The following is a 71,342-nucleotide window of genomic DNA, read 5'->3' on the forward strand; positions in this document are numbered from 1 at the left end:
AGGGACTAGTGCCCTCACTCATCTGCACTTGCTGCTCTGACAAATTCTGGCTGTCACTCTGATCAGACATGCTGCAAGTTCTGACTGCTGACCCTGTGAATTGTTTATAGATGAGGTAGAATAGATGAGCATCACAAAATGCAGAGATTTTTGCAAAAGAATGATCCAAAAACTTAGTTTTAGTTTCCCACTGAAATCATCTCGGATCTACCAATTTTTAAACTCGGTGATACCGAAGCAGTTTTGGAACCTAAACTAGTGAACTCGGTTGGACCGAGTCACAGTTCGGTGGCACCGAGACTGCTAGGGTTTCATAGAGTTCCAAAATCGGTCACACCGATAAGTAATTCTCGGTCAGACCGAGTCTCACTTGTGCAATGGCATAAGCCAAATCGGTGGGACCGAGTTTTTCAACTCGGTGGGTCCGAGATGGTTTCGGAGGAAACCTAACCCTAAAATTTTCGAATCAAAGCTAATCTACGGGCGTATTGACTGGATAGGAGTGTTTCAATCGTGGCAAGAATCATGATGATCACAATGTGCTAAGAATTGGATTGGAGAATAGCACAAAGATCGAGTCCATACCCTAGCTCGGCGGGGACTCGCTATGGCGGCAACGGCGGGGTAGAATTCCGGTTGACGGCGACGGAGACCAGCGACTGGAGGCGGCTGGCGGCGAGAAGACGATCCGAAGACCATGTTGGCAGAGCAGGCTATCGCGCGGGCGAAGGGGTTCGGAGAAATTTCCAAATTTTGCCCGTGACTATATATAGCCCGACCCTGTCGGTGTGACCGAGTGGAACAACTCGGTGGCACCGAGATTCAAACTGCATGCAGTTACTGAAACTCGGTGTGACCGAAATGTTCAAATCGGTTGCACCGAGATCGAAAACCTAGATCAACTTAATGATCTCGGTAGGACCGAAAGTGGGGTATCGGTCAGACCAAGAATCATAAAGAGGTTTTGGAAGTTTAAGTCTATGACGAATCGGGGACTCCGAGCGCTCCTCACACAGAGTGGTTCGAATCTGACTTGATCAAATTTTTTGATGCAGCATGAATAGAGTTTGAGACGAGAAAAGCATAGATAGATAGAGGAGGTTCTTAGGCATTCTTGTCCATCCACTTGGCAAAGGAAATAAACCCAAACGATCAAAACAACAAGTGGATGTCCTCGAATGAGTAAAATATGCAACCAGCATGCTCACATAATAAGATGGCAAATGAAATATGTGGCAAGGCATGCACAACCAATTCTAGCATCTATCAAGCAATTTGCAATGACAAGGTCATCTATATATGAGTATATTGACTTAGGAGTCAAGTGAGAACACTTGATCATAGGTCATACTCATCGTTTAAGCTCAAGTGGGGTTACCACTTTTACATAAAGCATTGTTGTGTTCACATCTTTAGAGTTGCTTTAGCTCAAGTCTTAGAGTAAAGCTCCCCCTAGATGTGATATCCCCCCTTGGAGGGATGAACTAACCTTGGGTTTCGTCGATGATGACTTCATGTAGATGTTGAAGATGTGGATGCTCAATGTTGATGTAGATCACTTGGAGCTATCCATTTGAGTGAATTGCACTTTCAATACCTACATGGGTTAGTCCCACAAGGAACAAACAAGGATATCCATAGACATAGAGTGATGCACACACAAGATGATGTCCATGAAAACTTTTAGGTTACCTTGTCCCTTGTCTTACCAACAAGAGGGTTTGTGACTCCTTGAACTAGTGCAAGATGTGGAAGTTGATTGCACTTGTTCTTGCCAAAATGATAAGAGTGAAGTATGTTGGCGAAGTCACCCTCAAGAACTCTCTAGTTCTTCTTCTTTTGGATCCACATCATCTTGATGGGAATCCTTGGAGTTGTGGTCGTACTTGATGAAGTGGAACTTGAAGTAGTCTTGGGAATCCACTTGACTAAGGTCTTAGGAGCTTCTTCAAATGCGTCAATTTCCTCTTGAAGCTTGTCCTTGCCTTTTTGCTTGTAGTCTTGTGGTGGAAGATCATCTTGAGCTTGTGTCCCCTTGAAAGAAGTATCATACTTCTCTTGTTGAGGAACAAACTTTGTCTTGGGGTATTGATCTTATTCCCACTCAACTCCATTGGCATTGAACTTTCGTTCAAAACCAACGCCTTGATTCTTCCGGTGCATTCCTTGCTTGCGCACAATTTCCTCGAATTGCTTGCTCCCGGCAAGGCTTTTGTACACTCCTTTCTCTATAATTCCCTTCAATAAGCTATTTTCTTGCTCAAGTGTAACTTGGCTAAGAGAGTCATTAGTGGAATCAAGAGAACTACAAGAAGCAACAATATTGGATTTAGCATGATCATTGTTACTGCTAGAGGAAGAATCTTTCTTGTTCTTGTTACTAGACTTGACTTGAGGCATGTAAGTGGATAAGAGTAAACGCTTGGCAATGTAAGAAGAACTTTTCTTGCGGAGATCATCATTGATTGCTTTTAAGAACTCATGCTCTTGCTCAAGATTGAGCTTTTCAAAGCGTAATTTCTCATGAGCTCTTAAAAGTTCTCGATGATCTTTGAAGATAGTTTCATGAGCTAACTTAAGAGTGTTTAGTTCTTTAGTTAGAGCCTCAATCTTTTCCTTATCATTGTCATTCGTTTTATCTTGATTAGCATGATTAATTGACATTTCATCATAGTATTCATCACTAGAGTTGTCAATAAGAAAATCATCACCTAACAAGTCATCTTCATCACTATTGAAATCAACATACTCGGGGTGTGTTACCTTAGGACCTTTGGCCATGAAGCATCTTCCAATTCCTTCATTTGGTGAGTCAAATATGTCGTAGGAGTTGGTTGACACAAGTGCTAGACCGGCAACACCTTCATCTTGAGTATCTTCGGAGTCGGAGTGATAACTTCTCTCGGAGTGGCTGTCGGAGTCGGAGCCGGATACCCATTCACCAACATGAGCTTGATGTCTTCGTCTTGTGTAGCTCCTTGATGATTTTTCCTTCCTTTCCGAATCCTTGCTTCTCCGTGAGTATCTTCGTTCATAACGATCATCTCTACTCCTTCTCTCTCTTGGTGGTGATTCTTTGCTTCTTCTTTTTGGAGAATCTTCTCTTCTCTTGTATGGAGCCGTACACTCATTGGAATGGTGTCCGGGTATTCCACAACTGTAGCAGTTTCGCTCTCGACTAGAAGATCTTTTGTCATTGTAGGACCTTGACCTGAAGCTTCTATCTTTGCTTCTACTCTTGTAGAACTTGTTGAAGTTCTTCACCATTAAGCTCAATTCTTCATTGAAGTCTTGTTTCTCACTTGATGATGTAGGGGCTTCACATGAGGCTTTATAGGCACCACTTGATTTGTTGTGAAGTTCCTCTTTATCCTGAAGTGACATCTCATGAGCAACAATTCTTCAAATCACCTCCGTTGGCTTGAGATCTTTGTAGTTGGGCATCATTTGGATCAATGTGCACACGGTATCATATTTTCCATCCAAGGCTCTTAGAATCTTCTTGATGATGAATCTATCGGTCATCTCTTCACTTCCTAAGCCGGCAATCTCATTTGTGATGAGAGCAAGCCTAGAGTACATTTCAGCGACACCTCACCATCCTTCATCTTGAACTTGTCAAGTTGACTTTGAAGCACATCCAACTTGAATTCCTTGATGGAGTCGGTACCTTCGTGCATATCAATCAAAGTGTCCCAAATTTCCTTCACATTCTCAAGACGGCTGATTTTGTTGAATTCTTCGGGGCACAATCCGTTGAAGAGAATATCACAAGCTTGAGCATTGTATTGCAACATCTTCAACTCATCCGCGGTAGCTTCACGGTTTGGTTCTCTCCCATCAAAGAAGTCACCTTGCAAACCAACACACACAATAGCCCAAACGGCGGGGTCATGTCCAAGAATATGCATTTTCATTTTATGCTTCCAACTAGCAAAATTAGTACCATCAAAGTAGGGACCTCTACGGTGATAATTCCCTCGCTAGACGCCATACTCTCCTAGGTTGTGAAACCAAGGCTATGACCACCAAAAGCTATGGAGATCAAAGCAAATGGAGACCAAAGCTCTGATACCACTTGTAGGATCGAAAGTATGTCTAGAGGGGGTGATTAGACTACTTGACCAAATAAAAACTTAACCTTTTCCCAATTTTAGTTCTTGGCAGATTTTAGCTATTTTAGGACAAGTCAAGCAATCATCACACAATTCAAGCAAGCATGCAAAGAGTATATTGGCAGCGGAAAGTAAAGCATGCAACTTGCAAGAATGTAAAGGAAAGGGTTTGGAGAATTCAAACGCAATTGTAGACACGGATGTTTTTCCCGTGGTTCGGATAGGTGGTGCTATCCTACATCCACGTTGATGGAGACTTCAACCCACAAAGGGTAACGGTTGCGAGAGTCCACGGAGGGCTCCACCCACAAAGGGTAACGGTTGCGCGAGTCCACACAGGGCTCCACCCACGAAGGGTCCACGAAGAAGCAACCACCCACAAAGGGTCCACGAAGAAGCAACCTTGTCTATCCCACCATGGCCATCGCCCACACAGGACTTGCCTCACTAGCGGTAGATCTTCATGAAGTAGGCGATCTCCTTGCCCTTACAAACTCCTTGGTTCAACTCCACAATCTTGTCGGAGGCTCCCAAGTGACACCTAGCCAATCTAGGAGACACCACTCTCCAAGAAGTAACAAATGGTGTGTAGGTAATGAACTCCTTGCTCTTGTGCTTCAAATGATAGTCTCCCCAACACTCAACTCTCTCTCATAGGATTTGGATTTTGTGGAAAGAAGATTTGAGTGGAAAGCAACTTGGAGAGGCTAGAGATCAAGATTCATATGGTAGGAATGGAATATCTTGGTCTCAACACATGAGTAGGTGGTTCTCTCAGAACATATGAGTTGGAATGCTGTATGTGTTCTGATGGCTATCTCTTCGAATGAAGAGGGGTGGAGGGGTATATATAGCCTCCACACAAAATCCAACCGTTACACACAGTTTTCCAATCTCAGTGGGACCGAATCAACAAACTCGGTCGGACCGAAAATGTAAACCTAGTGACCGTTAGAGATTTTCGGTGGGACTGACATGCAACTCGGTAGGACTGACATGGTTAGGGTTTGGGCATAACGTAATCTCGGTGAGACCGATTACACAAACTCGATGAGACCGAATTTGGTAATTAGCTAACCAGAGAGTTGGTCGGGCAAACTCGGTGGGACCGATTTGCTCTTTCGGTGAGACCAAAAAGTTACAAAGGGGAAACACTGAATTTACATTGCAATCTCGGTGGGACCGATTCGCTCTTTCGGTGAGACCGAAAAGTTACGAAAGGGAAACAAAGAGTTTGCAATCCCATCTCGGTGAGACCGAGATCCCTATCGGTAGAACCAAATTGCTAGGGTTTGGCAGTGGCTTATGACAAGTGAAACTCAGTGACGCCGGATAGGAAGAATCGGTAGGACCGAGTTTGGCTTAGGGTTTAGGTCATGTGTGGATATGGGAAAGTAGTTGAGGATTTTGGAGCATATCACTAAGCACATGAAGCAAGAGGCTCATTAAGCAACACCTCATCCCTCCTTGATAGTATTGGCTTTTCCTAAAGACTCAATGTGATCTTGGATCACTAAAATATAAAATGAAGAGTCTTGAGCTTTTGAGCTTGAGCCAATCCTTTGTCCTTAGCATTTTGAGGGTTCCACTTTCACATCCATGCCATGCCAATCATTGAGCTTTCCTGAAATAATCATCTTGGAATAGCATTAGCTCAATGAGCTATATGTTGTTATGAATTACCAAAACCACCTAGGGATAGTTGCACTTTCAGACGTCGCTCACATTCGCCTGCCGTACAACGCCATCCTTGGGTACCCAGCGCTGGCCAAGTTCATGGTCATAACTCACCATGGCTACAATGTCCTCAAGATGCCAGGAAGTGGCGGAGTCATCACGGTGCCCTGTGAAGAGAAGGCCGCGGTGTGTTCCCTGGAACGAGCCTTTCAGGCCGCGTCACTAGAAGACCCGGATCGCGGAAGCAGGAGGCTTCCCGAGACCGCCCCCAAGAAGAAGAAGACACTGTCTAGCCTGGCCCCTCAGGAGGCAGGCCCCTCTGGGCCCGTGCCTGCCCAGGGGGAACCTCCTTCCATCGCATAGGAAAGCGCGCCCGGCGCCCTCCTCAGGCAGGGCTCGGGGGCTCTCCCCTGGAGGGCCGCCGACCTGGCTAGGGTCACGAGGGAGGCGCTTGGGCACCACATGGAGGCGTGTTTTGAAGCACGTTTCCCTCAAGAAGGAGTAAGGCAAGGAGAGCCAGACCCTCAGGAGTTCGTCAGCAAGGCCATTTAGGAGCTACAGGAGTCAAGGGTCATGAAAGGCGGCCGCCGTCTACCAGCAGTGGCACCCCATCCAGGCGAGGATGGTGGGCTGCGCGTCTTCATCGACATACCAGGGCTCAACCGAGTCGCCTCTCTGGAGCGCCTCTGGCCCTCGCGAGTGGGGCGCTGCGGAGGTCCACCCCACAGCTACGTTCGCATGCCTTACGGCCTGCCGTACGCGGCTGCCACATGCCAGCGCCTCATGAGGGGCATCATGGGGGCACAAGAGGCCAGGCGTTCCGCAGCCCTGGCGGAGATGGAGATGGTCCGCGGGGAGCCGCCAGCGCCTCCGGAACCTCCTGAGGCCCCTGGGCCTGGGGGCTCATGAGGATCGGCTTCCGCAGCCCACCAAGTCTGCTACACCAACACCCCTTCATCCTCAACGTCATCAGGTGACATCTTTCAAGTTTCACTTCCAGCTGGGAGCGCCCCCCAGGGCTGCATTATTCCCAGGCCGCGTGGGTCCGTCCCTGCGGCATGTACCCCTTTTATTTCATGTTGTTAGCTTACCTTGTTGGGGGCGCCCCTCGGGCTACATCATCCCCAAGTCGCTCGGGCCAGACCCAGCGGCATGTATCCCATTTGCATTTATTTCCGGTTATGCGTTATACCCACCATGCTTGATTATTTGATGCCGGTCCACGGCACCTCTTCTTCTCCATGCCAACCACTTGCACGTTAAAGGGGGGGTACCTGAACATCGCGACTCAGGGCTCTTACTGGCTCTCCAGCCCTCACCCTCTGGCCTTGTCCACGGCATCGCGACCTGGCATACCAGCGACGGCTGAGACTAGCTCGAGGGCCAGGACCCGAGGACGTAGAGAGCCGGCATCTAAACAAATTTGCAGGGACACATCACAAGATAAGGCCCAGTGCCAGGTGCAACCCGCCTAGAGGTAGGGCCCCGTGAGTCCCGCGCTGGCCCACGGGTGCCCAGATACACCTCGCCAGGCCCTACCGTGCCAGCCATGTGTCAGGGCGGGGCTGTACACGCCCCAGGGGCTCCTCCCGGAGGGGGCCCCCTCCCACGTACCAGTGGAAGCACTATGCTTCGCGCTGGCTGACGACACTGCCGAGGAGCGGCTATGCCCATACACATATGGAAGCGCTATGCTTCGCGCTGGTGATAAACAACTGAGGGTGGCCCCCGGGCCGCATCAACCTCAGGGAGCCCAGAGCTCAGTGTCTAGTCTCATCGTAATGCCTCCCCTCGGGAGTGCCGCGCGAGGGGGCTGGGCACGGGGGTTGTGCCTGGGTCACGCCCAGATGCACGCCGCCCAGCCAGGCCCCCCCTGGGCCTGGTTTGTCGCGCATCTCTCCCTGAGCGGAGCCAAGGTACGAAGGCCGTTTGAGCATCAAGGGGGACTCCTGAGCATCGTGACTCAGGAGCCTAACTGGTCACGTAGCCCCTCACTCCTTAGTTCCGAAAGGCTAACGGCGGTTGAGGTATGCACGCTGCCGGGCTCTACAGACGTAGAACAGTAGATCCACCCACATCACACCTCCCTACTTGCTGTTCGTGCGCCAAGGGGGACTCCTGAGCATCGCGACTCAGGAGCCTAACTTGTCATGTAGCCCCTCACTCCTTGGCCCCATCCTGGTTTCCGATCGGGACCAACGCTGGGTGAGGCATGCGCAGGGCCGGGCTCTGCCGACGTAGAACATAAGCAAGTAGGAAGGAAAAGCGCCAATTTCAAGGAATTCAAAAGCAAATATTACAGTCCACACTGTTATCTCAATGCCAAACGCAAGTTTAAACGCCTCCCTGAGGCATGATACATGTGCAGGAATTAAAGGTAGGACAGGAGCCACAACGGAGTCACTTGTCGGCGGTGGAGCAGCGCGGAGTGGGTTCGCCTCATGGAGCAGTGGGGTCGGCAGCGCCTTGCCTCGGCTTGGTGCTGAAGGCCCGGAACTTCCCCAGCAGAGCCTCCGCGTGACCCTTCACAGCCTCGGTAGCGGCAGCGGCACGCTCGCCGCTTACTGGCTCCAATAGGCTGTCGAGGTCGACGCCGGGATCGCGAAGGTAGATGTGGGTGAGGACCCGCGTCAGTGCTGCAGAAGACATGACACGCGCCTCGGCCTCAGCCGTGGGGCCAAGGCCAAGGCGACATCTTCAAGAGCGCGAACCAGGAAAGGAAGCAGCTTGGCGGGGCCGTCCTCGGTGCCAGCCAGCGGGCTCTCCAGGCCGCTGTCGTAAAGCGTCCTCAGCGAGGAGCGAGCCTTCTCCTCCATCTCCGTGAAGGCCACGCGGTCCTCGGCAAGAACCAGGGCCTTGTCGTCCAGCTCGGCCTTCCTCGCCCCCAACTCCTGCTCCAGCGCGCCTAGGCGGTCGCGGCGTTTCCTGAGCTTGACCTCCCTCTCCTTGACGGCCGCCTCGCGAGCCTTCACGCCTTCTTCCTGCTCTTGGCAAAGGCGGACCTCTTTCGCGAGCTGGTCCCGCAGGCCTTGCAGCTCGTCCTCCAGCGCCTTGCAACGACCATGGACGTTGACCACCTCCCCCAGGGCTGCGTCACGAGCAGCCTTCGCCTCAAGGACGGCCTGCTTCTCCTCGTCGCAAGTCGTCGAGGCCTGGACCAGCGCCGCCCGAATCGAAGCGTCGGAGCGAACCCATCCTGAAGCCAGCTCCAAGCGCCCAGCCACCAAGCGAGGCTCAACGCCAAGAAGATCCTACCGCAGTCGGTCCAGCTCAGCAACAGCATGATCCAGAACGGCAGAAGGAGTCGGAGACATAGCAGCCGGTGGAGTAGGAGGAGAAGGCGACAGCGCGGCCACAGCATCCTGAGGCGGAGTCTGCCGCGCCCCAACGGCTGTAGTGGCGGTGGCAGGCAAGGACACCTCGGGAGTCACTTGGGCCGTGGGGGCTGAGCTCGCCCCAGTCGGCTCAGCCAGGCCTCGCGAGGACGACCGGGCAGGAGAAGCCTGTGCGTCGCAGTCACCCTCCTTCGCGGGCAGAGGCGCTGCCACGGATGGAACCTCAGGAGCTCCCTTCGACTTCTTTGCTGCGGGCGCCTGCCTATCCAAGAGATGCGGACGTCAAGCCTCAGAAGCAGAGCAAGAAATAAAGACAAGAATCAAATGCTTACGGGTCGTCGCCAGTGAGCTCAAGCGGCCTCCGGCCAAATTTGAAGCCTGAAAGCCGGCTGGAAGGGTTAACCTCGGGAAGCTTGGAAGTGGAAGTTGCGTCTGCGGTCCGCCTCGAGGCCGGGGCAGACCCGCTGGAGATCAGCCCGGTCCTGTCCTTCTTCGGGATCGGGGGAAAGCTCCCGCCGTCCTGCTCATCATCATCCTCGTCGTCATCCTCGTCGCCATCGCTCGGAGAGAGGCGGAGAACGCGGGACCTGCACCGGGGGAGAGGAGCCCTCGACTCTCCGTCAGTCACCTCGGAGCCAGGCCCTTTTTCCCGCTCCCCTCCTTCCACCTCTTCACTGGAGTCGTCGGAGGGCACGTCCACCGGTTCCTCGGGAGTTTCCATGGGCACGGGCCCATCCCCATTGAAGACGGGCATGGACTCCACTACCTGCTCCCAGTCGTCACGGAGGAACAAGGGCATAGGAGCGCCCACCAACCTCGCCACATCGCCCCCGACCAGAGATTGGACGACCGCAGCCAGATCTTTGTCGGCCAAGGCCACGGGGCTTGGACGGGGCCTCCACATCGGAAGTGAGTACTGCCAAAGCGGAGCCAGCTGGTGCTCCAGGAATTCCCTCAGCAGCGACATGCCGGTCAGCTTCGCCGCCGCCATGTTGGCCGGCCTCAGATCCGCGTCCATCTTCTCCAACACCAGCTTCGCGCGGGGGTCCGCGAGCTCCGCTCGACCCCAATCGCTGGAGCTCGTGGGCTGCTCCATGGGCAAGATCAGCCGAGGGTGGATGCGCCCAGCATCCACCAAGACCCACTTGCTCCTGAAGCCCTCAATCCTTTTCCCGGGGTTCGAAATGGCAATGGCGCCACGATACGTGATGAAGCTCGCGCATGCGGAAGCAGGACCGCGAGAGGTCCGGAGGTAGAAGTAGTGGCGCAGCAAGGCCACTGAGGGCTGCACCCCTACGTGAGCCTCGCAGTAAAGGCGAAGATTGCCAGGAGAAGGACGGAGTTGGGGTGGAGATGCAGAGCCTGTAGCTTATAATGGAGGAGGACAGAGAAGAAGAACTCGGAGAAGGGAGGCACCAGGCCAGCAGCAGTGGCACTTACGAAGAACGGATAGAAGGTGCTCCCTTGACCCTCAGGGGTGGCGGAGCCGGCCTTTAACACCTTCGCCCCGTTGATGCCCCACGTCGTCGCCATCCGGCGCAACCGGGCAAGGCTCGCCTCCGACACGTTTGGCGAGTCCGGGGCAGACGAGTACCAAGCTACGGCCGGGGGCTGACGAGGCGCCATGGCTTCCTAGGTCACACGGTCGGAGTAGATCTGGAAATTTTGGAGGAAGGAAGGAGAGGCGCAAGAAAGGGGATCTGAGCAGCAACCGGGGAAAGCAAGAAGCAAAGCCTAGGCGGATGCCACTCCTTTATCAACTCACGCGGTTGCTAAGGCTCCCACGTCCAATCAACCGCCACGCGGCGCCCGAGGCCGCAGGCTGTTAGGGCCCGCGGCGCTTCGCTCTTGCCCTTCCGCCTCCCTGCACGGCCAAGTCCGGGCGCGCCTTGGGCCCGGGGGATACTGTCGGCGTTCTGAGAACGGGGGTCCCCAGACTTGCCTGCCTGCGGCCTGCGGCGTGGCTCAAAGGGGGGCCCAGCACGGCCCATCTTCACCAACACAGACTCAAGACCCTCGCGAGAGGCCAAGCCTTGTGGGGCGGACGACGCGGAGCTTCCTCAAGCACGGCCTCATCAGGCTGGCTCGCGAGGAGGCGGAGAGATCAAGGCGGGGTACCTCACGAGGTGCCCGTGACGCAAGCCATGACGACCAAGGGCGCCAGGCGGGCGCCAGCCCGCGCAGTGTCCTCCTTTCCCCTTTGGTGCAAAGGGGGCAAGCGCAGCCGTGGAGTACCGAGGCATCAGGTAAAGGTTGTCATTTTGGTGCAACAAGAGCAAGACCGGGAGGACTGCAAGACGGAGGTCATTGTGGAGCCCAAGACGGCGTCACCACCAGAGCTTTGTGCAGGCGAAGACTACTTTTGTCAGGATAGCTGGGTGACTGAACTCCTCCCAGCAGTTCATCCCCCCAGCCAAGAACAGACCCTCGCGAGGCTGTTCTTCCTTGTATTGCTCATCATCATCAGCCCAAGAGGCAATCCACCACACCACACACTGGAGTAGGGTATTACACCACAACGGTGGCCCGAACCAGTATAAACCGTGTGTCTCTCGTGTTGTTCTTTCCATAGCTTAGATCTTTGCGTGGCGGAGGGGTGCAGGTAGGTAGGAGGCGAAATCTCTGCGCGCACCCCAGTGTTCGAACCTCAAGGGTCTGCCGGAACCCGAAATCCAACAACATTTGATGCTTTTCTTGATTTCTACCTTCGTCGATTTCCATATCATGGAGACCTTGGGAATCGTTTCCGTTATCCCTTGCATATTATAGTTCATCACAAAGTTCTAGTAACTTGGTGATAGTGACTAGAGAATTCTGTCAATCACTATCTTATCTGGAAGATTAACTCCCACTTGATTCAAGTGATTGTAGCACTCAGACATTCTGAGCACATGCTCACTAGCTGAGCTATTCTCCACCATTTTATAGGCAAAGTACTTGTCAAAGGTCTCATACCTTTCGACATGGGCATGAGTCTGAAATACTAATTTCAACTCTTGGAACATCTTATATGCTCCGTGGTGTTCAAAACATTTTTGAAGTCCTGGTTCGAAGCCATAAAGCATGGTGCACTAAACTATCGAGTAGTCATCATACCGAGCTTTGCCAAACGTTCATAACGTCTGCATATGCTCCTGCAATAGGTCCGCCACCTAGCGGTGCATCAAGGACATAATTCTTCTGTGCAGCAATGAGGATAATCCTCAGATCACGGATCCAATCCGCATCATTGCTACTAACATCTTTCAATTTATTTTTCTCTAGGAACATATCAAAAAATAAACGGGGAAGCTATGTGTGAGCTATTGATCTACAACATAGATATGCAAATACTATCAGGACTAAGTTCATGATAAATTTAAGTTCAATTAATCATATTACTTAAGAACTCCCACTTATATAGACATCCCTCTAGTCATCTAAATGATCACATGATCCAAATCAACTAAACCATGTCTGATCATCACGTGAGATGGAGTGGTTTTCAATGGTGAATATCATTATGTTGATCATATCTACTATATGATTCACGCTCGACCTTTCGGTCTCTAGTGTTCCGAGGCCATATCTGCATATGCTACGCTCGTCAAGTTTAACCCAAGTATTTATGCGTGTGCAAAATTGGCTTGCACCCATTGAGGGAGTCCTGGACTAAGGGGTCCTCAGGTGTCCGGCCTGTTATCTATGGGCCGGACTGATGGGTTGTGAAGATATGAAAGACCAAAGACTATACCCGTGTCCGGATGAGACTCTCCGTGGCATGGAAGGCAGGCTTGGTGAACAACTATGAAGATTCCCTCTTATGTAACCGACTCTATGTAACCCTAGATCCCCCCCCCCCGTGTCTATATAAACCGGAGGGTGTAGGCCGGAAAGGATATACTCAATACCTTAGTCATACGGGCTAGACTTCTAGGGATTAGCCATTACGATCTCGTGGTAGATCAACTCTTGTAATACTCGTATTCATCAATATCAATCAAGCAGGACGTAGGGTATTACCTCCATCAAGAGGGCCCGAACCTGGATAAAACTTCATGTCCCCTGTCTCCTGTTACCGTCAACCTTAGACGCACAGTTCGGGACCCCCTACCCGAGATCCGCCGGTTTTGACACCGACATTGGTGCTTTCATTGAGAGTTCATTTGTGCTGTCGCTGAAAGGTTTGATGGCCCCTTCAATCGTCAATAATGACGCTGTCTGCGGAGAAACTTTCCTCCCCGGGTAGATCTTCGTGTTCGGCGGCTTCACACTGCGGGCCAACTCGTTTGGCCATCTGGAGCAGATCGAAAGCTATGCCCCTAGCCATCAGGTCAGATTCGGGAGCTTGAACTACATCGTGGACATCCGTGGAGACTTGATCTTCGCCGGATTCGATACCGCGGTGGCCGCTCCCGGTCACCCCGATGATCCTGACCTAGATCTGTCATCGGGCTGCATCCAGGAGATCGCTCCTGTAACCGCTCTGGCCCTAGAACCGGAGCAGGTCGCGCCATCCAAAGGCGGGAGGATTAACCCCACCTCGGAGGCCGCAGACTCCACGGTGTTGGAGCCGCACATGGACCTGGTCTCACACGATGCCTATGCCACCGGAACGCCGGACTCGTCTCCGGCCATAGGTTCTGAACCGAGTGAGCCCATGGACGCCGATCTTGATTGTTTATCGATCTTCAAATTCAGCATCGCAGACATCTTCCAGCACTCGCCTTTGGGCGATGTGCTAAACTCATTAAAAAAACCTGTCCTTGGCGGAGGACTCTCAGCCGAACTATATCCGGCTCGAACTAGGGGCTGCGATGGAGAATTTTACTTCCCACACGCCACCCACTTTGTAGCCACGATCGACGATTTGACCGACGAACTTGATTACGACTCCGAGGACATCGACGGTATGGACGACGATGCGGGAGAAGAGGCCCAGAACTCGTCGTTCACCGGATGCTGGACGGCCACTTCCTCGTATGACGTATACATGGTGGATGCACCAAAGGAGAACAGCGACGACGATAAGGAAGACCCAGTTGAGGATAAACCTTCCGAAATACAGTCCAAGCGTCGGCATCAGCGGCGCCGCTCTTAATCACGCCACAGTAAAGATAGCAACACCGGCACAGGAGAAGATGACGCTCCGGAAGGTGCCGAAGACAACGAAGACCCCGTCGATAAAGCAAACGAACAAGATGAATGGGAAGATGAGCAGGTTAGCCCTGTTAAACAGGCCACACACAAAGATTCAGAGGACGATAATTACCTCCCGCTCTCCGAAGATGAGGTGAGCCTCGGCACCGAAGATTTCATCATGCCCGAGGAACCTCTTGAGCAGGAGCACTTCAAGCGCCAGCTAATAGCCACGGCAAGGAGCCTGAAAAAGAAGCAACAGCAGCTTCAAGCTAACCAAGATCTGCTCAATGATAAATGCACTGATGCCCTAGTAGCCGAAGAGTACGGCCTCAAGCGCCCAACCAAAAGCTACCCAAAATGCAAATTGCTACCTCAGTTCGACGAGGAAGCGTTGGAGTACATACCACCATCGCACAATACGACCGATCGACCACCATGTGGTCGGGACAAAACGGTAACTCATGCCGGACACCATCCCGCCCCGCCTCATCACTCAGGTAGAGGTAAATCAGCCCACAGCCATACATATGACCTCCGGCAGACACTGAACAACAAAGCAAGACACACCAGATCAATCTACGGATCGCGAGGATGCGCCTCGACATGCGACAACGGCCACCTATCCAGACATGACAAACCCAGTCATGGGCGGGCTGAACACCACAGACGGACTCTATCAGAGTCGCGCCACGATACAGCCCGATACAGAGGCCCTACACATCCTCATTGCTTTACTGATGAGGTCCTGGATCACGAATTCCCAAAAGGATTCAAGCCCATGAACATAGAATCATATGATGGAACCACGGACCCCGCGGTATGGATCGAGGACTTCATTCTCCATATCCATATGGCCCGCGGAGATGACCTCCACGCCATAAAATACCTCCCTCTCTAAAGCTCAAAGGGTCAGCCTAGCTTGGCTAAACAGTCTGCCTAAAAATTCCGTTGGCAGCTGGGAAGACTTGGAAGAGGTTTTCCTCGATAACTTCCAAGGTACATATGTTCGACCTCCGGACGCTAATGACTTAAGCCATATAGTTCAACAGCCCGGAGAGTCCGCCAAGAAATTCTGGACAAGGTTCTTAACCAAAAAGAACCAAATTGTCGACTGTCCGGACGCCGAAGCTCTAGCAGCTTTCAAGCATAGCATCCGCGACGAATGGCTCGCTCACCACCTCGGCCAAGAAAAGCCAAAATCCATGGCAGCCCTCATGACACTCATGACCCGCTTTTGTGCGGGCGAGGACAGTTGGTTGGCCCATAGCAAAAACAATGCAAGCGACGCCGGCACCCCTGAAGTTAAAAGAAACAAAGACAAGTCTCGACGCAATAGATACAAGCGCCGAAACAACAGTGACAACACCGAGGATACGACGGTCAACGCCGGATTCAGTGGCTCTAAGTCCGGTCAGTGGAAGAAGCCGTTCCAAAAGAACAATTCGGGCCCATCTAGCTTAGACTGCATACTTGATCGTCTGTGCCAGATTCACGGCACCCCCGACAAGCCTCCTAATCATAAAAATAGAGAGTGCTGGGTTTTCAAACAGGCTGGCAAATTAAACGCTGAGAAAAAGGAAAAGGGATCGCAAAGCAAGGACGATGACGAAGAGCCACGACAACTGAACACAGGGGGACAGAAGAAGTTTCCCCCTCAGGTCAAAATGGTGAACATGATATATGCTACCCACATCCCCAAGAGGGAGCGCAAGCGTGTGCTCAGGGACGTCTACGCGATAGATCCAGTGGCCCCAAAATTCAATCCATGGTCATCATGCCCGATCACTTTTGATCGCCGAGATCACCCGACCAGTATCCGTCACGGAGGCTCAGCAGCACTGGTCTTAGACCCGATAATTGATGGGTTCCACCTGACTCGTGTCCTTATGGACGGCGGTAGCAGCCTCAATCTTCTTTATCAGGATACAGTGCAAAAAATGGGCATTAACCCATCAAGGATCAAGCCTACAAAGACTACCTTTAAAGGAGTCATTCCAGGCGTAGAGGCCCGTTGTACGGGCTCAATCACATTAGAGGTTGTCTTCGGATCTCTGGACAACTTCAAAAGCGAGGAGTTAGTCTTCGATATCGTCCCATTCCGTAGCGGCTATCATGCACTGCTCGGACTAATTGTGTTTGCTCGATTCAACGCAGTGCCACAATATGCTTATCTCAAGCTCAAGATGCCCGGCCCACGCGGCGTCATAACAGTCAATGGCAATATGGAACGCTCTCTCCATACAGAAGAGCACACAGCTGCCCTAGCAGCAGAAGTACAAAGCGGCCTTCTCAAGCAGAACCTTCATTCGGCTACCGAGCCCTCGGACACCCTTAAGAGGGTCTGGACTACTCTCCAGCAGGAGATCTCAGCTCGTCAGGAGCTCAACTAGAAATCCGGCCTCCGTCTCAGTCCCTATCAAGCGGTGGCCTGCGTGCTGCGCATACATAACCACGCACTCAAAATTCCATGGGCATCGACGGAGGCATAGCTAGCTTGTGATCCACGGCACGGCTCAACCGACATCAGATACAAACATACTTTCACTTTTGCTTGTTTTATTTCAGGTTTTAATCCCACATACCCCATCGGGTGGTCTGGTTATCGGTCCTCTTGAAGGATAAACACACCAAGATGGCGAGGAGCACAAATATAAAGGGACTTTTTAGGTGATTCCATTAACGATAACTCTACCTGTCTTCCAGGACCCACATGCAGCTCTTCCCTGGTTTCGGCATGTTAAATAGCCTGTTGCTTATTGCACTACTTGTATCAATGCGCCTTAACGTACTAATTACATTACAATGAAAATAGTTTGTAGCTGGAGTTGTAGGACCCCAGCTTTTTACCTTTACATCTTTTCTGTTTTCTTTCTCTCTTTTCTTTATTTTTTCAGTTTCCCTGTGGATAACCCCATCAGGTAGCACCCGTACACTTGGGTACGTTTTGATGTTTGCCAGGGGCTTTATAGCAACCCCATATTACGGCAACAAAAGTACGAACACTTCTTGTAAGTATAGTTCGGCACCCCGAATTTAGCATTATATGCATTGGCTCCGAATCATGTCTTTGGTCAATACTTGGGTTGCCCGGCTCCTGAGCTTGCTATCCTACGTTCCACGACATCAGCTAGGGTAGTAAAAGGGAGAACTACTGCGATTGTGCCCTGGTCTAAACCGGATGAGCACCTCAGTAGAGAAAGCCAAAAACTGACTGTCATGATGCGGTGAAAGCCGGTCAGCTGTTTGGAGGTCTCAAATTGTTGGAGGTTTTTCCGCATTTCACGAAGGATCGGTACTTCCCAATCACACGCTGACAGCACCCTGGTTCGTATACCAGGGGCTGCGCCTATGTTTTATTATAGAACTCCTATGGCTAAGTGAGGGTGTTCAAGCTGTATAGTCTAGTTGCTTGGTTCGTTGCACTAAACAACTCCTTCAAGGACCATATAATTGGATCAAGATTGTTTAGATACCATCCCGAACACCTCCGTACTACCTACGTGAGGGCAGAAGCCGACGACTGGCCAACCCTCATATTTCATACAACACGGCCGCACAGGAGGATACAATTAAAACATAATAAAAAATTATATTACAAAGCGGATTTGTTTTCATCATACAAGGCAAAATATGAATGTATTTATTCGAGAATAACATCCTTCTCGCACTGTGTTGCTACAAGTCAAGATCCCTCCAGGACATCCGCACGCTCGGGTGTGCGGTGTGCTCCTTGCCCTCCGGCGGCCCCCGGGCCACCTCGACGGCATCCATCTTCGCCCACCACATCTTGCAACGAGCGAAGGCCATGCGGGCACCCTCGATGCAGACTGATCGCTTGACGATGTCTAGCCGCGGACAAGCCTCCACCACCCGCTTCACGAGGCCAAAATAACTGCTAGGTATAGCTTCGGCTGGCCATAGTCGGATTATTAAATCCTTCATGGCCAGTTCGGCCATCCTATGCAGCTCGACCAACTGTTTCAGTTGATCGGCAAAGGCCACCGGATGTTCTGGCAGAGCATACTGCAACCAGAACAACTTCTCCGGAGAATCCCCTTCCCTGGCCTGGAAGAACTCCGCAGCATCGGATACACTGTGCGACAGATCCACAAAAGCCCCTGGGCTACTCCGAATCCGGGTTAGTAAAAGGTACTTCCTCTCCGCATACTTGTTTTGCATGTTAAACGCCTTACCCGCTGCGATCTTCTTCGCCTCCTAGATCTCCTGGAGAGCGTATCAGGCCTCATTCCGTGCGGCCTCCATGCTCTGACGAGCTTTGGTAAGTTCTGCCTCTCGAGCCGACGCCTCGCGCTCCAAGGCCTCACACTTCTTCACCATGTCCTGGAGCTCCTGCTGGACCTCGCCGACCCAGTCCTTGAGCTTTTTACGGGCGGCTTGCTGTTGGACAGCCTTCCCCTCAGCTTCGTCCAGGGCCTTTCTCAGGGCCTCGACCTCGGTCGTCGCTTCTATACAAATCATGGCATTTTGGTCATCGCATATCATTTTCTTCTTTTCGAATATATAACAGATTATTGCTTACCTTGCTTCTTCTCGAGCTGCCACTTCACTTGGCTCAGCTCTCCCTCGGCCTCCGCCGGTTTCTGCTTCAGTCCAGAGACTTCGGCAGTATGTGAGGTCGCGGCCAGCAATGACGCCTATAGTTAAGAAAATTTTAGTTAGTTCCCTGACGTCGGAGATTGATCCTCTGTCTGGTTTTTTCTTTCCGAACACCGGACAGTGTCTCAGGGGCTACTGTCTACATTGGGATTGTCTCCTGTTGGCATCACTTACCTCAAAACCTGTCAGCAGGTTGCCGCAGGCCTCGGTTAGTCCGCTCTTGGTGGACTGAAATTTTCAATCACCGTGCCCATAAGGACAGGGTGCTCATCCATAATGGAAGCGCCTCGTAGCACTCCCGGCAGATTGTCCGATGCCCCTGGTTGGACAGGGGCCACCGGCGGAACAGGCATCCCCCTTCTTTCGAAGGAGGGTGCGTGCTGGATTCCAGAGCCGCCTCGGTCTCCGGAATTGAGTCCGGTTGAGGTCCGAATTGTATACCGCCCTCCCCGCCAGTCTCCGGGGGATTGGTTCCCCTGGGTGTCCGGCGGCGGGGGTTACGCCTTCGGGCGCCTCCTGAGCCTCTCCCCCGCCGGGAACAGTCCTTCGGGACAACACCTCCGCATCATCCCTGTTCTTGGGGGAGTGTGCGGCTGGAGGGGAGTCGCTGGCCATCGCCTTGGAATCCAGCGAGCCTCCTGACGAGGATCGCGGAGGGCTGTTGTGGGCCGGACTACAATAACACAATCAATCGTCTCAGCACAATAAAGAGGGGAAATTCATGGGCAGATAAGGTGTTAGTACTTATGATGCGGCCCGAGACTTAGCGCGGGGGCGTCTCTCCAGACTGTCCTCGACGTCCCATGCGGAGTTATCCGTGAGGGAGCCCTTCCCCCTTTTGGGCGCCTCCGCCTCCAGAGTTGCGGAGGCTGCCCTCTTCTTCCTCCCCCTATCAGGGGGAGAGTCGCTCTCCTCCTCCTCCTCCGTGTTGTCTTCACCAGCAGGGGAATGGGCCTTGTCTTCGGACGTCGCGTCCGAGGTACCCTTGCGGCGGAGGCCGCTTCGGGCCCCCTTGGCCTTCCCTGTGGCCTTATTCTCTGGTGCCTTATAAGGTGCCAGCTCCAGCATCTTTGCTAAGCGTGGGATGACTGGCTCCTCGGGCAAGGGAGCCGGACACCAGATCTACTTCACCTTCTTCAACCAGTACTGAAAAAGCAATAGTAATGGAAGCTTAGATATCATCGTTGAAACAAGCAAGTAAGGGATGTGTTGAAGTCAACATACCTCATTGGGAGGGTGATTTATGTCGTGACCTCGGTCCGAGCCAGTGGCCGACGGTATCTCGTTGCCCTTGAAAAGCAACTTCCAGGCATCTTCGTGAGTCATTTCGAAAAGCCTCACTAGGGTATGGTGTTTCTTAGGGTTGAAATCCCATAGAGGGCGGCTTCGGCTCTGGCAGGGAAGGATTTGACGCACCAACATCACTTGGATTATGTCGACAAGCTTGATGTCCTTATCGATCATACTTTGGATACGCGTTTGTAGGCAATCAACTCGTACGACGAACACCAGTTTGGGCTCTTCTCGACCCAGGAGGTGAGTCGCATGAGGGCGCCGGAATTGAATTCGGCAGCCGCGGCCCAGGTGGCATCGCGGGGTTCGGTGATGTAGAACCATCACTTCTGCCATTCCTTGACAGATTCCACGAATGTGCCTTTTGGCCAGGAGACATTGGTGAGTTTGCTCACGATGGCGCCCCCGCACTCTGCGTGTTGTCCGTCCACCACCTTAGGCTTCACGTTGAAGGTTTTGAGCCACAGTCCGAAGTGGGGGTGGATGCGGAGGAAGGCCTCGCACACGACGATGAACGACGAGATATTGAGGAAGGAGTTCGGGGATAGATCATGGAAGTATATCCCGTAGTAGAACATTATCCCGTGGACGAAGGGGTGGAGTGGAAACCCTAGCCCGCGGAGGAAATGAGGGATGAACACTACCCTCTCATTGGGCTTTGGTGTGGGGATGATTTGTCCCGGGGCTGGAAGACGGTGGGCGATTTCCTTCGCCAGGTACCCTGCCATCCGAAGCTCGGCGATTTCCTCCTCCTTAACTGAGGAGGCCATCCATTTGCCTTGACCTCCGGATCCGGACATGGTTGAGTGCTTTCTCGAGATAGGGAAATGAGAGCTTGGGCGTTGGAGCTCAAGAATGGAGAGGCAGGAAGAGAGCGTGGGAGAAGAAAGGGGAATCTTATCTCCTTATAAGGGCGGTGAATATCGAACGCCCCCCCCCCATTCGCCTTAAAATTCGCCTGCTCCCAAGGGCTATGTAAATGGCGCGGTTGGGTTACCCACGCCCGTATTGATGAGAATCCCGTAATAAGGGGACACGATCTCTGCTTTGACAAGATGTGCCAATGACAACCACATCTCGAAATGTGGGACGAAAAACGGTTCGAAATTATGACCGGACAGGCTTGATGCTGCATTACTAAAGTTGTCAGCAGATTGGACTTATGTGTTATTATATTCTCTCTGTGGTTGTGTGTGATGTGTGTTACAGGTCTGGACACGATCAATTCATCTGGAGACTATTCGGGAGTTCGGAAGGAGGAACCCGCCTTTGCAATGTCGAAGACAACACTACACGTCGGATACCTTGTCATTGAAGCCAGGTTCAGGGGCTACTGAGGGAGTCCTGAACTAAGGGGTCCTCGGGCGTCCGGCCTGTTATCTATGGGCCAGACTGATGGGCTGTGAAGATATGAAAGACTGAAGATTGTACCCGTATCCGGATGAGACTCTTCGTGGCGTGGAAGGCAAGCTTGGCGAACAACTATGAAGATTCCCTCTTATGTAACCGACTCTATGTAACCCTAGATCCCCCCGGTGTCTATATAAACCGGAGGGTGTAGTCCGGAAAGGATATACTCAATACCTTAGTCATACAGGCTAGACTTTTAGGGTTTAGCCATTACGATCTCGTGGTAGATCAACTCTTGTAATACTCGTATTCATCAATATCAATCAAGCATGACGTAGGGTATTACCTCCATCAAGAGGGCCCGAACCTAGGTAAAACTTCGTGTCCCCTGTCTCCTGTTACCATCAACCTTAGACGCACGGTTCGGGACCCCCTACCCGAGATCCGCCATTTTTGACACCGACACCCATTATATGTGAACGTAGAGCTTATCACACCCGATCATCATGTGGTGTCTCGACACGACGAACTTTGGCAACGGTGCATACTCAGGGAGAACACTTGTACCTTGAAATTTATAGTAAGGGATCATCTTATAAAGCTACCGCCGAACTAAGTAAAATAAGATGTATAAAAGATAAACATCACATGCAATCAAAAATATGTGACATGATATGGCCATCATCATCTTGTGCCTTTGATCTCTCCAAAGTACTGTCATGATCTCCATTGTTACTGGCTTGACACCATGATCTCCATCATCTTGATCTTTTATCAACGTGTCGTCACACGGTCGTCTCACCACCTATTGCTTTTGAAACAATTGCTATCGCATAGCGATAAAATAAAGCAATTACATGGCACTTGCATCTTATTCAATAAAGAGACAACCATAAGGCTCCTGCCAGTTGCCGATAACTTTAACAAAAACATGATCATCTCATACAACAATTTATATCTCATCACGTCTTGACCATCTCACATCACAACATGCCCGGCAAAAACAAGTTAGACGTCCTCTACTTTGTTGTTGCAAGTTTTACGTGGCTGCTACGGGCTGAGCAAGAACCCTTCTTACCTACGCATCAAAACCACAACGATATTTCGTCAAGTTAGTTTTGTTTTAACCTTCAACAAGGACCGGGCGTAGTCACACTCAGTTCAACTAAAGTTGGAGAACCTGACACCCGCCAGCCATCTGTGTGCAAAGCACGTCGGTAGAACCAGTCCCGCGTAAGCATACGCATAATGTCGGTCCGGGCCGCTTCATCCAACAATACCGCTGAACCAAATTATGACATGCTGGTAAGCAGTATGACTTGTATCGCCCACAACTCACTTGTGTTCTACTCGAGCATATAACATCTACGCATAAACCTGGCTAGGATGCCATTGTTGGTGAACGTATTAATTTCAAAATTTTCCTACGCACACACAAGATCATGGTGATGCATAGCAACGAGAGAGGAGAGTATCATCCACGTACCCTCGTAGACTGTAAGCGAACGCGGTTGATGTAGTCGTACGTCTTCACGATCCGACCGATCCAAGTACCGAATGTACGGCACCTCTGAGTTCAGCACACGTTCAGCTTGATGATGTCCCATGAACTCTGATCCAGCAGAGCTTCATGGGAGAGTTCCGTCAGCACGACGACGTGATGACGGTGATGACGTTGCTACCGACGCAGGGCTTCGCCTAAGCACCGCTACGATATGATCGAGGTGGATTATGGTGGAGGGGGCACCGCACACGGCTAAGGGGTCAATGATCAACTTGTGTGTCTATGGGGTGCCCCCTGGCCACATATATAAAGGAGTGGAGGAGGGGGAAGGGCCGGCCCTCCTACGGCGCGCCCTGGGGAGTCCTACTCCCACCAGGAGTAGGATTCCCCCCTTCCATGTAGTAGGAGTAGGAGAGAAGGAAAGGGAAAAGAGAAGAGAAGGAAGGAGGGGCGCCGCCTCTCCCCCTAGTCAAATTCGGACTAGGCCTTGGGGGGCAGCCTCCTCTCTCTCTTTCCCCTAAAGCCCAATAGTGGCATCCTAGCCTTCTCTCTATTTCCCCCTAGTCAAATTCGGACTAGGCCTTGGGGGGCAGCCTCCCCGGCGAATTCCCGTAACTTTCCGGTACTCCGAAAAATACCCGAATCACTCGGAACCTTTTCGATGTCCGAATATAGTCGTCCAATATATCGATCTTTACGTCTCAACCATTTCGAGACTCCTCGTCATGTCCCTGATCTCATCCGGGACTCCGAACTACCTTCGGTACATCAAAACACATAAACTCATAATATCGATCATCACCAAACGTTAAGCGTGCGGACCCTACGGGTTCGAGAACTATGTAGACATGACCGAGACTCATCTCCGGTCAATAACCAATAGCGGAACCTGGATGCTCATATTGGTTCCTACATATTCTACGAAGATCTTTATCGGTCAAACCGCATAACAACATATGTTGTTCCCTTTGTCATCGGTATGTTACTTGCCCAAGATTCAATCGTCGGTATCTCAATACCTAGTTCAATATCGTTACCGGCAAGTCTCTTTACTCGATCTGTAATGCATCATCCCGCAACTAACGCATTAGTTACATTGCTTGCAAGGCTTATAGTGATGTGCATTACCGAGAGGGCCCAGAGATACCTGTCCGACAATCGGAGTGACAAATCCTAATCTCGATCTATGCCAACTCAACAAGTACCATCGGAGACACCTATAGAGCACCTTTATAATCACCCAGTTACGTTGTGACGTTTGGTAGCACACAAAGTGTTCCTCCGGTAATCGGGAGTTGCATAATCTCATAGTCATAGGAACATGTATAAGTCATGAAGAAAGCAATAGCAGTAAACTAAAACGATCAAGTGCTAAGCTAATGGAATAGGTCAAGTCAATCACATCATTCTCCTAATGATGTGATCTCGTTTATTAAATGACAACTCATGTCTATGGTTAGGAAACATAACCATCTTTGACCAATGAGCTAGTCAAGTAGAGGCATACTAGTGACACTCTGTTTGTCTATGTATTCACACATGTATTATGTTTCCGATTAATACAATTCTAGCATGAATAATAAACATTTATCATGATATAAGGAAATAAATAATAACTTTATTATTGCCTCTAGGGCATATTTCCTTCAGAACAAGGTGTCAAGTGTCATTCTGAAGTAGAGCCTGAAACTCCTGTTCCATTGCGGCACGCCAATGAGGAATACCCAGTGCAGCCGGAAAATGGTGAGGCTCAGCCGTGAGATCCGCCGCAATATGAGCCATGCAAGCCGTGAGCCACGCGATAGTCCCGTGAGTGTGTTTCTTTGGCTGAAAAACACCTTTGTGGTTGCGTGTGCGAGGATGAAGAACAGCAGCAGCCGACTGTGCTGGCGAGGCCGGGCTCGGCACAGGCGACGGGATCAGAGGCGAGGCCGAAGGGGCCTGCGAGCCAGCGCCAGAGCCTCCTGGCACCGGGGAGACACGCGGCGTCGGGCCAGGTGTGGCCGGCCCATCCAGAGCCAGCAAACCGGGAGGCGTCAGGCCCTGCGAGGCCAGCCCATCTGGCGCAGGTGAGCCAGCTACTGGGCCGGACGAGGTGGCAGACGGCCCAGCCACCAGGTCAGGCAAGAGCGATGCCCGCGGGGCGGTGTCCACCGAGTCGGGCGAGGGCGACGCCCGCGGGGCGGCTACCGCTGAGCGGGGTGAGGGCGGCGCACGCGGGGCGGATGCACCCATTTTGCATGCCCCATGCAAAAGATCCACGTCCCGCTCCGGAGCATCATCTGGCACCTATTCATCAAGTAGTTCAAGATGAGCACCACGTCCAATACCTGCAGTATGATTAGGAAGCAACACAGGAGCATTTGCAACATCCACAAATTGATCAGGCGAAGATATGGTGGAGTGGACAGGTGGCATAGAAGTTTCAGAGTTGTTCGGAAGTGCATGGAAAGGGAACACATTCTCATCAAAAACAACATCATGAGAGATGTAGACTTGATTGGTGGGAACGTGCAGGCATTTGTACCCTTTGTGAAGGGAACTATACCCAAGAAAAACACACTTTTTAGACCGAAACTCTAATTTATGTTTGTTGTATGGACGCAAATGGGGCCAACATGCACACCCAAATACTTTGAGAAAAGTGTAATTTGGGATTTCATTGAGCAAGATTTCAAGAGGAGTTTTCATGTTTAGAAGTCGTGAGGGTAGCCTGTTTATCAAGAAACAGGCGGTGGAGAAAGCATCACTCCAAAACCGAAACGGAACGGAGGCATGAGCTAGCAAAGTAAGGACATTTTCTACAAGATGACAATGCTTACGTTCAGTGGTTCCATTCTGCTGATGTGTATGAGGACAAGACACATGGTGCGAAATCCCAAGCTTGTTGAAAAACATGTTGAGGTTGTGATACTCACCCCCCCCCCAGTTGGATTGAACATGAATAATTTTCTGCTTAAGGAGATGCTCAACCTGTGCTTGAAACTGAATAAAAACATCAAACACATCAGATTTTCGCTTAATAAGATAAAGCCAAGTAAACCAGCTGTAAGCATCAATGAAACTGACATAATAATTATGGCCACTAACAGACGTTTGGGCATGACCCCATACATCAGAAAACACAAGCTCAAGAGGATGTTTCACAACATGACTAGACTCTGAAAACGGAAGTTGGTGACTCTTGCCCTGCTCACAGGCATCACAAATTGTTTCGGCAGTTTTATTGGACACAACTGGTAGTTCATGACGATGTAGCACATGACGAACTATAGGAATAGCAGGGTGACCAAGGCGGGCATGCCAAATGTGTAGGTGACACACGAACACCGCTGAACGCCTGAGGAGAAGACTGTAGAGGAGGTGTGGTCGGTGCGCCAAGTGCATATAAACCATGGCGAAGACGGCCACTAAGCAGAACGGCCCTCTTGTCCCGATCCTTGATAAAGAAACGAAAAGGGTGAAACTCAGCAAGGACATTATTATCATGAGTAAGTTGAGGAACAGATAACAAACTACGTGTAGCAGTGGGAACTCGAAGAACATTAGAAAGATGCAGTTTGCGAAAGTTGTGTGCAAGAAGTGAGGCCTGACCAACATGGGAGATGTGTATACCTTCTCCATTGGTTGTGTGCACCTGATCATGACCGGGATATGGTTCCTGAGTGGAAAGCTTGGCCATCTCGTTGGTGAGGTGGTTCGTGGCTCCCGTGTCTATATACCATGTAGGATCAATGGAGTAGGAAGGAGTGCGCCCATTATTGCCCAGGCCGAGGAAATCTTGCTTGTAGCATCGATGACACCGGGAGGCGATGTGGCGCTCAATGCCACACAACTGACAGGCCTGCTGAGCACCGCAGCAGGGACAACAAGCCATTGGCCTGGAACCGCCAGTGATGGACAGCGGGGCGGCGCGGGCCTGCGAGGATGAGGCGGGCGGCTTCCCACCAGGCGGCGGCGGCTTCTGTGGCTTGCCGCGGGTCGCGGCGTTGGCAGAGATGAAGCTCGGAGAAGCACGACGCGCTTTGATGCGCTGTTCACGACCAAGAAGACGCGCATATAGCTCTCGTGGCGGAAGTGGCGCCTCACGACCATAAATATTCTCGATGAGATTGTCATAATCATCATCAAGACCATTGAGCACGTGGGTGCTGAATTCCTTATCTCCAAGCGGCTGACCAATCGAGGCCAAGGTGTCGGCGAGACTAGACATCTTGGTGAAGTACTCAATGATGGAGAGACCGCCAAGTTTAGTCTCCCCCAACTCGGTGCGTATAGCATGAGCACGCGCCGTAGACTGGGAGGCGAAGCTGCTGTGAAGTGCCGACCAAGCATCCCGAGATGTCGCGGCGAAGATGACCAACGACGACACGCTCGAAGTGAGCGATGACTGGATAGCGGAGAGAATCGCCTGATCCTGAGCCACCCACACGTGGTACGCCGGATGATACGACGGTGGACACGGGATGGAGCCATCAACGTACCCCTCCAGGTAACGGCTTCGGAAGAGAGGTAGCACCTGAGCCCGCCATGACAAGTAATTATCCGGCGTAAGCTTCACCGGAAGGAGGTGCGAGAAGTAGAACGACGACGGCGCAGCCATATGATCCGCATGAGGCTGTGCCGGTGGCGCATAGCAGCCCATCACAGGATCCGTCTCCGGGCTGGTGGCGAGCGCCAGGGGTGCACCAGCATACGGCGACGAGGGGTAGGCACCCGCAGCAGCGAAGCCGATGCCCAAGCCAGCCGGGGCTCCGAGGGGCACAGATGGTGCAACCCCGTAGACCAGCGAGGATGGCGGCACCCCATAAGGCTGAGGGTGCGACGGCCCGGCGTAGGCCGGCCAGGCAGACGAAGACGGCGGCGGGGCAACAAAGGTTGGAGCAGGGGCACCGTACTAGGGAGCGCCGTAGAGCGACGGGGGAGGCGCACCACGCGTGGGTGCAGGACCACGAAACTCCGGCGGCCCAGAAGCGATGGTCAAGGAAGGCCCGCCAGATGCGATCCAATCGGGGAGCTTGCGGGCGGCTGCCGCCAGGCCGTAGCTAGCAGGCGGGACGCGATGAAGGGCGACGAAGGGGCGACGGCGGAGGCTGGCGTTTGGGCCGACGCGGCGGCAACGTTGGAAGAGGCCGAGGCGGCGGCAAGGGCAGCGAAAGACATCGAAACCCTAATCTGATACCATATAAAACATAAAGTTTGGGAAACTACTCAACACCCTAGACAGGGTGTGACTATCTCATTATACCAAAAAAGGGTTTCCCTCGCTTTATATTATAAAGCATCCCGAAGTTAAGCTATCTAATTATATAGGGGTATCAAAGGGTACAACACAATTACAGACGTATACAAGAGTCTACATATATATATAGTCTAAGAACTTCGAGAAATTTTCGCTTATGTAACACGTAGTTAATGAGAAGTAGTAACATAATATGTTACTGTAACATAGCGCTTTCCTAGACCAGGTGAGTCTACAAACTATTAAATGAAGCCATATAGTATAACACTACTTCTATATTACTTTGCACTATGAAGGTTATAACTTATACAAGTGTCATATGCATGACACTAGTTTAAATTACTTCCCACTATTATCTGCCTAAGAGCATCTTCAACAGCCGCGCCAAAAGACGCGTGCGCGTGGTAAATTGGCTTTATAGCGCGCGCGGGACGTTTTCGCGCGCTCCAGCGATGGCGCGAAACTAGCGCGCGCGGGAAACGATTGTGCGCGCGGGGGAAAGGCGGCCGCTCGCGCGCTACATTTGGCGCGCCGCGTCCGACGCGCCTATAAATTGCAGCGCCTCCGCCACTCTCTCCATCGCCCTTTGCTGCTCTCTCCGTCTCTCCATCGCCCCCTGCCGCGCTCTCCCGCCGACACGCCACCACCGCGCCACGATGCCGCCTCGGCGCCGGGGAGGTACGGGCTACCGCAGCGTCCGCGTGCATCCGTCCGGCACCTACTCCGCCGAGATTCGGTCGGGCGGCGGCATGCGGCTCCGTCTCGGAACTTTCGACACCGCCCAGGAGGGCGCCCGCGTGTACAACGCTGCGGTGTGGCGCCTCCTGCGGTCCCGTCAGGACATGAACTTCGCCGACGTGGCGACGCGGGAGCGCGCACAGGAGTTGGCGCCTTTCCCGCGGCTTCTCACTGACGAGGATCATCGCAAGCATCGGAGGCGGGAGCATCGTCTCAGGCTGGCCGAGATGGATGAGCAAGCCATGGCGCTGTGGAGTCATCGCTTCCCGGAAGACACCAACTAGGAACAGTTCTTCGCCCAGAGGAGGGCGAGGAGGGCGAAGAAGAGAGAGGAGCGAGCCGACTATCGCGAGGACAAGCGAACATGGAAGGCGGTCGCTAAATACAACCAAGCGCTAGGAGATGCATCCTCCTGGAACTCCGGCGACGAGCGGTTCCTTGACGCCTACGCTCCGACGTCGGAGAAGAACATCACTGAGACAGAGTCCGAGTCGGACGAGTAGTAGTAGGAGAACTATCTACGAAACCAAATATGTAGTAGGAGAACTATCTAGAAAATCAAATATGTAATAGAAAAAACTGAAATATAGCGCGCCCGCTGTAACGGCGTGGGCGCGCTTAATTTGCAGCGGCCACTGGAGCCAGCGCACCGCTGCGCGCAAAAGCTGGCTAACCCGGTGCTGTATCGCGACTTTTAGCGCGCGGCGCGTTGCGCGGCTGTTGGAGATGCTCTAACCACGGTTCTCCCCGGGCCGTGGCCGCGCCACCGTGGCAACAGTGGAAAGGACGAAGCTGTCGTCAACCAGGTCGCTGCTCACGGTCACCGGCGCAAGAAGTGTCCGGACTCGCTAGACAGGCACATGCAGCTAAGCCATCATGTAGTAGGAGGCAAGCCGCCAAAGACATTTCGTTCCCGTCGAACCCGACACGAGGCGGCATCGACGTAAACAGATCCGGTACCGATACACCGGTCGATCTGCCTGGCCCCGGCAACAGCGAGCCCTGTCCCCCGCGGCGGTCTGCGCCTGAAGAGACGCGCGTATGCACGCACATCCAACGACAGTGCAAGTTGCAGAGAAAGAGAGATCGTATAAATTTGTGTAACCATTTGGATCGCGACGTCGAGCTTGGGTTACGTGCATGCCGACCATGAGCCACGTCGTCCCAACCAAGCTCTGGCTCACGGGATGCCACTCATGTGAACCGCGAGCTCGAACCGGCGATCTTTTCAGCTAGCGCGCGCCCATACGTGCCAGCCGTGCCCTTATCCCCTCGGCCGCGCGCCCGCACTATATAACCCCACAACCCCGCGCGCTCCACGAAAAAACTCGTACACACCGCGCCACACAGTTCGACACGTTGCCACATTTAGCCACGTACGTGCGCTCGTTCCGGAGCCATGGCGCGCACCGTTGGCTGCCTGTGGCTGCTCCTCTCGTGCTGGTGCGGCCTCGCCGCCGCGGCGCGGCCGGCGGCGCCGTCGGCCGCCGCGGGCGTGGGCGGCGGCAACAACGCGAGCTTCGTCAAGGCGTGGTGCGCGGGGACGGAGTACCCGGCGCTGTGCGACGCGACGCTCTCGCCGTACGCGGCCGCGGTGGGGGACAGCCCGGCGCGGCTGGCGTGCGCCGCGCTGAACGTGACGCTCGCCGGCGCGAGGAACGCGACGGCGGCCATGAGGGGCATGGCGGCGGCCGGGCGCCTGCCGACCGTGGCGGCGGAGGCGGCGGGGGACTGCGTGAGCATGCTCGGGGACGCCGTCGGCATGCTGAGGCAGTCGGTGGAGGCCATGGCGCAGGTCGGGGCGGAGGCGGAGCAGGGCCACCCGCAGGAGAGGACGGTGAGGTTCCAGGTGGACAGCGTGCGGACGTGGGCCAGCGCGGCCCTCACCGACGGCGACATGTGCATGGAAGGGTTCCGGGGAGAGGCCGCCGGCGGCGGCGGCGTCAGGGAGGCCGTGCGCGGCCACGTCGCGGGCCTCCTGCACCTCACGGCCAACGCGCTTTGCATCGTCGGCGCCATGGCCAACCAAACGGCGCCGCCATAGCCGCCGGGAAATATACATGCCTTGTGTGTGCTTCATCTCCTTTTTTTTTTTGCCATTGCCACGTGTTAGAAGCTCGAAGTGTGACATGTTTTCCCTTGTACACAGTACGTGCAAATATCTCGTGTACGTGTGACCTGTCGTCATGGACTCATGGTATGATCGTACGGCCACGGCCACGGCACACAAGGCCTCCGACATCATCTGCGTGCTCGTCCTGCGTTTTACTTGAACAAAAATGAAAGATCTAGCTTTGTTGGTCCAGCAAAGAAAGTATAGAGATTATAATAAGGAATGTAGAAAACATGGGGGATGATTCTTGGAATCAGGGTACACTGGAACTTACTTCATATTAGTCAATGTGTACGTGCAATGCACATTAATTTAGAAGTACTTCCTCCGTCACGGTTTAGAAAACACGCTTGAAAATTTTCTAGGACCTAGGTGGTTATCTATTGGTTGTGAGATGGGCTAAAAAATAGCATTCACACTACGCATGCATATAGAAATAGTATACGGAGTACTAATTAGCTACTAGAAATAAATGCAATGCGCCCTAAACCTTGTCTATTGTGGAAACGCACGCAAATTTAACTGTGCCTTCTAAACCCTGACGGAGGGAGTATATTAAGTGCATGCGGATATTAAGTATGATATTATTCGCGTGTTATTATGTGATTAGTATTATTTTTTGCATGAAATTAACTGCACGCTAAACGTGTTGAGTGCTCGACATTGAAACAGTCTATGTCGTCGGATTGACATGATTTGATGGCCGAGATTAATTGGATCTGTCCTTTTGGGTCTTTTTATATTGGTATATAGATAAAACTGAAAACATGTTCTATGTATTGAACATTTTCGAAAAGATCATGTACTCCCTTCGTTTTTTTAGTCCGCAAATAAGGTTTGGTCAAAGTCAAGCTTTGTAGAGTTTGACTAACTTTATATTAAAAAATATAAACATTCATAATATAAAATCAATATTATCAGATGCACCATGAAACATATGTTCATTCTATATAGTTTTAGTATTGTAGATGTTCATATTTTTTATATAAATTTGGTCAAACTTTGTGCAGTTTGACTTTGACCAAATCTTATTTGCGGAGTAAAAAGAAACGGAGGGAGTACATATGTATTGGTTTGAAACGTGCCCGTGTAAGCTTTCGTAAGATAATATGACTGCTTGCGACCTAGGTAAAAAAGAGAATGATATGGGTCAAGTCATTTTCATACATGTTGCAAATGATCATACATACTATTTTGTGAAAACTTACATGGGATAGTTTTAAGTGAAGACTTAAAAAACATTGTTTTTGCTATAAAAATTTAAACGAGGTAGAGAATGATATCATTTTGCATTAAAAGAAGTAAATTCATACAGCTCGCAATCATCATATCATTTTGTGAAAATTTACATGTGTAAGTTTTGACTCAATACTGATGTGCATTATTCTTTTCAACAAGAATTAATAATACTAAAATATATTGCATCGGTTAAGAAATAATTGGCGTGATTTTAGTTCAAAAGTTATTTCCTAAAGGGGGAGTATGTCTTTTGCCAAGTTTTGGAAAATGAGTACGTCGAATGATAATACCGACAACAAAGATCTACAATAAACTTGGCATTACATGTAAAAAAATAAATCAAAGCCAACATCTCTAAGCTTCATTTTTCGTATCTTGATATCTCTTATGATAAAACTGCAGAAGACCAACCTAAATAAGATGGGTCAATCTCATAGTTTTTGAAGAGGCCCATGATTCACTCACCCGGAAAAGGTGAAAACGCCTTGTGACATCCCTTACAAGGCAGGTCGATAACCGATGGTCAAAAACTCAAAAGTACAAACCATGAGAACCATAGTAGATTGCGACGACAACACCAAAGGCACGTCCGTGCAATAAATACTACTCCCTCCGTTCCACAATGTAGCGCATATAGATTTTTCTAAAAGTCAAACTTTATAAACTTTGACCAAGTTTGTAGAGAAAATCACATACATCTAGAATACCAAATACATGTACTTAGATACATCACAAGACATACTTTCGTATTATATACATTTGGTATTGTAGATATAAATAATTTTGTCTATAAACTTGGTCAAAGTTTATAAAGTTTGACTTTGTAGAAAATCTATATGCGCTACATTATGGAACGGAGGGAGTATGTGGCTACTTGGTTTGGTACCAAACATTGGCTTGCCAATATACAGGCAAGCCAAAAATTTGGTTGGCTGCCAACTTACTTTGTCCAATTTTTGGTAACCAACCAAAGCATGCCCTATCGGCATACAAAGAGGGAAGAGAACCTACACGCCAGACGTTGATCCGTGATTCTTCTTCGGCAAACAAGTGCTCCTCTTGCCTCTCGCAGATTCCTCATGCAGCATGTGAGCCTGTGATATGACTGACGAAACTCACCTCGTCCACTTCAGTTGCAGTGCCTCTCTTGCCGTTTTACGACGAATACGAGGGCTAGCTGCCGAAAGAAAGAACTTGCTTCCGTGCAAGCAAGTGCTCCTCTGCGCATTTCCTCCAAACAATAATTCCACTTTCCAGTCAACTTCTAATCCACAGGGCATGAAAACGCAACGCAATGAATGGGCAAGTTAGTTCCATGTCGCATTCAGAATCATCCACACAACGGTTAACTTGCGCCTTCAGTTGCTATTGCCGTCAGCATCCGAGAGAGCAGTGGCAACCATCGGCATCACAAACATTTATAGAAACACACAGCACACAGAAAACGAGACATAAAAGTTCTTCAATTAGCCTTTCAGCCACCACAAAAAATTCCTGACAAGTCAGAGAACAGAAGAGGGGCTAAAAACAAGTAAACACATGATCGTCATGGAGATTTTGCGCCAATTGCCGTTTCTTTAGAGGTCTACAGCATTCCATCCCACGGGTATGAAAACTCGGTCGGTATTCCTTTGTACTGATAGGGCACAGCTACGATGTCATGGCCTTCATGAAGTTCTCTTGGGAGGAGACATGTTTTGCAGGAGTCTGGTGGTTGTCGCGATGACCACCAATTGGAGCAGGACACCTAACCAAAGCAATGAAGGGTGATGGAAACCTGAAGTTAGCATCACATATATTGTCGTCAACAGATGAAAGGAGCAATCTATAACTTACCAAGTGCAACACGGACCACATCGAACATCTCATAGCTTGTAATGGCTGCTGTGTTTTGCTTCGTGATCTAGAAAGAACCGGATGCTAGTTAATGAATGTATTCATATTCTGGAGGAAGAATTTGACTAACTTGCTAAACAAAGACAAACACATGCAGCAAATTGCCAACATGGAACTGCAAAGTGCACAGAGAATGCATTGGCTGTATTGCTGCAAAGAAGTGAAGTGAAAGCATAATACTGGCCTTGATGATTTGGAGTTAGCAAATGAATGTCTTAAATTGCCATCCAAAATTTTACAAAAATTCAAATTCCAATGCAAACTCAGATTTAGCTCACAAGAAAAGCCAGTTAACGGATGAAAAAGAAAGGAAATGCCAAATGGATATACGTGAACCCGAGTGTTATTGTTGATTGGACTTATAAGGATTAAGCTATATATGTAAAATGATATCCCTTTAAGCTAGCTCAGCCATGTGGATAGTGGCAGTCACCTTTCACATGGGATGAGGGCAAATGGGCAATCCTACATAACATCTTTTTTCAACAGAAAAGGGAACTACTTAAATGTATTTTTTCTTCTGCCAGATAAGCTTAATTATCTCCTCACCTGATTATCAAACTTCTCAAATCTGCTGATGTTATTTATATGCTTTATATAGTCATTCTCATTCCATATTGAGGATAGTACATCTTTGTAGCTGAATCATCACAAAAGACTTAAATTCCCCTCAACTGTTCAGCTTCTAGCAGGTGATTGACGTTTCTGCCACATATATTGGATTCAAGTCTAGCGCATAAATTGTCAATTATGTGGGACTAGACAGCATATGCAGGGCCTACAAACTACGAGTAACAGTCTAGACAAAGCAGGTTCCTATCTCAATGAAGCTGAAGAAGATTGAATTCATGGGTTTAGAGGTACTCAAGTATGCAAAAAAGCAGAACCTTACATGAAACAACTTCACACATATTACTTGCAAAAATATTTAGGTACTAAATTACATAGTCCAAAGTTCAAACCTTCACGAACAAGTCTGAACGAATAATGCACGTCACAGAGAATGCAATAGCAATCGATGACAAGCTTGTGTACAACCGAAGAAACACTGCCACAGTCCGCCTCCGCCCTGTGACACACCAAACAACATGATCAGCTCAAACACCATCATCAACAAGATCAGCTAGAATGCAATCAACAATCTGACAAGGGTAGTTGGATCAAACAATGGCATAAAAGGATGCCCCACTGCGGAGAACCGAATGGAGTATTGAAGATTATTTCTTCAGATGTCCACTGACAAAGTACATTTGCAATTTGGCGGGAGTAAACTTAGGATACCTACAACCCCTTAATCATTTATTCAATATATGTCGAGAGACGGTAGGGGCTGGTCAAGAAAAAGGATCAGAAGCTCATACAGTGCTGCAATTTGCTTGTCGGTATGGAAGGCCTATAATAACGTGTGCTGTATACAGTCATACTTGTTTAGCCTAACATGATTGTCTTTGAAGCGTTCAAGTGGAACTGTGGGGATAGTACTATCTAAAAAATTACTAGGAAGGGTTTCATGCGATGGATGCCAATCAATATACAACTTGAAGGCTCTAAACGAAGCTCATGAGTTAAAACAACCACGAGAACAATCGAAGTACTGAAGTCTCCTAGTTTCCCTAGTCCTACACAAGGAGTGACCTGTGACCATCGTCGGCGACTTGGCAATGCTTTCTCTGGATTGTCTATAGACTTTTTAGTACAGTGACACCAATTATATAATTTTAACTCATAGTTTTAAGCTCCCCTTTTTAGCTCAGTGATACCAATTACACAATTTTTTAGACTTCCACTGAACTATGAAGTCCTTTCTTTAACTGAAACTAGTAAAGGCTTTGTAGGATCTCATGGCAATTTTGTCACTAAAACCAGATTCAGATCTAATGTTTTGGGCAAAAGACAAGGAAATCTGCAAACACAAGCTGAAAACAGTTATAATTGACTCATCACCAAATTCCCCCAGCAGAATGGCCAGCAGCCCGGCGGCCAAGGACAGCACGGCGAACTTGTTTATCTCCGTCCCCTTCGACAGCGACAGCAACAGCAACGCGCCCCCAGCGACCTGGTGCAGTGTCTACAGAAAGCAAGCCACGACGAGCACTTGTCAGATCAAGAACCGCAACGATGACAAGGATTATGAGCCAGCGCGCCGGTCCGTACCTGCACGAGCATGAGCCGGGCGAGGCGGGATCTGCCGTCGGCGACCCTCTGGTACCCTGCAATGGCGCGCGAGGATCGCGGATGTTTTTGGGCTGGATTAGGCCTCCCGAAGCGGACAAGAACAAGAAATATAGTGCGGGTTTGGGGTTTTGGGGCGCTGGACGCTTACGGGAGTCGACGACCATGCGGTAGGAGAAGTCGGAGCCATCCGTGCCGGACGGCCGGCCGCGCCGCTGCTGCATCGGGATGGACGACGACGACGGCGACGGCGGTGCTCGCGGGGAAGGAGAGGGCTGTCCAGGCAGGAGGCGCCTCCTTGCCTGCGAGTCTTGTAGACGGAAAATACGCCTCCTACCAACAGACTCGTAAAAAAGGGGAATGCGCCTGCAGTGCTATTAAGCGTCACACGATCAGAGACGCGCACAAAACACGACGGCGCAGTCTCCGCCACACTCGCAAGTCGCAACCACCTGTCCACTCCGCCGCCGCCTGAGCTCCGGCGACGGAGGAAGCCGCCGCCATTCCCACAGAGACTGTCTCCATGCCTGCCCCGCCCGACCAGCCCGCAGCCACTAGCGCTGGGGATGCCTCGACTGATCCTACTGCCGCCGCTGTTTGCGACGACGTGCACGACTCCAAGGAGGTCGTCCTGCGGCGGTACTTCCTCCAGGAATGGGAGCTGGTCTCCGCCATCCTCCGCCGCATCGTCGCCGCTGGCGGCGTCGCGGAGCCCGCCGACGTCCACAGGATCCGCTCCATCGTAAGCTCTCTCCCCCACCCCTTCTCCGGATGTTGCCTGTCGCTGAACCACAGATCCCAACGAGAATAATGTCTAGCCCTGTAAGCAATGCTAGATTCTGCTTGTCTGATACGGGTCACGGAAGAGCTTAATCTGTTTCAACGTTGATTATTAATTGCATACACAAAATCCGAAGAGATTATGTAAATTTTCAAGCCTCGTGGTCTTGGTGAAATGGCAAACCCTCGTTTGGATGCCTTTGTTTCAATGAACACTCGATGAGTGCTGGATAGTATAGGATGCAGTTTAAGCTGTTTAGTGGACTAGCTAGCGAATTTGCACTGGAAATTGGTTGGGTTTGTCAATCTGTTAACTACAATTTATGCCAAACCCTTCATGTTTAAAAGCTTGTTACAAATTAATGCCATGGTTTTTGTTGGGAACCTTTATGTTTAAAAGCTTGATACAAATTAATGCCATGGTTTTTGTTGGGAACCTTCATATTTAAAAGCTTGATACAAATTAATGACATGGTCTTTGTTGGGAAATAGATGGACAAATATCAAGAAGAAGGTCAACTTCTCGAGCCATACCTAGAAGACATCATCTCACCACTTATGTCGTTGGTTCGATCAAAGATAATGGAACTTGGTGCTGCCACAGATGAGCTCCTTGAAATCATCAAGCCTCTGTGTATTATCATCTACACCCTGGTTACAGTCTGTGGGTATAAGAGCGTCATCAAGTTCTTCCCTCATCAGGTTTCAGATCTAGAGCTTGCGGTTGCTCTCCTTGAGAAGTGCCATACAATGAGCTCAGCGACGGCTCTTAGGCAAGAGAGCACAGGAGAAATGGAGACCAAGTGTGTCGTTCTGTTGTGGCTTTATATACTGATCTTAATTCCATTTGATATCTCCTCCGTTGACACGAGCATTGCTGCCACTGATCACGTGTCCGGGTCCGAGGTTGTTCCGCTTGTGACAAGGATATTGGACATCTGTAAGGATTATCTCTCCAACTCTGGTCCAATGAGAAGGATGTCTGGGTTGCTGCTTGCAAGGCTGTTGACTCGCCCAGACATGCTGAAGGCTTTCAGCAGGTTATCCTTTACAGCTTATAGCCATCATGCATAGACATTTCAAATTGCTAAATTACCTTCAAAAGTGTCCTGTCACCGGAGTACTGTCAAGTTTCTGTCACTACTAGGAACTTTTTATTGTCTGAATTGAATGCAAAAATGTTAATATATTTACCTAACCATGTCTTTGTAACTTATGACATATATAGTAGAGGAAAATGTAATGGATTGCCTCTATTTTGTCTTCAGTTTTATGGAATGGGCACACAAAATCTTGTTGTCTGTCACAGATGACTTTGTGGATCAATTTAGGTCCATTGGCATAGTGGAAGCTTTAGCATCAATATTTAAGGTTTGATGTTGCCGTTTTTTGTTTCTTTCTAACATCATACTGCATATGTTGTAGAGATATCTGTTCCCAACTTAACAATTCTATAAACACCATATGTTTCTTTTGGTTCCTCCTGTTGCAGATTGGTAACAGGAGAGTGCTACATGATGCCAATTCTGGTATTTGGAACGACTGTTCATTTGTGATGAAGACTAATATTGCCATCAGAAGTCCCCTCCTTAGGAAATTTCTGGTCAAACTGGCACAGCGAGTTGCTCTCATTAGCTTGGCTCCCCGTACGCCATCATGGCGCTATCAGGTTTGAAATCTTTAATTGTTAACCTTTGCTTAATCAATATTGTACAGGTTTTATTAATGCTTACTTGCTTAGATATTCCCTCCTTTTCTTTTTAGTTTGCATATAAAGTTAGTCTGAAGTCAAACTTTGTAAAGTTTGACCAACTTTATAGGGAAAAATATCAACATTCACAATACGAAATCAATATTATTAGATGCATCATGAAAATAATTTTCATAATATATAACTTAAGTATTGTAGATATTGATATTTTTGAATATAAATTTGATCAAACTTTGCATAGTTTGACTTCAAAAGAAAATTATATGCGGAATCAGAAGAAACGGGTGGAGTACATTTAGAATATATAGATTGTTTTGTGTGTGTGCAGGTTCTTTCTTGAGTAAAGTTCTAGGCACACTGTAAAAATTGTTTACTGCTGGTGTACCTGGTATTCTTACGTTCAATCTTCATTACCTGGTTTAAACAAAACATGTGTCCGATATGGGTGTGCAAGCTCATAAACTATATGCACAATCCAGAACTCCAAATCACATTTTTTTAGAGCAGTAGGGTGCAGAGCTACTGAAAATATATTTCAAAAAAAGGAATCGGTATTCCACAAGATGTACATGATACAAAAATTGCATGAAGGGCCAAAAACTATCAACCTACATCCTACATGATGTACCTAACATCTTTGCAGTGATCGCATCCTACTCATGGAATTCGTTTGTTAAATCTGGAATTCTGGATGTGTGAAGCGTCCATATGGTAGCAGTTGGGTAAGAGCTTGTCTAACATACTGGAGATCCAACATCTGCTCAGTTAAGACATAGCTTGCTACTAACTTAGCATCCAACTTTTGTGGGGTTCTGCTAACTCTGGGTAGTAAACAGTTTACAGGAAGGTGTGTTGATTTAACATTTTTTATTCAAAATACTGTATATTTCTTGGGGTTACTGGAAGTTCTTTCTGGGACAAAGCCTGTCAAAACTAATGTGGGGATTAACTAAGGACATATAAGCTAGTTAGCTGCAACATGTACCAAACTACACCACATCCCTTCTTTTCAAAATTGCTGAGTGCTGGCAGTGATTTAGCTTTTAGTTTCTGAGATGGCTAATGCAGAAGAATCATTTAATAATTGATATCATGCTTTACATCTATCTTTTATCGGATGCATTCTGTGAGAAATGTTTGCTATTATTTTGTATCTGTTCATCAGTTTGTTCTTCATTGTTCTACCATAGTGCTTACTGGTTTTCTGTTATGCAGTCAATAAGTAGTTCACTGGGTGCAAACCTTTTAAGTTCTACTGCTGCGTCTTCAAGTGGATCAACCCGACAAGTGAACATTGATCAAACAGACACATGTGGGTTGGAAGAAGATATGGATGTTCCAGAAATTGTGGAAGAGATAATCGACTTACTATTGACTGGCTTGAGGGATTCGGTATGTTCTCATCTAATATTATACTGTAAAACATTTAGTTTGCTCTCTGTGTCATGTTTAATAAATTTACGAATACTGTCTTCTTTGCTTTAGGTAGGTCCATCATCTCTACTGTGTTTCTTTCTTCCCACGTGCATGCATGCTGATTAATATCATTATTACGCCAGTATCTTTGCTGTAAATCTGCTGCCACTGAATATGCAACTGTACTCCAGATTATTTAGTATTTTGGAGAGACTGACCATCAATGCTACCCAATCTTGCTGATCTTTTTAATCATTTACATATAAGTGAAATATAATTTGATTCAGTGCAGCTTGTTTGGATGGGCTAGAATAGAGGTGATGAAACCGTTTCGTGGGCATTAATGTACATTAAAGTTTCATTATCATATGGAGTGTGAACATGCTTCAAACAGTCAATTTGCCTTCCTGCCACATAATTCTCTGCAGCAGCGATTGTTATAATGTCTCCTTCTTGCCACTATGCTTCTCTACATGCAAAAAGTAAATGTTTTCATACAAAATATTGATGTTTCGTTCGGATAGGTGTTGCAATGAGCACTGTAGCCTCTGATGAAATTTCTATACTGAAGGATACTTTGTGAACTATTCATCTTAAAAGCTTTTATTCTTCTCTGTCCAGGATACTATTGTGAGATGGTCTGCTGCCAAAGGTGTCGGTAGAATAACTGCACGTTTAACACCTGCACTGTCTGAAGAAGTTCTATCATCAATCTTGCAGCTTTTTTCTCCTGGTGAGGTCCGTTTATGACATACGAACTTTATAGTATCCTTTGTTCGTTTGAAGATATTCTCAGATTCATCTTCCAGCTTTCAAAATTGCATTTTTTCTTATTTAGTGAATTACTTTAGTAGATAACTCATGCATTTTGAATACTGAAGGGTGATGGTTCCTGGCATGGAGGCTGCTTGGCTTTGGCTGAACTTGCTCGGAGGGGGCTGTTGCTGCCTTCTAGCTTTCCTGATGTTATTCCCGTTATAACGAAGGTACGTAATAGAATAATACGGGATACCACCTCTATGTACCAATGAAGTTATCTCTTGACTGCTGGCAGCAAAGATGCTTATTATTTTTTTAACTCTCTTTTCTGCAAGATACTTACGTATCTCTATCTGATAACGAGAACTTTTCTGAATTATTTGTGCATGCTTCATTTTTCTGCATCAATTGCAATGTGGGTGTGCTGTTGCATGCCCCACATGGTCTTACCTATATTCTGATAAAATATTTAAGATACTTAAGTGTCGGCACCCTTGTATAGTTATAACTTATAACACAGCAGCCTACTGTCCCAATTGACTAAATGGCATATTTTTCTTTGCAGGCTTTACACTATGATGTGCGTAGAGGTCCACATAGCATTGGTTCACACGTAAGAGATGCCGCAGCATACGTTTGTTGGGCGTTTGGTCGTGCCTATACTAACTTAGATATGAAGGCGGTCTTGGAACAACTTGCTCCCGACCTTCTAACGGTTGCTTGTTATGATCGAGAGGCAAGGTTCATTTTGTGCTGCTTTCATTGGTGGAATGATATTTTGATAACTGTTTCTAATGTATCTTTTGCCGTATCTGATTTCAGGTTAATTGTAGAAGAGCTGCTTCTGCTGCCTTTCAAGAGAATGTTGGAAGACAGGGAACTTATCCGCATGGCATTGATATTGTGAATACAACAGACTACTTTGCACTAGCTTCACGATCAAACTCTTATCTGAGTGTCGCTGTTTCTGTTGCTCAGTATAAGGAGTATGTTTATCCCTTTGCAGAAGAGCTGCTGTGCAATAAAATAACTCACTGGGTACTGTACTACTGCGCAACTCTTTTTTTAGTTTGGGTGAAATTGCTATTTAACTGTTCCCTACTCCGGCAACATTTGCTTATTTGCTTATTTCCTGTGCTTCAATCCTGTCAACTTCTGCTTGAATTATTTACATAGTAAATACAGATTTGTTATTTGCTTCTGAAATTATTGTAACAGCAACACCCATTGTTTAACATAATGTTAGTTTGATTATGATCCCTGTTAAGCATCCATGGCTTTTCATCAGTCACTTTTATATCCTTTTATTGCCATTTTTTTCTCTTGTTTTGTCTATCCATAGACCACATGATTTGGCTGAACTTTCTTTCTTCCTAGGAGAAAAGCTTGAGAGAGTTGACGGCGCAGGCCCTTGCTTTGCTTGTGCAATATGATATGGATTACTTCTCTGGGCATGCCCTTAAAAAGTTAATTCCCTGCACTCTATCATCAGATCTGTGCACTCGACATGGGGCCACTTTAGCTGCTGGCGAAATTGCTTTGAAGTTGCATCAGCTTGGTTTCATTTTTTCCACAGGTAAATGTCCATATCTGGATTATCTATGCAGTACTCTTCAGTGAATTTCTTACCCTAAAGGGGGCCTTGCATCTGTCTATATCTGTAGACATGCAGAGAGGTTTGTCAGGCATTGTCCCTGCAATTGAAAAGGCACGCCTTTATCGAGGTAAAGGAGGAGAGATTTTGCGCTCTGCTGTTTCTCGATTCATTGCATGTATTTCCATGGCTGCAATATCCTTGAATGAGAAGACGAAGAGAAGTTTAGTTGAAACCCTTAACGAGAATTTGAAGCATCCCAATTCTCAAATACAGGCGAGCATTCCTTTCTCTTGTACTAGCAATGCAATAGTTAAGATAGCAGTAAAGGCTTGTTGATGTCCATTTAGTGTCATTTGTTGTTGCTGCTGTTGTTTCATACTCCCTCCGTCCTGAATTACTTGTCTTAGATTTGTCTTAAGATATGGACGTATCTAGACATGCTTCAGTGTTAGATACGTCCGTATCTAGACAAATCTAAGACAAGTAATTTGGGGCGGAGATAATACTGTACAAGCATGACACTGTTGTCCCGCATTGTTTGACTGGGTGCTATTCACAATCTTTTCCAGTGTGCCGCTGTTGACGCTTTGAAGCATTTTATTCCAACATATCTGGTTTCTGCTGGTGAAAAGATTGCTAATGATGTCATTTCGAAGTATGTGACGCTTCTAGATGACCCGAATGTAGCTGCAAGACGAGGCGGGGCGCTGGCCCTTGGAATATTACCGTACGAGTTCTTGTTACTAAAATGGATGCCTGTCATGAGTAAGCTCTGTAGCTCATGCACAATAGAGGTAGTGAAATTTCCTATTGACATTTCACAGCAAAACATATATACGGAACAATAACTCGTGATGTTGATGTATTTCTTGAAATCTCTAACTGAAACTCTTATTTCGTATAATATGCAGGATAAGGCTGATGATCCTGACGCTGAAGCACGTGTGAATTCTGTTAGGGGGCTAATTCTGGTTTGCGAAACATTAACATCTAATGTTGATCAGAGCTCAGATATTGGAGAATCTGTATATGCATACATAAAAGTTGAGGTCATGCCAGCTTTATTCAGAGCACTTGATGATTATGCTGTAGATAACAGAGGAGATGTGGGTTCTTGGGTACGTGAAGCAGCAATGGATGCGCTAGAAAGATGCACGTTCATCCTCTGCAAGAGAGATGCTGTTGCAGTGAGAACAGCGCCAGCTGCTGAGGATAAGTCTGAGCCAAGCGACATGGATGCAAATGCAATTAGTACCACATGCCAACTATTTGATTCTTCTATTGCACAGGGTCTGGTCGCTGGCATTGCAAAGCAGGCAGTTGAGAAAATAGATAAGATAAGAGAAATAGCAGTCAGGACTCTGCACAGGATTCTGTACAACCAAGAACAGTTTGTCCCGTCTATACCTTACAGGAAGCTGTTGGAAGAAATTATTCCTAACAATTCTGATTTGGAGTGGGCAGTAAGTAATTTTTCACCAATTTCACTTCTAATTATTGTCAAACTCACTAGGATCTATCATATCTAATACTTGTATTGTGGTATGTTGTACAACTAGCTGTGCTGCCCTCAGCTCTTATCTTTTTAATGCTCAGTTGCTCACCAACTTACTTTCTTTATTCCGAAATTGTAGTCATCTCGGAAATAAGTTCGTATGTGTTTAGTTTTGTAGTGACTGGCCCATAAGTACATCTGTTTTGTGAATAATTAATAGAACACATATATTGCCATTTTGTTGATGTTGACAATATTGCCTCAATAATAAATTGCACGCTGATTCATTTTGCACCATTATGTGCATTATATTAAGTATGGTCGTACTATCACTCAAGATTCAACTGATAGCCCTTTGCCTTGATTAGGTTCCTACAGTATCATATCCACGATTGGTGAAGATTCTTCAGGCTGGCTGTTACAGCAAGCCTGTGCTTTCAGGGCTTGTGATTTCTACCGGTGGGTTGCAGGAGTCTTTGAGGAAAGCTTCAACATCAGCTTTAGTAGGATACTTGCAAGATTCAAGTATTAATATAGATGATGAAGGGAAAAGTAGAGAGTATCTATTGAGTCATGACATTTTGTGGGTTCTCCAGCGTTACCAGAAGTGTGACCGTGTAATTACACCCACATTGAAGGTAAAATAGTGTATACATATATCTGAAGCTGGATGCATATTTTTTGTTTCTAAGATATGTCGTATATTTAAACTCATGCCTGTTCATGTTTAGACTGATGTGATTAACACCAGTTCTAGTAATTTAGTTTCAATTTGACTAGTTTAGTCTGAAAATTCACATGTTTCTACATTATTGTTCTGACATTTGTGCCATGCATTTTTCTTTACTCTTTTTGGTAAATCTAACGAGGTCCCTGTATTGCAGACCATCGAGACTCTGCTCAGTAAACAGGTTTTCTTGAACATGGAGGTGAGTTAATTTTAGCTATGTAAGAAGGATTTTTAGTAAGACACTTGTGTGCTTAGCATTGCGAGGCTGATCTGGAATGCTAAATTCCATTCTTTTGACCTTCATTTGTAGTGGCAGATGAACAAAGCTCATTTTGTTAAGCATTAATACTGTCAGGCAAAGAAGTTGAACTTGATGATCAGAGAAACCAAAACTATTACTATTATACTGCACATTTTTTATTAGTTGACAACGTAAAAACTCATAAAATAGGATATAACTTACAAAGTCCACACTTCATAGTATAAGGGCAATACGATGCATGATACTTGGTTATCTGATGTTGATTACGTTGTTTTCACATCTTAGCTATGTTTACAAAGCTGTATATCTTCTGGCCTTGTAACGTCCAACAGGGGCATGGCGACTTCTACAGTGAATTGGTAAATTTGCTAGGCCCTGAACTGAAGGGATCAAAGGACTTCACGAAGTTATGTGCAGGCCTCTCAATCCTGGGATATATTTCTTCACAATTGGACGGAACTGGCACCAGGGCATTCTCTCAACTTCTAGTGTTCCTAGGCCATAGATACCCCAAGGTAACATTTGATATATTTCTTGCCTGAAGTGCAGAACGCCAGTGGTGGACCGAACTCAGATACTCTCTGCCAACTTGCAGATCCGGAAGGCTGCGGCTGATCAGGTGTACCTTGTGCTGCTGCAAAATGACAGTCTGATCTCGGCGGAAGATATGTATAAAGCCCAGGAAGTGCTCGCGGAGACATGCTGGGAAGGAGACGTCGAGGAAGCGAGGCACAAGAGGTCTGAATTGAATGCGATGGCTGGTTTTGGCGTCGCCACTTCGCAGAAGTCCGAGAATAGACAGGGAGCAAGAGCTCCCGATGTTCGAAATGCTGCTTCAACTGATGAGAACACGTCGTATTCCTCACTGGTTGAATTCAGTGGGTACTAGGAAGCAGGGGGCCGTCGTTCTCCCCTTCTATAATGTACACCGTTGTGCACTACACTTGTACAATAGTTCGTTTCAGTGTTATCTCAATTTTGTATATTAGGCATTTGAGACATTTTTTGTTGGAAGAAACACATTACACGCAACAGCAGCAGCTTGGTTCATGATCAACAAGGTTTGCAAGAAGCTTTTCTGCTATGTGCCTTAAAATGGTGTAACCTGGGGTGTAAAATGTCACAAGTTGCACCTGAGGCTTGCGTTCCACTCAATATGAACCAACAGTCATACCAATTAGAGATGAAAAATGAAAACAGAGCGAAGTGGGCGGTATCTTTTAGGGGAAACGGAAAGAGAAGTTCTAGTGCAGAAACTGGTGTGAAAAGCGTGTTTTTACCAGAGCTAAAAATCTCCTTTGGGACATAGACAAAACCAACAAAATTGTTTAGTTACACAACAAGAATGCAATACAGAAATTCTGTTTGCACAAAAAATCTGCTGAAAACACTGTTCTGTTTCCCACCAGAAGCTCAAGTTGCCACTTCCATTTTGTGGATTCCCATTTTTGCGCTTCGTTTCCATTCTGTTCTCAGAACGGACAGAGTTTTCACTGCACTCGTATTTTTAATCTTATTATCACCACTCGTCCGTTGACTCTCATGACATGACATAGCATAATGGGAGGACCTCATGTAACAATATAACTCGGCATGAATCTGCTCAAAATTGTATGAATCATCATATGTTGACTCTCACGACATAGCATAATGGGAGGACACCTCATGTGCCCAACACCACATTCAACTATATAAATCAGTTCAAATAGGCACAAATGATCGACATTCGGTAAAAAGAACAATGGTTACAGCAAGTTGTGACCCGAGGAAAATCCACATGGTTTGGACTCTGGAGAGTCCACACCGTCTCAATGGCAAGTTGATCAAAAAGATGTGCTCGTATCACTTGCTATTTGCTGACGCCGGCTTCAACCATGGGTAGACGTCCGGTGATGAGGGCAGCCTTGCTGTCAAAACTTCAACTCCGGTTTCCGTCACCTAAGGGCATAGGAGAACAGAGAGAATGAGTTTGTGTATACCATCAAACAGCAGTGAGAATAGAGTTTTCTTCTTAGAGAAACTGGAGGCAGGCCGAAAAAGTGAAAACCCTGTTTGGTCTAAATGTCCAATTTTGACAAGATTAACCTACGGCGCATATTTTGAGGCGGCAAAAACTTTGGAAAGGATACCCACGTGGCCACAATGCCACATCCACACACTACATGAGCAAATTGGATCAATTCATCTAAACAAAACAACATACTCACCAAAAGGGTGTGCTCAAATTGAGCACTCCGTTTACCATCTGCAGTCACTGCAGTCCACTCGTCAGGCCATAGACGGTCACGCCAAAGTCCTGCAAAATATGAAAGCTTTCATTATAAAACAATGCAGCAGACCTAGGCAAAAGTAGCATCGAGACGTTCAACTGCACATTGTTTTTGCCACTGTCACAACTTGCCTGTGTTAATCATTGGCTCAATTGTAAATGTCTGACCAGCTTTCATGATACCAACAGCCTTGTTTCCTACATTATGAAGCAACCATATCTCATATTCAATGGTATTTTGTAGCATTTGGATATAAATATACTAAGGTAAAGCTTATACATCTTTAATAGAAGGAATGCAAATAAGAAATACAAGCTGCAAGAACCATACTTGAATAATGAGGGATGTTCGGGGCACAGTGGAACAATTCTCCTATGCCATGACCACAATAAGATTTCACCTGGAATAACAAGATACGGGAGTAAAGGTGCAATTATATAACGCAAAGATAACAAAAGAGCTAAGCTATTTCAGGATCAAGTCGGTGCCAATGCAATACTGACCACAGATAAACCTGACATCGATGCATGTCTACTTATGACTTCTCCAACTTCCCGAAACCTAACTCCAGGTTTAACTGTGCATCAAAATGGTAAATTTAAATGGCATGTCTCGTTTGCAGAGATGCTGTTTTCCAAAATCTTGCAGGAGTTTCAAACAGAAGAAAATTACATATCTTCCGGTAAGATATAATAACCGGAAGAGAAAATGACAAGAAACAAAGAAAGGTGAATTTACTAAATTACAAGAATTAAACCGAAGCATCACCTATTGTGATAGCTTTCTCCAAGCACTCATAGGTACAACGGACAAGCTGTTTCGAAGCTTCATCAACATTTCCAACAAAATATGTATCATTCAAATCACCTGCAGTTAATAGTTGCATCTTACAGGTTATATGTCCAGTCGAACACCAAATAACAATTTTAAGTGGTTAAATACAGCATCAGGCGCCTGAGACTTTACCATGAACACCTTTATAGTATACAGTAACGTCAATGTTTACAATGTCACCATCTTCAAGTTTTCTGTTAGAAACATTTAGATAGAAACCAATGGTTAACCTTACAGATGTAAATCAAAATTAGACAAAGCAACATCAGGTTCAAGCAAGAATGAGACGAATGATTAGCTCTATGTGTAAATATCAAGGGACCTGGCATCTGGAATTCCATGGCAAATGACTTCATTAACTGACCTGAATACAAATGACAACAATGAGAAACATCACTTGATGCTAAATACTCCCTCCGTTCCTAAATGCAAGTCTTTTTAGAGATTTCAATAAGTGACTACATACGGAACAAAATGAGTGAATCTATACTCTAAAATATGTCTATATACATCCGTATGTAGTCCATAGTGGAATCTTTAAAAAGACTTATATTTAGGAACGGAGGGAGTAATAAGCAACAAATAATACAATAACCTACGTGCAGCATGACTTCGGGAAGAAATGGTAATTCAACGGGGACGGGTATCCACCTGTAGATCAAGAATGGAAATTACGAAACAGATCGAGATGCATAATAAATATCTTGGGAATACATTTAATTCTCTGATGTACAACAAATGTTAGACATAGAAAACAAGTACAAGATTCTCTGAAACATTTCATGAGACATGATAGTGATTTAAAAGGTATTCAGCTGGTGATCAATTTGCTGCATTTCAAAATTTTCAAGAAGGTTAATCAGACCTCTGGCAATTGTCTCCTCATGAATCACTCTATCAATTTCATCTGTTGTAATTCCTGGCTTGATTATACGAGCGCCTGCATCTAAAACTTCTCTTGCAATCTAACAGTAACAGTTGGGAACAAAGTGGAATAGTCAGTACAATGCCACCATAACATTTCATTATTTAAGTACAAAACTGGATGTGCTGGGAACTTACTCGGCATGTTTCCCTCATCCTTTCAATTTGCTCAGGGGTCTTGATCTACAGAAATAGCAGAAACAGATCCAGCAAAATAACATCAGATATCTATTTTTGGAACATATATGATACTTGCGTATCAGTGGAAAGCTCTACCTCTACTCTTTTCTGCAAATCACTGTCCGGCTCGATCTTGGGGATTCCCTAAAAAAGTTTATCAAACGTCAGGGGATATGTACTAGAGCAGATTACATGATAACAAAATACTGCCAACTTAATGATCCTCTCTTTTGGTACAGAGATCTATATCAGTCCAAATGGTAATGCTAAAAAGACACACAGAGGATGAAATGAAATAAACTTAGGGACTGTTGATACTTACATCAAGCGCCCAATCAGGTTTCTCGATTCCGTCTGGCACCAAACGCATCTTTGATATAGGAAATGGTCTCAATGGACTAAAACCACAATAAATACAAAGTAAAAAAATAGTGCTATGCTAGAGAATTAGCTCCAAATACAATAAAATCCAATTATATGAGAGAACTGCTTCTTTTGGTTTACCCAGACTAATATTGTCAAGGGAGTTGCTAATATATAGACATAACAGAAACTAAAAATAAAGTACCCATATGCCAGGCATGATCTCAATAAACTGTAATACATGATCAGTTAATATAAACTATAAAGTAAGAAATGCATTTTTAAGTAGTTTGCCCTAGAGGTACAATACAAAACCAAAATGCACTAGCAAGATACTTTATCTTGTTGGTTATAAGAAACAGAAGCATCGGCATAAACACAACAACGTAGATATAAATATGTGGTAAAAAAAATACCCTGTCCAATCAAAACGAGGAAGCTCCAGTGTCCGGGTCCGCCCTTTTTTCAAACAATATTTCCAGCCTTCTTGAGACAGCTGGGATGTCAGTGCATCTACCTTTGTGTGAACAGACTTGTGAGAGGCCCATGCTGCCTTGAAACAATCCTGCGAACTGTGGATGGTTTGCGCATTAGCATAAAATGTTTCCACTCAGAGGCAGAATTCTACCCTGTACTGGTATGTATGCTAACGCCTTCAAGAGATGCTTAAATATCAAAGGATCCATTTTCTTCAGCAGGTAACTCGATTGTCCTCACTACTGAAGGTCATCGAAAGACGTATTGGACAGAATGGTAGACTGGACCAAGGCCATACTTATTGGTGATGAAATTGGTAATACAGCATAGAATAAACATCTAGAAGGCTTTACTAAGATTAACTGGCAATCTAACAGGAGCAATTCTTACAAGTCCATTCAGAACTCTACTTAGAAGTATCGGTATCAAGGGCTACAGGACAAACTATAATTCATATCAGCTGACTATCAAGGACAATCTAGCTGTGAAATGAGCAGCACCTATAGAACAGCTGAAAATCTTCACCGCCGCTATCGCAGTACAAAACTGTGGGAAGAAATAGGAGGTTGCAACTCACCAGAAAGCAGCAGCTTCACGGGGGAGCTTCAGTTGAGCGCACTTGGGGCATCTGAAAATATCAAACTGTTAGCAAAAACTTGAACATAATAGCTCGTCAGGTTCCTTCGTGCGCACTCCACACCATGAATCAAATGGGCAGGGGATGGAATAAATGCCCCTCATAACAAACTAAAGCAAGGATCCCACAACTAAAGATCCAACGACATAGCTTCCCTATTTATAGCGCCCTGCAAAGTTGCCCAGGACAATGACTACTTGCGCTAGATTGAGGATCCTAGAGCATTTAATCTGTCGGGTGCTGAGAACTCGTATAATTGGTAGCAGCCGGAACCGAGACGGCGCCGTCTTTCAGCTATTTTGCGACTAACTGGTGGCGGCGGGAGGAAGATGGGCAAAAAAACGTACTGGAGAGACGCGGGCTTGCCGCAGCGAGCGCAGTCGAGCGGCGACGACTCCGACGCCCCCTTCTCCATCTCTCAGCTGCCTGCGCCGCACGGGTGGTAAGATGGCCAATAAGAGGGGTGAAATGAAAGCGAAGGGCGCGAAAAGATCAACTCACCTGCAGCGGGGCGGGGTGCGGCGCGGCGGGGCTAGGGTTCAGGCGGCGCCGGCTGTTGACGGGAAGGAGAGTCAGAGGATGGAGCAGAGGGGAGGAGGGTTTTATTGCGGACAGACAAGTGAGGTGAACTTGAGCCGGGCCGGGGCGGCGTCGGGTAATTACTAGTAGAGGCCTTAAATCCTTAAATTTCTAAAAATAACTGATTTTTTATAGTTTTCGTCGGAAAAAAACCGTAAATTAGAACCTTTAACTTTTAAATCCTCAAATTTTTGTAAAAGTCCAACCCTCAAACCCTCTCCCAATCCTTAAAAGTAAGGGTTGGGGAGCAAAACCTACCTCAATCCTTATTTAGCGGTTATACTCGCGCGAGAGGGAAAAATCCTCCCAACTCCCGCGTCAACGCCCGCGACCGCCGCTGCTAGTCGCCCCCCGTCGCCGGCGGCCGCCCCGTCGACCTCCCGCGCGCAACGACAACGTCGTTCATGGGGAATATTCCGTTATAAGGGTTGGGTTTGAGGGCTCTAATCTTTGCCCCTGTTTTTCAACCCGTAAAAATGCATAAAAAGATCATTTTTGGACCCTTAAAACGCTAGTGAGGGTTTGAGGGTTTAAGGGTTCTACTAGTAATGCTCTAAGAAAAGTCTATCTTAAACTTTAACTTTTATTACCTCTTCTAAATATAATTTTTTTTGAGATTTCACTAGGACTACATACTGATGTATTCCCTCTGTTCTTAAATATAAGTCTTCTTAAAAATTCCAATATGAACTATATACAGATGTACATAGACATATTTTAGAGTGTAGATTCACTCATTTTGCGTTGTATGTAGTCCCTACTGGAATCTCTAGAAAAATGTATATTTAAAAACGGAGGGAGTATATAAATTTTAGAGTACGGATTCACTCATTTTACTTGGTATGTAGTCCATATTGGAAACTCTAATAGGGCTTATATTTAGGAATTACTTTTTTTATTCCCATGATTCTTAAGAAATGGAGAAGTAAAAAGAAAGTAGAACTAAACTCTTGAATTATATTTTTTTCCAATAAAGGATGGACTTTATTGACGTGAAATATTTGAAAACTATAAGTAAAGAAGTTTGATATAGCACATTATAACATTAAAAAGAGTGGAATACACAAAAAGGCCTGAGTGGATGAAATGTTCCTGTAAAATAGAGTACAAATAAATCCTAAAAAAATCCTAAGAATTTCTATGGGCAATACGCGCCGGCTGTCACCGCTTTGCGAGCTATTGATTCAATGCGAGATGACCGTCAAATCTAGCTGTCAGCTTTTGCAATAGGGATGATGTTGCGCTCGGATGTTTGCAACTGAATTCATGTCGTAGAACTTTTGCAGCAGAGGTAGGAGTGAACTCCCATTGAATGGTGGTGATGGAGGAGCAGTGCTGCCCGTCCTGCCATCATCCTCTCCGGAGAGGGGTGCGCACCACGCGCGGTCGACGCTCGTGGTGGAGGCGAGGCAACGGCAGCCACCGCGCGTGACCCCGGCTGCAACCTCGCTGACAACAATACCTCCATTGCAAAAGTTATAGAACATGAACTCGGTTGCAAATGTCCGAGCGTAACATCATCCTTGTTGCAAAACTGGCAGACGAACCTGAAGGCCATCTCATGTTGGATCCGGTGGCTTGCGTAAAAGATCCATCACTCGACATATGTTTGTTGGCATTGGCCCAACACGTGGGTCCATGTGTCAATGTGTTGGGTCGACGGCTCGCTTAAGTGAGGCCATTGGCCGGGGTGTTGCCATTTGGCACATCGGGTTAAAGTGCGTCCTTCAGCACTGCCTTTCTCCATGGTCACATCTTCTTGATTCTAGATTTTCTTTTCTCCCCGTCGCGGCACCTCGTTCACGTTCACCATGTCGCGTCTAACAAAGCTTGTCACCTCTTCCTTTTTCGCTCCCCTTGAATGGAGGGGTCATGTAACCTTCTTCATCATCATCATGACAGCGTTCCCCTTGAATGTAGGTTCCTCCAGCTTCGCTCCCCTGGAATGGAAGGGGTTCGTTGAGCATTTCCATCGGTCCTCCTATTGGCTAGCTAAGTCGAGGTTCTGAAGGGAATATGCCCTAAAGGAAATAATAAAGTTGTTATTTATATTTCCTTATATCATGATAAATGTTTATTATTCATGCTAGAATTGTACTAACCAAAAACTTAGTACATGTGTGGATACATAGACAAACAGAGTGTCCCTAGTATGCCTCTACTTGACTAGCTCGTTAATCAAAGATGGTTAAGTTTCCTGACCATAGACATGTGTTGTCATTTGATGAATGGGATCACATCATTAGAGAATGATGTGATGGACAAGACCCATCCGTTAGCTTAGCATAATGATCGTTTAGTTTTTCTGCTATTGCTTTCTTCATGACTTATACATGTTCCTCAGACTATGAGATTATGCAACTCCCGAGTACCGGAGGAACACCTTGTGTGCTATCAAACGTCACAACGTAACTGGGTGATTATAAAGATGCTCTACAGGTGTCTCTAAAGGTGTTTGTTGAGTTGGCATAGATCAAGATTAGGATCTATCAGTCCGTGTATCGGAGAGGTATCTCTAGGCCCTCTCGGTAGTGCACATCACTATGAGCCTTGCAAGCAATGTGACTAATGATTTAGTCACAGGATGATGCATTATAAAACGAGTAAAGAGACTTGCCGGTGACGAAATTGAACTAGGTATGATGATACCAACGATCGAATCTCGAGCAAGTAACATACCGATGACAAAGGGAACAACGTACGTTGTTATGTGGTTTGACCGATAAAGATCTTCGTAGAATATGTAGGATACAATATGAGCATCCAGGTTCCACTATTGGTTATTGACCGGAGATATGTCTCGATCATGTCTACATAGTTCTCGAACCCGTAGGGTCTACACGCTTAACGTTCGATGACGATTTGTGTTATGTGTTTTGTGTTTTGATGAACCGAAGTTTGTATGGAGTCCCGAATGAGATCACGGACACGACAAGGAGTCTCGAAATGGTCGAGACATAAAGATTCATATATTGGAAGGCTACATTCGGACACCGAAAAGGTTCGGGTCGTTTCGAATAAATTTCGGAGTACCGGGGGTTACCGGACCCCCCCCCCCCGGGAGGTTAATGGGCCACCATGGGCCTTAGTGGAGAAGAGAGAGGGGCCGGTCATAGGTGGTGCCCCCCTTGCCCAGTCCGAATTGGACAAGGGGAGGGGGCGGCGCCCCCCTCCTTCCTTTTCTCCTCTTCCTCCTTCCATTCTTCTCCTACTTGGAATAGGAAAGGTGGGGACTGAATCCTACTTGGACCGGGAGTCCAAGTAGGACTCCCCCCATGGCGCGCCCCCTAGGGCCGCCCACCTTTCCTCCCCCCTTTATATACGTGGGAGGGGGCACCCCAAAGGCACAACAAGTCTTCTCTTAGCCGTGTGCGGTGCCCCCCACAGTTACACACCTCGAACATATTTGTCGTAGTGCTTAGGCGAAGCCCTGCGCCGGTAACTTCATCATCACCGTCATCACGCCGTCGTGCTGACGAAACTCTCCCTCGTCCTCAACTGGATCAAGAGATCGAGGGACGTCATCAAGCTGAACGTGTGCTGAACACGAAGGTGTCGTACGTTCGGTGCTTGGATCGGTTGGATCGCGAAGACGTTCGACTATATCAACCGCGTTACTAAACGCTTCTGCTTTCGGTCTACGAGGGTACGTGGACACACTCTCCCCTCTCGTTGCTATGCATCTCCTAGATAGATCTTGCGTGATCGTAGGAAATTTTTGAAATAATGCGTTCCCCAACAATGGCATCCGAGCCAGGTTTATGCGTAGATGTTATATGCACGAGTAGAACATAATGAGTTGTGGGTGATAATAGTCATACTGCTTACCAGCAACGTCTTACTTTGATTCGGCGGTATTGTTGGATGAAGTAGCCCGGACCGACATTACATGACCGCAATCATGAGACTGGTTCTACCGGCGTGCTTCGCACACAGGTGGCTAGCGGGTGCCTGTTTCTCCAGCTTTAGTTGAATCGAGTTTGACTACGCACGGTCCTTGTTGAAGGTTAAAACAACACACTTTACGAAAAAATGTTATGGTTTTGATGCATAGGTAAGAACGATTCTTGCTAAAAGCCCGTAGCAGCCACGTAAAACTTGCAACAACAAAGTAGAGGACGTCTAACTTGTTTTTGCAGGGCATGTTGTGATGTGATATGGTCAAGACGTGATGATATAAATTGTTGTATGAGATGACCATGTTTTGTAACAGTTGTCGGCAACTGGCAGGAGCAATATGGTTGTCGCTTTATTGTATGAAATGCAATCGCCATGTAATTGCTTTACTTTATCACTAAGCGGTAGCGATAGTCATAGAAGCAATAGTTTGCGAGACGACAACGATGCTACAATGGAGATCAAGGTGTCAAGCCGGTGACGATGGTGATCATGTCAGTGCTTTAAAGATGGAGATCAAAGGCACAAGATGATGGTGGCCATATCATATCACTTATTTTGATTGCATGTGATGTTTAACTTTTATGCATCTTATTTTGCTTAGTACGGCAGTAGCATTATAAGATGATCTCTCACTAAATTTCAAGGTACAAGTGTTCTCCCTGAGTATGCACCGTTGCTATACTTCGTCGTGTCGAGACACCACGTGATGATCGGGTGTGATAAGCTCTACGTTCACATACAACAGGTGCAAGCCAGTTTTGCACAAGCAGAATACTCAGGTTAAACTTGACGAGGCTAGCATATGCAGATATGGCCTCAGAACACTGAGACCGAAAGGTCGAGCGTGAATCATATAGTAGATATGATCAACATAGTGATGTTCACCATTGAAAACTTCTTTATCTCACGTGATGATCGGACATGGTTTAGTTTATATGGATCACGTGATCATTTAGATGACTAGAGGGATGTCTATCTAAGTGGGAGTTCTTAAGTAATATGATTAATTGAACTTTAATTTATCTTGAACTTAGTACCTGATAGTATTTTGCATGTCTATGTTGTTGTAGATAAATGGCCCGTGCTACTGTTCCTTTGAATTTTAATGCGTTCCTAGAGAAAGCTAGGTTGAAATATGATGGTAGCAACTACATGGACTGGGTCCGTAACTTGAGGATTATCCTCATTGCTACACACAAGAATTACGTTCTGGAAGCACCGCTAGGTGCAAAGCCCGCTGCAGGAGCAACTCCAGATGTTATGAATGTCTGGCAGAGCAAAGCTGGTGACTACTCGATAGTTTAGTGTGCCATGCTTTACGGCTTAGAATCGAGACTTCAATGACGTTTTGAACGTCATGGAGCATATGAGATGTTCCTGGAGTTGAAGTTAATATTTCAATCAAATGCCCGTATTGAGAGATATGAAGTCTCCAATAAGTTCTACAGCTGCAAAATGGAGGAGAATAGTTCTATCAGTGAACATATACTTAGAATGTCTGGCTACCACAACCACTTGACTCAACTGGGAGTTAATCTTCCTGATGATAGTGTCATTGACAGAGTTCTTCAATCACTTCCACCAAGCTACAAAAGCTCCGTGATGAACTATAATATGCAAGGGATGGATGAGACAATTCCCGAGCTCTTCGCAATGCTAAAGGCTGCGGAGGTAGAAATCAAGAAGGAGCATCAAGTGTTGATGGTCAACAAGACCACTAGTTTCAAGAAGAAGGGCAAAGGGAAGATGGGGAACTTCAAGAAGAACGACAAGGAAGTTGCCGCTCAAGTGAAGAAGCCCAAGTCTGGACCTAAGTCTGAGACTGAGTGCTTCTACTGCAAAGGGACTGGTCACTGGAAGCGAAACTGCCCCAAGTATTTGGCGGATAAGAAGGATGGCAAAGTGAAAGGTATATTTGATATACATGTTATTGATGTGTACCTTACTAATGCTCGTAGTAGCGCCTGGGTATTTGACACTGGTTGTGTTGCTCATATTTGCAACTCGAAATAGGGGCTATGGATTAAACGAGGATTGGCTAAGGACGAGGTGACAATGCGCGTGGGAAATGGTTCCAAAGTCGATGTGATCGCAGTCGGCACGCTACCTCTACATCTACCTTCGGGATTAGTTTTAGACCTGAATAATTGTTATTTGGTGCCAGCGTTAAGCATGAACATTATATCTGGATCTTGTTTGATGCGAGACGGTTATTCATTTAAATCAAAGAATCATGGTTGTTCTATTTACATGAGTAATATCTTTTATAGTCATGCACCCTTGATGAGTGGTCTATTTTTATTGAATCTCGATAGTAGTGATACACATATTCATAGTATTGAAGCCAAAAGGTACAAGTTTAATAGTGATAGTGCAACTTATTTATGGCACTACCGCTTAGGTCATATTGGTGTAAAGCACATGAAGAAACTCCATGCTGATGGGCTTTTGGAATCACTTCATTATGAATCACTTGATGCTTGCGAACCATGCCTCATGGGCAAGATGACTAAGACTCCGTTCTCCGGAACAATGGAGCGAGCAATAGACTTATTGGAAATAATACATACTGATGTATGCGGTCCGATGAGTGTTGATGCTCGTGGCGGGTATCGTTATTTTCCGACCTTCACAGATGATTTGAGTAGATATGGGCATATCTACTTAATGAAACATACGTCTGAAATATTTGAAAAGTTCAAAGAATTTCAGAGTGAAGTGGAAATCATCGTTACAAGAAAATAAAGTTTCTACGATCTGATCATGGAGGTGAATATTTGAGTTATGAGTTTGGTCTTCATTTGAAACAATGTGGAATAGTTTCGCAACTCACGCCTCCCAGAATACCACAACGTAATGGTGTGTCCGAACGTCGTAACCGCACCTTATTGGATATGGTGTGATCTATGATGTCTCTTACTGATTTACCACTATCGTTTTGGGGTTATTCTTTAGAGATGGTTGCATTCATGTTAAATAGGGCACCATCGAAATCCATTGAGACAACACTATATGAAGTGTTGTTTGGCAAGAAACCCAAGTTGTTGTTTCTTAAAGTTTGGGGCTGCGATGCTTATGTGAAAAAGCTTCAACCTGATAAGCTCAAACCCAAATCGGAGAAATGTGTCTTCATAGGATACCCAAAGGAGACTATCGGGTACACCTTCTATCACATATCCGAAGGCGAGATATTCATTTCTAAGAATGGATCCTTTCTAGAGAAGGAGTTTCTCTCGAAAGAAGTGAATTGGAGGAAAGTAGAACTTGATGAGGTAATTGTACCTTCTCCCTTATTGGAAAGTAGTTCATCACGGAAATCAGTTCCAGTGATTCCTACACCAATTAGTGAGGAAGCTAATGATGATGATCATGAAACTTCTGATCAAGTTACTACCGAACCTCGTAGGTCAACCAGAGTAAGATTCGCACTAGAGTGGTACGGTAATCCTATTCTGGAGGTCATGTTTCTTGACCATGACAAACCTACGAACTATGAGGAAGCAATGATGAGCCCAGATTCCGCAAAATGGCTTGAGGCCATGAAATCTGAGATGGGATCCATGTATGAGAACAAAGTATGGACTTTGGCTGACTTGCCCGATGATCGGCAAGAAATAGAGAATAAATGAATCTTCAAGAAGAAGACTGATGCTGACGGTAATGTTACTGTCTACAAAGCTCGACTTGTTGTGAAAGGTTTTCAACAAGTTCAAGGAGTTGACTACGATGAAACCTTCTCACCCGTAGCGATGCTTAAGTCTGTCCGAATCATGTTAGCAATTGCCGCATTTTATGATTATGAAATCTGGCAAATGGATGTCAAAAATGCATTCATTAATGGATATCTTAAAGAAGAGTTGTATATGATGCAACCAAAAGGTTTTGTCGATCCAAAAGGTGCTAACAAAGTGTGCAAGCTCCAGCGATCCATTTATGGACTGGTGCAAGCCTCTCAGAGTTGGAATATACGCTTTGATAGTGTGATCAAAGCATATGGTTTTATACAGACTTTTGGAGAAGCATGTATTTACAAGAAAGTGAGTGGGAGCTCCGTAGCATTTCTGATATCATATGTGGATGACATATTGTTGATCAGAAATGATACTAATTTTTTGAATGGCATAAAAGGATACTTGAATAAGAATTTTTTAATGAAAGACCTCGGTGAAGCTGCTTATATATTGGGCATCAAGATCTATAGAGATAGATCAAGATGCTTAATTGGACTTTCACAAAGCACATACCTTGATAAAGTTTTGAAGAAGTTCAAAATGGATCAGTCAAAGAAAGGGTTCTTGCCTGTGTTACAAGGTGTGAAGTTGAGTTAGACTCAATGCCCGACCACTACAGAAGATAGAGAGAAAATGAAAGCCATTCCCTATGCCTCAGCCATAGGTTCTATCATGTATGCAATGTTGTGTACCAGACTTGACGTGTGCCTTGCTATTAGTTTAGCAGGGATGTACCAAAGTAATCCAGGAGTGGATCACTGGACAACGGCCAAGAACATTCTGAAATACCTGAAAAGGACTAAGGATATGTTTCTCATTTATGGAGGTAACAAAGAGCTCGTCGTAAACGGTTACGTCGATGCAAGCTTTGACACTGATCCAGACGATTCTAAGTCGCAAACCGGATACGTATTTATATTGAATGGTGGAGCTGTCTGTTGGTGCAGTTCCAAGCATAGCGTCGTGGTGGGATCTACGTGTCAAGCGGAGTACATAGCTGCTTCGGAAGCAGCAAATGAAGGAGTCTGGATGAAGGAGTTCATATCCGATCTAGGTGTAATACCTGGTGCATCGGGTCCAATAAAAATCTTTTGTGACAATACTGGTGCAATTGCCTTGGCAAAGGAATCCAGATTTCACAAGAGAACCAAGCACATCAAGAGATGCTTCAATTCCATCCGCGGTCAAGTCAAGGAGGGAGACATAGAGATTTGCAAGATACATACGGATCTGAATGTTGCAGACCCGTTGACTAAGCCTCTCTCACGAGCAAAACATGATCAGCACCAAGACTCCATGGGTGTTAGAATCATTACTATGTAATCTAGATTATCGACTCTAGTGCAAGTGGGAGACTGAAGGAAATATGGCCTAGAGGCAATAATAAAGTTGTTATTTATATTTCCTTATATCATGATAAATGTTTATTATTCATGCTAGAATTGTATTAACCGGAAACTTAGTACATGTGTGGATACATAGACAAACAGAGTGTCCCTATGCCTCTACTTGACTAGCTCGTTAATCAAAGATGGTTATGTTTCCTGACCATAGACATGTGTTGTCATTTGATGAACGGGATCACATCATTAGAGAATGATGTGATGGACAAGACCCATCCGTTAGCTTAGCATAATGATCATTTAGTTTTTCTGCTATTGCTTTCTTCATGACTTATACATGTTCCTCAGACTATGAGATTATGCAACTCCCAAATACCGGATGAACACCTTGTGTGCTATCAAACGTCACAACGTAACTGGGTGATTATAAAGATGCTCTATAGGTGTCTCCGATGGTGTTTGTTGAGTTGGCATAGATCGAGATTAGGATTTGTCACTCCGTGTATGGGAGAGGTATCTCTAGGCCCTCTCGGTAATGCACATCACTATGAGCCTTGCAAGCAATGTGACTAATGAGTTAGTCATGGGATGATGCATTATGGAATGAGTAAAGAGACTTGCCGGTGACGAGAATGAACTAGGTATGATGATACCGACAATCGAATCTCGGGCAAGTAACATACCGATGACAAAGGGAACAACGTATGTTGTTATGCGGTTTGACCGATAAAGATCTTCGTAGAATAGGTAGGAGCCAATATGAGCATCCAGGTTCCGCCATTGGTTATTGACAAGAGATATGTCTCGGTCATGTCTACATAGTTCTCGAACCCGTAGGGTCCACACGCTTAACGTTCGATGACGATTTGTATTATGAGTTTCGTGTTTTGATGAACCGAAGTTTGTTCGGAGTCCGAGATGAGATAACGGACATGACGAGGAGTCTCGAAATGGTCGAGACATAAAGATTCATATATTGTAAGTCTACATTGGGACACCATAATGGTGCGGGTCATTTCAGATAAGTTTCGGAGTACCAGGGGTTACCGGACCCCCCCGGAGGTTAATGGGCCACCATGGGCCTTAGCGGAGAAGAGAGAGGGATGACCAGAGGTGGCGCCCCCCTTGCCCAGTCCGAATTGGACAAGGGGAGGGGGTGGCGCCCCCCTCCTTCGTTCTCTCATATTCCTCCTTCCCTTCTTCTCCTACTTGGAATAGGAAAGGGGGGGGGGGCGAATCCTACTTTGACCGGGAGTCCAAGTAGGACTCCCCCCATGGCGCGCCCCCTAGGTCTGGCCACCTCTCCTCCCCCTATATATACGTGGGAGGGGGCACCCCAAAGGCACACCAAGTCTTCTCTTATCCGTGTGCGGTGCCCCCCCACAGTTACACACCTCAGTCATATCGTCATAGTGCTTAGGCGAAGCCCTGCGCCGGTAACTTCATCATCACCGTCATCACGCCGTCGTGCTGACGGAACTCTCCCTTGTCCTCAACTGGATCAAGAGATCGAGGGATGTCATCGAGCTGAACGTGTGCTTAACGCGGAGGTGTCGTACGTTCGGTGCTTGGATCGGTTGGATCGCGAAGATGTTCGACTACATCAACCGCGTTACTAAACACTCCCGCTTTTGATCTACGAGGGTACGTGGGCACACTCTCCCCTCTCATTGCTATGCATCTCCTAGATAGATCTTGCATGATCATAGGAAATTTTTGAAATACTGCGTTCCCCAATAGGTTCATATGCCCTTTATTTTCTTTCTTGTGCGCGATATTTTTTACATGCTTACTGTCTGTTTTCTTTTCCCTCACCTTTGCAGGTGCTGCCATCTTCTTGTCGTTGCTATGATGCAATTGTTCTTGGACTTTTTGTTGTTGGACGTGGGTTGTCTCATAAGTTTGTTTGTGCTTGTCACGTTCTTGATTATCATTCTTTGTGGTTTTTGGTTGTAGTTCCTTGTTGCAACGTGTAGAATGCGTTCTGTTGTCGCCTTTGCAATCCGTGTTTTGGAGAGACTGCCGAAGGGGGGCTGTCGGTGTTTTGGGAACGGGGGTACCCAGACCTACCTACCTGTGGCCCACGACGTGGCTCCATCGACGGCCCGGTACGGCCCAGTTTCAGCAACAACGACCCAAGCCCCTCGCGAGGGGCCAAGCCTTGCGAGGCAGATGACACCAAGACCTCCCTGGGGGGCGGCCTCACTAGGCTGGCTCCCAAGGAGCAGAGATATCAATGCAAGGTGCACCTCATGAGGTTCACATGACGTGAGCCATGACGACCAAGGCCAGGCGGGCACCAGCAGGCGCAGTGTACCAGTTTCCCCTTTTATGCCAAGGAGGCAAGTGCAGGCGCGGAGTCCCGAGGAATCAAGCAAAGGTTTCCATATTGATGCAACGAGACCAAGACCGCGAGGATGACAGGACGGAGGTCATCATGGAGCCCACTGCAGCGTCACCACCAGAGCCTCTGCAGGCGAAGACTACTTTTGTCAGGATAACTTGTACTAGTTGTCTCCCTTTGAATTTGGCCGTTGTGGGATCCCTTCCCGCCTACATTTGGGAAGAGGACCAAGGCCACTATAAATAGGACCTAGCCACCACCATAGATGGGGACGGTGTTGGGGATCGTAGCAATAATTCAAAATTTTCCTACGTGTCACCAAGATCAATCTAGGAGATACTGGCAACGAGGGAGAGGGAGTGCATCTTCATACCCTTGAAGATCGCTAGCGGAAGCGTTCAAGTGAACGGGGTTGATGGAGTCGTACTCGTCGTGATCCAAATCACCGATGAACCAGCGCCGAACGGACGGCACCTCCGCGTTCAACACACGTATGGTTGGGAAGACGTCTCCTCCTTCTTGATCCAGCAAGGGGAGAGGAGAGGTTGATGGAGATCCAGCAGCATGACGGCGTGGTGGTGGAAGCAGCGGGATCTCGACAGGGCTTCGCCAAGCACCAACGAGAGGGAGAGGTGTCACGGGGGAGAGGGAGGCGCCAGGGTCTTGGGTATGGCTGCCCTCCCTCCCCCCTACTATGTATAGGGCCCCTAGGGGTGCGCCGGCCCTAGGAGATCCCATCTCCAAGGGGGGCGGCGGCCAAGGGGGGACTTGCCCCCCAAGTCAGGTGGGGCGCCCCCACCCCTAGGGTTTCCAACCCTAGGCGCAGGGGGAGGCCCATGGGGGGGGGCACCAGCCCATCAAGGGCTGGTTCCCCTCCCACTTCAGCCCATGGGGCCCTCCGGGATAGGTGGCCCCACCCGGTGGACCCCCGGGACCCTTCCGGTGGTCCCGGTACAATATCGATTACCCCCGAAACTTTCCCGATGGCCAAAATTGGACTTCCTATATATAAATCTTCACCTCCGGACCATTCCGGAACTCCTCGTGACATCCGGGATCTCATCCGGGACTCCGAACAACTTTCGGGTTACCGCATACTAATATCTCTACAACCCTAGCGTCACCGAACCTTAAGTGTGTAGACCCTACGGGTTCGGGAGACACGCAGACATGACAGAGACGACTCTCCGGTCAATAACCAACAGCGGGACCTAGATACCCATGTTGGCTCCCACATGTTCCACGATGATCTCATCGGATGAACCACGATGTCGAGGATTCAATCAATCCCGTATTCAATTCCCTTTGTCTATCGGTACTATACTTGCCCGAGATTCGATCGTCGGTATCCCGATACCTCGTTCAATCTCGTTACCGGCAAGTCTCTTTACTCGTTCCGTAACACATCATCCCGTGATCAACTCCTTGGTCACATTGCGCATATTATGATGATGTCCTACCGAGTGGGCCCAGAGATACCTCTCCGTTACACGGAGTGACAAATCCCAGTCTCGATTCGTGCCAACCCAACAGACACTTTCGGAGATACCCGCAGTGCACCTTTATAGCCACCCAGTTATGTTGTGACGTTTGGTACACCCAAAGCATTCCTATGGCATCCGGGAGTTGCACAATCTCATGGTCTAAGGAAATGATACTTGACATTAGAAAAGCTTTAGCATACGAACTACACGATCTTGTGCTAGGCTTAGGATTGGGTCTTGTCCATCACATCATTCTCCTAATGATGTGATCCCGTCATCAACGACATCCAATGTCCATGGTCAGGAAAGCGAAACCATCTATTGATCAACGAGCTAGTCAACTAGAGGCTTACTAGGGACATGGTGTTGTCTATGTATCCACACATGTATCTGAGTTTCCTATCAATACAATTCTAGAATGGATAATAAACGATTATCATGAACAATGAAATATAATAATAACTAATTTATTATTGCCTCTAGGGCATATTTCCAACAGACGGGTCATTCAGACCATCCTAACATCCACTAGCTCATCGAGCTCAAGAACACCTCACCTCCTGAGGCTGTTCATCCACTGTACTAGTTCATCCCCAGCCCCTTCGTCAGCACGGTACTGCGAGACACGCGAGCACACTACCCCATGTCGCAGAAGCTCTTGCTTGCACTTCTCATTGCCTTGCGCCAGATGCGTCACTAGTTCCAGGGCCACCCCATCAAGGTTATTTCGACTTACCCACTAGAGAGGGTGCTCTAGAGACCCAATGCTGCAGGTAGGGTCACCGAATGGAACATCGAACTGCAGGAAATTCAGCTGGAGTTCAGCACCACCGGGGTCATCAAGGGAGCTGCGCTCGCCGACTTCATGGCAGAATGGACTGATGCCCCCGGGTCAGGGGCAGGCGAGGACCGACCACTCTCGCTAGGGAGCGAAGCACCAGACGGCTGGGTCATGTACTTCAATGGCGCCTTCGCATGACAGGGTGCAGGGGCTGGAGCTGTGCTCGTTTCGCCTACTCAGGACAAGCTCTACTACGTCGTGCAGCTCTGCTTCCAACACGGTGAAAAGGTCTCCAACAACATCACAGAGTACGAAGGCTTGATCGCCGGCCTCAAGGCTGCAGCCGCTTTGGGCGTAAAGCGCCTCACCATCAAGGGCGACTCCCGGCTCCTCATCAACTTCTCCAACAAAGTGTACGAGCCGAAGGATGAACACATGGAGGCATACCTGGCGGAGGTACGCAAGATGAAGAAACAATTCTTGGGCCTAGAGTTGCAGCACGTGCCCCATGACACGAACAAGGAAGCCCACGACATCGCCAAGAGAGCATCCAAGCGCCAGCCTTAGGAGCTTGGTGTCTTCGAGGAGCAGCTCTTCAAGCCTTCAGCAGCCCCTCTGGTTGTGGATCCAACACTGCCTTAGGAGGAGCTCCCGCCAGCACCAACCTCTGGAGCCCCCGCCTGCGGCCCGACCTCAGGAGGACGCTTGCTCCTAGCGCTCGAGCCTCAGGAGGGGTGCTGGACCGAAGAATTCAAGGCGTACCTACTTCAGGGGACCCTGCCACAGAAGGAACAAGACACTGAGCACGTGGCTCAGCAGGCCATAGTCAACTGCATTTAGGATGGTGAGCTTTACCGAAAACGACCAAACGATGTTTCCTTGCGATGCATCTCCAAGGAACAGGGGTGCGAGCTGTTAGCCGACATACATGGCGGAGACTGCGGGCATCACTCATCGCTGATACGTCTCCGTCGTATCTATAATTTTTGATTGTTCCATGCCAATATTATTCAACTTTCATATACTTTTTGGTAACTTTTTATACTATTTTTGGGACTAACATATTGATCCAGTGCCCAGTGCCAGTTCCTGTCTGTTGCATTTTTTTGGTTTCGCAGAATATCCATATCAAACAGAGTCCAAACGGGATAAAAACGGACAGAGCTTATTTTTGGAAAATATGGAAAACTCGGAAGGAAAATCAACGCGAACCAGTGCCCGAGGTGGTCACGAGGCAGGGGGGCGCCCCCCTAGGGCGCGCCCCCTACCCTCGTGAGCCCACCATAAGGCGGTTGACGCTCTTATTTTGCCGCAAGAAAGCTAATATTCGGAAAAAAATCATGGCGAAGGTTTTAGGCCAATCGGAGTTACGGACCTCCATATATATACGAAACGGTGAAACGGAGCTAGAATAGAACGCAGAAACAGAGAGAGACAGAGAGACAGATCCAATCTCGGAGGGGCTCTCGCCCCTCCCATGCCATGGAGGCCATGGACCAGAGGGGAAACCCTTCTCCCATCTAGGGAGGAGGTTAAGGAAGAAGAAGAAGGAGGGGGGCTCTCTCCCCCTCGCTTCCGGTGGCACTCCGGTGCCACCGGGGGCCATCATCATCACCGCGATCTACACCAACACCTCCGCCATCTTCACCAACATCTCCATCACCTCCCCCCCTCTATCTACAGTGGTCCACTCTCCCGCAACCCGCTATACCCTCTACTTGAACATGGTGCTTTATGCTTCATATTATTATCCAATGATGTGTTGCCATCCTATGATGTCTGAGTAGATTTTTGTTGTCCTATCGGTGGTTGATGAATTGCTATGATTGATTTAATTTGCTTGTGGTTATGTTGCTGTCCTTTGGTGCCCATCATATGATTGCTCGTGTGGATCACACCATAGGGTTAGTTTGTATGTTGATAGGACTATGTATTGGAGGGCAAGAGTGACAGAAGCTTCAACCTAGCATAGAAATTGATGCATACGGGATTGAAGGGGTACCAATATATCTTAATGCTATGGTTGGGTTTTACCTTAATGAACATTAGTAGTTGCAGATGCTTGCTAATAGTTCCAATCATAAGTGCATAGAATTCCAAGTCAGGGATGACATGCTAGCAGTGGCCTCTCCCACATAATACTTGCTATCGGTCTAGTAAAGTAGTCAATTGCTTAAGGGGCAATTTCACAACTCCTACCACCACTTTTCCACACTCGCTATATTTACTTTATTGTTTCTTTTATCTAAACAGCCCCTACTTTTCATTTACGTAATCTTTATTATCTTGCAAACCTATCCAACAACACCTACAAAGTACTTCTAGTTTCATACTTGTTCTAGGTAAAGCGAACGTCAAGCGTGCGTAGAGTTGTATCGGTGGTCGATAGAACTTGAGGGAATATTTGTTCTACCTTCAGCTCCTCGTTGGGTTCGACACTCTTACTTATCGAAAACTGTTGCGATCCCCTATACTTGTGGGTTATCAAGACCTTTTTCTGGCGCCGTTGCCGGGGAGCAATAGCGTGGGGTGAATATTCTCGTGTGTGCTTGTTTGCTTTATCACTAAGTAATTTTTATTTGCTGTTCTTAGTTGTTTTCTATCTTTAGTTATGGGTAGGAAACGCAAAATACCAAAAAAATTAGTTGTACCTACTAAACCAATGGTTGAAGAACCACTCAAAATCTATCACACTGCTGAAGCTTATTACTTGGATCATCTTCGATCCCTATGTGCTCGTGCTGAAACCCCAACTAGCTTAGTTGAGGGCAAATCTTTAGATGAGCATGCTTGTTATGTGCGACACCGAATATCTGAAAAAGGGAAAACTTTACTGGATCAAATTCATCGTTTGCAATGCCATGCTGGGAATTTATGTGAAATATATGATTATACTTGTTGTTCTGAAGACCCTAAGAAACACCTTCCCTACCAATGTTTGTTTAGTGATAATGGAATCATATCCTCTTATGCTAAGGGTGTTTATAGTTACTATGATGTTCAAGAAATTGAAGAATTTGTTGCTTTTAAGGGTGCTTACGAAATTGCTTCTTTGATTGAAAAGTATGATGCTACTCTTTAGAAATCTGAATTTTTTTCCATATTTAAATATTGCTATGATAATTATGCTTCTAATGCCTATGTTGAACCATATATTGAGTACTACTCCGCTGTCCAAGAAGAGACTAATATTTTGCAGGAGTCTATGAAAGAAGAAATTGATGAAACTGTGAGCTCATTGGATGAAAAAGATGATGAGGAGAGCGAAGAACAAAAGGAGGAAGAGCGGATTAGCTACCCGTGCCCACCTTCTAATGAGAGTAACCCTCCAACTCATACATTGTTTAATTTCCCTTCGCACTCACCGAAGGATGATTGCTATGATGACTGTTATGACCCCGTTGATTATCTTGAAATATCCCTTTTTGATGATGCTTGCTATGCTTGTGGCCAAGATGCCAATATGAATTATGCTTATGGAGATGAACTTGCTATAGTTCCTTATGTTAAACATGAAATTGTTTCTATTGCACCCACGCATGATAGTCCTATTATCTTTTTGAATTCTCCCAATTACACTATATCGGAGAAGTTTGCTTTTATTAAGGATTATATTGATGGGTTGCCTTTTACCGTTGCACATGATGATTTTGATGAATATAATATGCATGTGCTTGCTGCTCCTACTTGCAATTATTATGAGAGAGGAACTATATCTCCACCTCTCTATGTTTCCAATATGATAAAATTGCAAGAAACTGTTTATACTATGCATTGGCCTTTACTATGTGTGCATGAATTGTTCTTTTATGACATGCCGATGCATAGGAAGAGAGTTAGACTTCGTTGTAGCATGATACATGTTACTTTGTGCTCACTACTAAATGCCAAATCATTGTTAATTAAAATTGGCTTTGATATACCTTGGGATCCGGGTGGATTCGCTACTTGAGCACTACATGCCTAGCTTAATGGCTTTAAAGAAAGCGCTGCCAGGGAGACAATCTGGAAGTTTTAGAGAGTCATTTATTTCTTTTGAGTGCTTTTATATAGTTTTAAAACAACAAAAATAAAGAGGGGAACCCAAAACTTTTTCAAAAAGGAAAGCGAAAGTGATAGAGACAAGCATTGTTGAAGTCGGAGCTAGCCTTGAACTTTGTTCATGCTCACGGAAACTTTGTGAATCTTGATTACAGAAACTTTTCAGTAAAAATAATTATCCCCTTGTACAATTCCTTTGTATAATAAAAATAATGTGCCAAGATTTGCCTTTAGGATGTTTACATTTGCTTGATGGTTTGTACGGTGCAGGACAGAAACTTTGGCTGTAGTGTGCGATTTTACATTTTTAGCTGGAACGTCAAATGGTTCTGATTCTTTTCGCACTGTATTCCTATACAAATTTTTTATTTTTCCTAATTTTAGAAGAATTTTTCAAGTATCAGAAGTATGGTGAATGTTCAGATTGCTACAGACTGTTCTGTTTTAGACAGATTCTGTTTTTGATGCATAGTTTGCTTGTTTTGATGAAACTATCAACTTATATCAGTGGATTAAGCCATGGAAAAGTTATACTACAGTGGACACAATGCAAAAACAAAATATGAATTGGTTTGCAACAGTACTTAGAGTAGTGATTTGCTTTATTATACTAACGGATCTTACCGAGTTTTCTGTTGAAGTTTTGTGTGGATGAAGTGTTCGATGATGGAGAAGGTTTCGATGTGAGAAGAAGGAAGAGAGGAAAGAGCTCAAGCTTGGGGATTCCCGAGGCACCCCAAGTAAATATTCAAGGAGACTCAAGCATCTAAGCTTGGGGATGCTGGGAAGGCATCCCCTCTTTCTTCAACAAGTATCAGTATGTTTTCGGATTCGTTTCGTTCATGCGATATGTGCAATCTTGGAGCGTCTTTGCTTTAGTTTTCATGTTTCTTTTTTGCACCATGCTGGTATGAGATCGTCCTTGGTTGATTTATAGAATGCTCTTTGCACTTCACTTATATTCTTTGAGTATGGCTTTATAGAATGCTTCATGTGCTTCACTTATATCATTTGAAGTTTGGATTGTCTGTTTCTCTTCACTTAGACAACCGCCATTTGTAGAATGCTCTTTTGCTTCACTTATATTTGTTAGAGCGTGGGCATATCTTTTGTAGAAAGAATTAAACTCTCTTGCTTCACCTATATCTATTTAGAGAGATGACAGGAACTGGTCATTCACATGGTTAGTTATAAAATCCTACATAAACTTGTAGATCACTGAATATGATATGTTGATTCCTTGCAATAGTTTTGGGATATAAAGATGGTGATATTAGAGTCATGCTAGTATAATAAAAAAAAGGCCAAAAAAGAGAAAGGCCAAATAAAAAAAACAGAAAATAAATAAAAGGGGGCAATGCTACTATTCCTTTTTTCCACACTTGTGCTTCAAAATAGCACCATGTTCTTCATATAGAGAGTCTCTTGAGTTATCACTTTCATATACTAGTGGGAATTTTCATTATAGAACTTGGCTTGTATATTCCAACAATGGGCCTCCTCAAGTGCCCTAGGTCTTCGTGAGCAAGCAAGTTGGATGCACACCCACTTAGTTTCTTTTGTTGAGCTTTCATACATTTATAGCTCTAGTGCATCCGTTGCATGGCAATCCCTACTCACTCACATTGAGATCTATTGATGGGCATCTCCATAGCCCGTTGATACGCCTAGTTGATGTGAGACTATCTTCTCCTTTTTGTCTTCTCCACCATCATATTCTATTCCACCTATAGTGCTATGTCCATGGCTCACGCTCATGTATTGCGTGAAAGTTGAAAAGGTTTGAGAACGTCAAAAGTATGAAACAATTGCTTGGCTTGTCATCAGGGTTGTGCATGATGTCAATATTTTGTGTGGTGAAGATGGAGCATAGCCAGACTATATGATTTTGTAGGGATAACTTTCTTTGGCCATGTTATTTTGAAAAGACATGATTGCTTTATTAGTAGGCTTGAAGTATTATTGTTTTTATGTCAAAAGATAGATTATCGCTTTGAATCACTCGTGTCTTAATATTCATGCCATGATTATACATATGATCAAGATTATGCTAGGTAGCATTCCACATCAAAAATTATCTTTTTTATCATTTACCTACTCGAGGACGAGCAATCACCGCGCACCCTCATGGGCAAGGCGTTCCGCAACGGGTTCTACTGGCCCATGGCGCTCAGCAATGCGACCGAGCTGGTGAGATCCTGTGAAGCCTGCTAGTTCCATGCCAAGCAAATCCACCAGCCTGCCCAGGGCCTCTAGACCATCCCGCTCTCGTGGCCGTTTGCGGTCTGGGGG

General features: G+C 47.0%; 4 protein-coding genes across 4 annotated transcripts; 2 read left to right on the forward strand and 2 right to left on the reverse strand.

Moving 5' to 3' along the window:
• The first annotated feature begins 30,333 nt into the window (after window positions 1-30,333).
• LOC119271697 (21 kDa protein-like) lies at window positions 30,334-31,383 on the forward strand. The gene has a single exon (XM_037553425.1). It carries the CDS (start codon window positions 30,392-30,394, stop codon window positions 31,034-31,036), a length of 645 nt encoding a protein of 214 aa, XP_037409322.1. The 5' UTR covers window positions 30,334-30,391; the 3' UTR covers window positions 31,037-31,383.
• Window positions 31,384-33,784: 2,401 nt separating this feature from the next.
• LOC119271718 lies at window positions 33,785-36,739 on the reverse strand. Its single transcript, XM_037553436.1, has 6 exons — window positions 36,564-36,739; window positions 36,395-36,450; window positions 36,185-36,308; window positions 35,203-35,309; window positions 34,181-34,247; window positions 33,785-34,091 (listed from the first exon to the last, which is right to left on the reverse strand). Exons 1-6 carry the CDS (start codon window positions 36,634-36,636, stop codon window positions 34,012-34,014), a joined length of 507 nt encoding a protein of 168 aa, XP_037409333.1. The 5' UTR covers window positions 36,637-36,739; the 3' UTR covers window positions 33,785-34,011.
• A 65-nt stretch (window positions 36,740-36,804) lies between these two features.
• Window positions 36,805-46,199, forward strand: LOC119271707 (tubulin-folding cofactor D-like). Its single transcript, XM_037553431.1, has 17 exons — window positions 36,805-37,154; window positions 37,685-38,232; window positions 38,461-38,563; window positions 38,685-38,861; window positions 40,119-40,295; window positions 40,941-41,057; window positions 41,201-41,305; window positions 41,644-41,814; window positions 41,901-42,116; window positions 42,456-42,654; window positions 42,743-42,948; window positions 43,245-43,469; window positions 43,587-44,138; window positions 44,539-44,808; window positions 45,055-45,099; window positions 45,495-45,677; window positions 45,758-46,199. Exons 1-17 carry the CDS (start codon window positions 36,936-36,938, stop codon window positions 46,049-46,051), a joined length of 3,807 nt encoding a protein of 1,268 aa, XP_037409328.1. The 5' UTR covers window positions 36,805-36,935; the 3' UTR covers window positions 46,052-46,199.
• Window positions 46,200-46,725: 526 nt separating this feature from the next.
• Window positions 46,726-51,491, reverse strand: LOC119271729 (methionine aminopeptidase 1A-like). The gene is made up of 17 exons (XM_037553444.1): window positions 51,349-51,491; window positions 51,195-51,273; window positions 50,788-50,838; window positions 50,150-50,305; window positions 49,693-49,768; window positions 49,467-49,514; window positions 49,329-49,373; window positions 49,132-49,231; window positions 48,866-48,917; window positions 48,589-48,630; window positions 48,399-48,460; window positions 48,201-48,299; window positions 47,936-48,009; window positions 47,763-47,832; window positions 47,564-47,629; window positions 47,370-47,458; window positions 46,726-47,100 (listed from the first exon to the last, which is right to left on the reverse strand). The coding sequence occupies exons 2-17, from the start codon at window positions 51,260-51,262 to the stop codon at window positions 47,005-47,007; spliced, it is 1,194 nt and encodes a 397-aa protein (XP_037409341.1). The 5' UTR covers window positions 51,263-51,273; window positions 51,349-51,491; the 3' UTR covers window positions 46,726-47,004.
• Window positions 51,492-71,342: the final 19,851 nt, after the last annotated feature.

The sequence above is a fragment of the Triticum dicoccoides genome, chromosome 1A, assembly GCF_002162155.2.
Source record: "Triticum dicoccoides isolate Atlit2015 ecotype Zavitan chromosome 1A, WEW_v2.0, whole genome shotgun sequence".
NCBI classification, from domain to species: Eukaryota; Viridiplantae; Streptophyta; class Magnoliopsida; order Poales; family Poaceae; genus Triticum; species Triticum dicoccoides.

Coding starts and splice junctions, on each gene's coding strand:
- LOC119271707 (XM_037553431.1), top strand. CDS start 36,936: ATGCCTGCCCCGCCCGACCAGCCCGCAGCCACTAGCGCTGGGGATGCC. Junction 40,296..40,940: donor TGACTGGCTTGAGGGATTCG/GTATGTTCTCAT, acceptor TTCTCTGTCCAG/GATACTATTGTGAGATGGTC. Junction 42,117..42,455: donor GCAATAAAATAACTCACTGG/GTACTGTACTAC, acceptor CTTTCTTCCTAG/GAGAAAAGCTTGAGAGAGTT.
- LOC119271697 (XM_037553425.1), top strand. CDS start 30,392: ATGGCGCGCACCGTTGGCTGCCTGTGGCTGCTCCTCTCGTGCTGGTGC.
- LOC119271718 (XM_037553436.1), bottom strand. CDS start 36,636: ATGCAGCAGCGGCGCGGCCGGCCGTCCGGCACGGATGGCTCCGACTTC. Junction 35,310..36,184: donor CATTCTGCTGGGGGAATTTG/GTGATGAGTCAA, acceptor GGTGTGTCACAG/GGCGGAGGCGGACTGTGGCA. Junction 34,092..34,180: donor TGTGGTCCGTGTTGCACTTG/GTAAGTTATAGA, acceptor TGCTTTGGTTAG/GTGTCCTGCTCCAATTGGTG.
- LOC119271729 (XM_037553444.1), bottom strand. CDS start 51,262: ATGGAGAAGGGGGCGTCGGAGTCGTCGCCGCTCGACTGCGCTCGCTGC. Junction 48,010..48,200: donor GGAGAAAGCTATCACAATAG/GTGATGCTTCGG, acceptor TTTGATGCACAG/TTAAACCTGGAGTTAGGTTT. Junction 47,459..47,563: donor TGAGCCAATGATTAACACAG/GCAAGTTGTGAC, acceptor CATATTTTGCAG/GACTTTGGCGTGACCGTCTA.